At 48.8% G+C, this 72089-nt stretch overlaps 1 protein-coding gene and 1 pseudogene across 1 annotated transcript; both read left to right on the plus strand.

Moving 5' to 3' along the window:
* Positions 1 to 1726: 1726 nt before the first annotated feature.
* LOC124024918 (low-density lipoprotein receptor-related protein 6-like) lies at positions 1727 to 37296 on the plus strand (the record flags this gene model as incomplete). Its single annotated transcript, XM_046338653.1, is given in 18 exon segments — positions 1727 to 1949; positions 1952 to 2022; positions 2273 to 2499; positions 3923 to 3981; positions 3984 to 4106; positions 6240 to 6266; positions 6269 to 6565; positions 11147 to 11349; positions 12128 to 12339; positions 15147 to 15337; positions 15561 to 15770; positions 20932 to 21057; positions 23810 to 24046; positions 24515 to 24625; positions 24871 to 25098; positions 26844 to 26980; positions 33375 to 33472; positions 36712 to 37296. Coding segments are annotated over 18 exon segments (3084 nt in total), but the record flags the coding sequence as incomplete, so codon positions are not given.
* Positions 37297 to 56122: 18826 nt separating this feature from the next.
* The window catches only part of LOC124024919, a 36976-nt pseudogene continuing 21009 nt past the window's right edge, over positions 56123 to 72089 (plus strand).

Consider the following 72089-nt stretch of genomic DNA (forward strand, 5'->3'; position numbering starts at 1 on the left):
CTCTCTCTCCTCCTACTGCCTCCCCCTCTTCTCCCTCTCTCCTCCTCCTACTGCCTCCCCCTCTTCTCCTCTCTCTCCTCCTACTGCCTCCCCTCTTCTCCTCTCTCCTCCTACTGCCTCCCCCCTCTTCTCCTCTCCTCCTACTGCCTCCCCCTCTCCTCCTACTGCCTCCCCCTGTCCTCCTACTGCCCCCTCTTCTCCTACTGCCCCCCTCTTCTCCTACTGCCCCCCTCTTCTCCTACTGCCTCCCCCTCTTCTCCTACTGCCCCTCTTCTCCTACTGCCTCCCCCTCTTCTCCTACTGCCTCCCCCTCTTCTCCTACTGCCCCCCTCTTCTCCTACTGCCCCCCTCTTCTCCTACTGCCCCCCTCTTCTCCTACTGCCCCCCTCTTCTCCTACTGCCTCCCCTCTTCTCCTACTGCCTCCCCCTCTTCTCCTACTGCCTCCCCCTCTTCTCCTACTGCCTCCCCCTCTCCTCCTACTGCCTCCTCCCTCTCCTCCTACTGCCTCCCCCTCTCCTCCTACTGCCTCCCCTCTCCTCCTACTGCCTCCCCTCTCCTCCTACTGCCTCCCCCTCTCCTCCTACTGCCTCCCCTCTCCTCCTACTGCCTCCCTCTCTCCTCCTACTGCCTCCCCTCTCCTCCTACTGCCTCCCCTCTCCTCCTACTGCCTCCCCCTCTCCTCCTACTGCCTCCCCTCTCCTCCTCCTCCCTCCCTTCTCTTCCTCCTACTGCCTCTCCCCCTTCCTTCTCCTCTCCCCCTCCCCCCTCTTCCTTCTCCTCTCTCCCCTCTTCTCCTCTCCTCTCTCCCCTCTTCTCCTCTCCCTCTCCTCCTACTGCCTCCCCCTCTCACTTCTCCTCTGCCTCCCCCTCTCACTTCTCCTCTCTCCTCTCCCCTCTCCTTCTCTCCCTCCCCTCTTCCTTCCCTCCTCTCTCCCCCTCTTCTCCTCTCCTCTCTCCTCCTCTTCTCCTCTGCCTCTCCCTCCTACTGCCTCCCCCTCTCTTCTCCTACTGCCTCCCCCTCTCCTCCTCTCTCCCCCTCCCCCTCTCCTCTCTCTCTCCTACTGCCTCCCCCTCTCCTCTCTCTCCTCCTACTGCCTCCCCCTCTTCTCTCTCTCCTCCTACTGCCTCCCCCCTCTCCTCTCTCTCCTCTACTGCCTCCCCCTCTTCTCTCTCTCCTCCTACTGCCTCCCCCTCTTCTCCTCTCTCTCCTCCTACTGCCTCCCCCTCTTTCTCTTCTCCTCCTACTGCCTCCCCTCTTCTCCTCCTACTGCCTCCCCCTCTTCTCCTCCTACTGCCTCCCCCCTTCTCCTCCTACTCTCCCCCTCTTCTCCTCCTACTGCCTCCCCTCTTCTCCTCCTACTGCCTCCCCCTCTTCTCCTCTACTGCCTACTCTTCTCCTCCTACTGCCTCCCCTCTTCTCCTCCTACTGCCTCCCCTCTTCTCCTCCTACTGCCTCCCCCTCTTCTCCTCCTACTGCCTCCCCCTCTTCTCCTCCTACTGCCTCCCTCTTCTCCTCCTACTGCCTCCCCCTCTTCTCCTCCTACTGCCTCTCTCTTCTCCCTCCTACTGCCTCCCCTCTTCTCCTCCTACTGCCTCCCCCTCTTCTCCTCCTACTGCCTCCCCCTCTTCTCCTCCTACTGCCTCTCCTCCTCCTACTGCCTCCCCCTCTTCTCCTCCTACTGCCTCCCCTCTCCTCCTCCTACTGCCTCCCCCTCCTCTCCTCCTCTCCCAGGTACCAACCTGTGTGCGGAGGCTAATGGTGGGTGTAGCCACCTATGCCTGTATAAGCCGGTGGGCGTCCAGTGTGCCTGTCCCATTGGTCTAGAGCTGATAGCTGACCTGTCCACCTGCATCGTACCAGAAGCCTTCCTCCTCTTCTCCCGACACACAGACATCAGACGCATCTCCTTGGAAACCAACAACAACAACGTGGCCATCCCGCTGACCGGGTTAAAGAGGCGTCTGCACTTGACTTTGACATCACCGACAACCGGATCTACTGGACAGATATCACACTGAAGGTAAGGAGGGAGGTGTCTCTCTCTGGCTCGGAGCCATCAGTTCACGAAGCAGGCTGATAAAGCCCAGATTACCTTCAGTCCAATAGTAACCCCTCTCTCCTCTCTCTCTCCTCCTCCTCTTCTCTCCTCTCTCTCCTCTCTCTCTCCTCTCCTCTCTCTCTCCTCTCCTCTCTCTCTCTCCTCTCTCTCCTCTCCTCCTCTCTCTCCTCTCTCTCCTCTCCTCTCCTCTCCCTCTCCCCTCTCTCTCCAGACAATCAGTCGTGCGTTTATGAATGGCAGCGCTCTGGAACACGTGGTGGAGTTTGGCCTGGACTACCCAGAAGGCATGGCGGTGGACTGGTTGGGGAAGAATCTGTACTGGGCCGACACTGGGACCAATCGTATTGAGGTGGCCAAGCTGGATGGACAGCACAGACAGGTCCTAGTCTGGAAGGATCTGGACAGCCCTCGAGCCCTGGCACTGGACCCTGCTGAGGGGTAGGTACTGACTCACTCTGAGATTCAGTCTAATCTGGGTTTTAGCTCTCTGATTGATAACGATGTTCTGTCTGAGATTCAGTCTAATCTGGGTTTTAGCCCTCTGATTGGATAACGGTGTTCTGTCTAATCTGGGTTTTAGCCCTCTGATTGGATAACGGTGTTCTGTCTGAGATTCAGTCTAATCTGGGTTTTAGCCCTCTGATTGGATAACGGTGTTCTGTCTGAGATTCAGTCTAATCTGGGTTTTAGCTCTCTGACTGGATAACGGTGTTCTGTCTGAGATTCAGTCTAATCTGGGTTTTAGCCTCTGATTGGATAACGGTGTTCTGTCTGAGATTCAGTCTAATCTGGGTTTTAGCCCTCTGATTGGATAACGGTGTTCTGTCTGAGATTCAGTCTAATCTGGGTTTTAGCCCTCTGACTGGATAACGGTGTTCTGTCTAATCTGGGTTTTAGCCCTCTGACTGGATAACGATGTTCTGTCTAATCTGGGTTTTAGCCCTCTGATTGGATAACGATGTTCTGTCTAATCTGGGTTTTAGCTCTCTGATTGGATAACGGTGTTCTGTCTGAGATTCAGTCTAATCTGGGTTTTAGCCCTCTGACTGGATAACGGTGTTCTGTCTGAGATTCAGTCTAATCTGGGTTTTAGCCCTCTGACTGGATAACGATGTTCTGTCTAATCTGGGTTTTAGCTCTCTGATTGGATAACGGTGTTCTGTCTAATCTGGGTTTTAGCTCTCTGACTGGATAACGGTGTTCTGTCTGAGATTCAGTCTAATCTGGGTTTTAGCCCTCTGACTGGATAACGGTGTTCTGTCTGAGATTCAGTCTAATCTGGGTTTTAGCCCTCTGACTGGATAACGGTGTTCTGTCTGAGATTCAGTCTAATCTGGGTTTTAGCCCTCTGACTGATAACGGTGTTCTGTCTAATCTGGGTTTTAGCCCTCTGATTGGATAACGGTGTTCTGTCTGGAGATTCAGTCTAATCTGGGTTTTAGCCCTCTGACTGGATAACGGTGTTCTGTCTAATCTGGGTTTTAGCCCTCTGACTGGATAACGGTGTTCTGTCTAATCTGGGTTTTAGCCCTCTGACTGGATAACGATGTTCTGTCTAATCTGGGTTTTAGCCCTCTGATTGGATAACGATGTTCTGTCTAATCTGGGTTTTAGCTCTCTGATTGGATAACGGTGTTCTGTCTGAGATTCAGTCTAATCTGGGTTTTAGCCCTCTGACTGGATAACGGTGTTCTGTCTGAGATTCAGTCTAATCTGGGTTTTAGCCCTCTGACTGGATAACGATGTTCTGTCTAATCTGGGTTTTAGCTCTCTGATTGGATAACGGTGTTCTGTATGAGATTCAGTCTAATCTGGGTTTTAGCTCTCTGTTCTAATGTATCTGACTAATGTCTTTTTCTAGGTTTATGTACTGGACAGAGTGGGGTGGGAAGCCCAAGATTGACCGCTCAGCGATGGACGGGACGGGCGGATCACTCTGGTGCCCAACGTGGGCCGAGCCAACGGGCTGACCATCGACTATGCCGAGAGGCGACTGTACTGGACTGACCTGGACACGACACTCATAGAGTCCTCCAACATGCTGGGTGAGTTATCACACACACACACACACACACACACACACACACACACACACACACACACACACACACACACACACACACACACACACACACACACACACACACACACACACACACACAGGTCTAACTGTTCCCTCTCTCCTCTCCTCCTCCTCCTGTCTCCTCCAGGTCTAATTGTTCCCCTCTCTCTCCTCTCCTCCTCCTCCTGTCTCCTCCAGGTCTAATTGTTCCCTCTCTCTCCTCTCCTCCTCCTCCTGTCTCCTCCAGGTCTAATTGTTGTTCTCTCCTCTCCTCCTGTCTCCTCCAGGTCTAACTGTTCCCTCTCTCCTCCTCCTGTCTCCTCCAGGTCTAACTGTTCCCCTCTCTCTCCCTCCTCCTCCTCCTGTCTCCTCCAGGTCTAACCTCTCTCTCCTCTCCTCCTCCTCCTGTCTCCTCCAGGTCTAACTGTTCCCTCTCCTCTCCTCTCCTCCTCCTCCTGTCTCCTCCAGGTCTAACTGTTCCCTCTCTGTCCTCTCCTCCCTGTCTCCTCCAGGTCTAACTGTTCCTCTCTCCTCCTCCTGTCTCCTCCAGGTCTAATTGTTCCCTTCCTCTCCTCCTGTCTCCTCCAGGTCTAATTGTTCCCTCTCTCTCCTCTCCTCCTCCTCCTGTCTCCTCCAGGTCTAACTGTTCCCTCTCTCTCCTCTCCTCCTCCTGTTTCCTCCAGGTCTAACTGTTCCCTCTCTCTCCTCTCCTCCTCCTGTCTCCTCCAGGTCTAACTGTTCCCTCTCTCTCCTCTCCTCCTGTCTCCTCCAGGTCTAACTGTTCCCTCTCTCTCCTCTCCTCCTCCTCCTGTCTCCTCCAGGTCTAACTGTTCCCTCTCTCTCCTCTCCTCCTCCTGTTTCCTCCAGGTCTAACTGTTCCCTCTCTCTCCTCTCCTCCTCCTGTCTCCTCCAGGTCTAACTGTTCCCTCTCTCTCCTCTCCTCCTCCTGTTTCCTCCAGGTCTAACTGTTCCCCTCTCTCCTCTCCTCCTCCTGTTTCCTCCAGGTCTAACTGTTCCCTCTCTCTCCTCTCCTCCTCCTGTTTCCTCCAGGTCTAACTGTTCCCTCTCTCTCCTCTCCTCCTCCTGTTTCCTCCAGGTCTAACTGTTCCTCTCTCTCCTCTCCTCCTCCTGTCTCCTCCAGGTCTAACTGTTCCCTCTCTCTCCTCTCCTCCTCCTCCTCCAGGTCTAACTGTTCCCTCTCTCTCCTCTCCTCCTCCTGTTTCCTCCAGGTCTAACTGTTCCCTCTCTCTCCCTCCTCCTCCTGTCTCCTTCAGGTCTAACTGTTCCCTCTCTCTCCTCTCCTCCTCCTGTCTCCTTCAGGTCTAACTGTTCCCTCTCTCTCTCTCCTCCTCCTGTCTCCTTCAGGTCTAACTGTTCCTCTCTCTCCTCTCCTCCTCCTGTCTCCTTCAGGTCTAACTGTTCCCTCTCTCTCCTCTCCTCCTCCTGTTTCCTCCAGGTCTAACTGTTCCCTCTCTCTCCTCCTCCTGTCTCCTCCAGGTCTAACTGTTCCCTCTCTCTCCTCTCCTCCTCCTGTCTCCTCCAGGTCTAACTGTTCCCTCTCTCTCCTCTCCTCCTCCTGTCTCCTCCAGGTCTAACTGTTCCCTCTCTCTCCTCTCCTCCTCCTCCTGTCTCCTCCAGGTCTAACTGTTCCCTCTCTCTCCTCTCCTCCTCCTGTTTCCTCCAGGTCTAACTGTTCCCTCTCTCTCCTCTCCTCCTCCTGTTTCCTCCAGGTCTAACTGTTCCCTCTCTATCCTCTCCTCCTCCTGTCTCCTTCAGGTCTAACTGTTCCCTCTCTCTCCTCTCCTCCTCCTCCTGTCTCCTCCAGGTCTAATTGTTCCCTCTCTCTCCTCTCCTCCTCCTCCTGTCTCCTCCAGGTCTAACTGTTCCCTCTCTATCCTCTCCTCCTCCTGTCTCCTCCAGGTCTAACTGTTCCCTCTCTCTCCTCTCCTCCTCCTGTCTCCTCCAGGTCTAACTGTTCCCTCTCTCTCCTCTCCTCCTCCTCCTGTCTCCTCCAGGTCTAACTCTTCCCTCTCCTCCTCCTGTCTCCCCAGGTCTAACTGTTCCTCCTCCTCCTCCTGTCTCCCCAGGTCTAACTGTTCCTCCTCTGCTCCCCCAGGTCTGGAGCGTGAGGTTATAGCCGGCGACCTCCCCACCCCTTTGGTTTGACCCAGTACCAGGATTACATCTATTGGACGGACTGGTCTCAGCGCAGCATCGAACGGGCCAATAAGACATCGGGCCAGAACCGTACGGTCATCCAGGGTCACCTAGACTACGTGATGGACATCTTGGTCTTCCACTCGTCACGCCAGGGGGGCTGGAACGCCTGCGCCTCCACCAATGGGCAATGCTCACACCTCTGTCTGGCTGTACCAATCAGCAGCTTCGTCTGCGGATGTCCCGCCCACTTCTCCCTCAACAATGACAACAAGACCTGCAGTGGTGAGAGACGCACACACACACACACACACACACACACACGGTACTAGGTCTGTAACTGGGCTGTAGCTCCCACAGCATAGCCAAGAAAAACAGCCACTGGCCATTATTCCTCCTCCACCAAACTTTACAGTTGGCACTATGAATTGGGGCAGGGAGTGTTCCCCTGGCATCCTCCTAACCCAGATGTGTCTGTCAGACTGTCAGATGGTGAAGCGTGATTCATCGCTCCAGACAAAGCGTTTCCACTGCCCGAGAGCTGTACACCACTCCAGCCGACGCTTGGCATTGAGCATGGTAATCTTAGGCTTGTGTGGGGCTGCTCGGCCATGGAAACCCATTTCATGAAGCTCCAGACAAACAGTTTTTGAGGCAGTTTGGAACTCGGTAGTGAGCGCTGCAACAGAGGCAGTTTGGAACTCGGTAGTGAGCGCTGTAACAGAGGCAGTTTGGAACTCGGTAGTGAGCGCTGCAACAGAGGCAGTTTGGAACTCGGTAGTGAGCGCTGCAACAGAGGCAGTTTGGAACTCGGTAGTGAGCGCTGTAACAGAGGCAGTTTGGAACTCGGTAGTGAGCGCTGCAACAGAGGCAGTTTGGAACTCGGTAGTGAGCGCTGCAACAGAGGCAGTTTGGAACTCGGTAGTGAGCGCTGCAACAGAGGCAGTTTGGAACTCGGTAGTGAGTGCTGCAACAGAGGCAGTTTGGAACTCTGTAGTGAGTGATGCAACAGAGGCAGTTTGGAACTCGGTAGTGAGTGCTGCAACAGAGGCAGTTTGGAACTCGGTAGTGAGTGCTGCAACAGAGGCAGTTTGGAACTCGGTAGTGAGTGCTGCAACAGAGGCAGTTTGGAACTCGGTAGTGAGTGCTGCAACAGAGGCAGTTTGGAACTCGGTAGTGAGTGCTGCAACAGAGGCAGTTTGGAACTCGGTAGTGAGTGCTGCAACAGAGGCAGTTTGGAACTCGGTAGTGAGTGCTGCAACAGAGGCAGTTTGGAACTCGGTAGTGAGTGCTGCAACAGAGGCAGTTTGGAACTCGGTAGTGAGTGCTGCAACAGAGGCAGTTTGGAACTCGGTAGTGAGTGCTGCAACAGAGGCAGTTTGGAACTCGGTAGTGAGTGCTGCAACAGAGGCAGTTTGGAACTCGGTAGTGAGTGCTGCAACAGAGGCAGTTTGGAACTCGGTAGTGAGTGCTGCAACAGAGGCAGTTTGGAACTCGGTAGTGAGTGCTGCAACAGAGGCAGTTTGGAACTCGGTAGTGAGTGCTGCAACAGAGGCAGTTTGGAACTCGGTAGTGAGTGCTGCAACAGAGGCAGTTTGGAACTCGGTAGTGAGTGATGCAACAGGCCACTTCACATTAACAGCACTTACAGTTGACCATGGGCAGCTCGAGCAGAGCAGAAATTTGACAAACTGGCTTGTTGAAAGGTGACATCCTATGAGTCACTGAGCTCTGCAGTAGGGGTCATTCTACTGACATTGTTTGTCTATGGAGATTGCATGGCTGTGTGCTCAATTTTATACACCTGTCAGCAAGGCTGTGGCTGAAACAGCCAAATCCACTAATTTGAAGGGGTGTTGACATACTGCTGGTCATATACTGTAGATGCCCCCACAGCTATGCTGACCAGGGGAGAGAGAACCCACTGGGCCACCCACTGTGATCATTATTCAGACATCACAGGCTTGATTCTGTCTCTGTCCCTTTCCCTCTTCATATCTCTCCTCTCTCTTTGTTTTTCTCTCTCTCCATTCATTTCTCATCCAAAGTGATTGTTATAATGGTCTCTTCCTCCTCCTCCTCCTCCTCCTCCTCCTCCTCCTCCTCCTCCTCCTCCTCCTCCTCCTCCTCCTCCAGCCCCTACGTCGTTCCTCTGTCTGTCTCTCTCCATTCATTTCTCATCCAAAGTGATTGTTATAATGGTCTCTTCCTCCTCCTCCTCCTCCTCCTCCCCCTCCTCCTCCTCCTCCTCCTCCTCCAGCCCCTACGTCGTTCCTCTGTCTGTCTCTCTCCATTCATTTCTCATCCAAAGTGATTGTTATAATGGTCTCTTCTCCTCCTCCTCCTCCTCCAGCCCCTACGTCGTTCCTCTGTCTGTCTCTCTCCATTCATTTCTCATCCAAAGTGATTGTTATAATGGTCTCTTCTCCTCCTCCTCCTCCTCCAGCCCCTACGTCGTTCCTCTGTCTCTCTCTCTATTAATTTCTCATCCAAAGTGATTGTTTTAATGGTCTCTTCCCCCTCCTCCTCCTCCTCCAGCCCCTACGTCGTTCCTCTGTCTCTCTCTCCATTCATTTCTCATCCAAAGTGATTGTTTTAATGGTCTCTTCCTCCTCCTCCTCCTCCAGCCCCTACGTCGTTCCTCTGTCTCTCTCTCCATTCATTTCTCATCCAAAGTGATTGTTATAATGGTCTCTTCCTCCTCCTCCTCCTCCAGCCCCTACGTCGTTCCTCTGTCTCTCTCTATTCATTTCTCATCCAAAGTGATTGTTATAATGGTCTCTTCCCCCTCCTCCTCCTCCTCCTCCTCCTCCTCCTCCAGCCCCTACGTCGTTCCTCTGTCTCTCTCATTCATTTCTCATCCAAAGTGATTGTTATAATGGTCTCTTCCCCCTCCTCCTCCTCCAGCCCCTACGTCGTTCCTCTGTCTCTCTCTATTCATTTCTCATCCAAAGTGATTGTTATAATGGTCTCTTCCTCCTCCTCCTCCTCCAGCCCCTACGTCGTTCCTCTGTCTGTCTCTATTCATTTCTCATCCAAAGTGATTGTTGTAATGGTCTCTTCCTCCTCCTCCTCCTCCTCCAGCCCCTACGTCGTTCCTCTGTCTCTCTCTCTATTCATTTCTCATCCAAAGTAATTGTTGTAATGGTCTCTTCCTCCTCCTCCTCCTCCAGCCCCTACGTCGTTCCTCTGTCTCTCTCTCTATTCATTTCTCATCCAAAGTAATTGTTGTAATGGTCTCTTCCTCCTCCTCCTCCTCCAGCCCCTACGTCGTTCCTCTGTCTCTCTCTCTATTCATTTCTCATCCAAAGTAATTGTTGTAATGGTCTCTTCTCCCTCCTCCTCCTCCAGCCCCTACGTCGTTCCTCTGTCTCTCTCATTCATTTCTCATCCAAAGTAATTGTTGTAATGGTCTCTTCTCCCTCCTCCTCCTCCTCCAGCCCCTACGTCGTTCCTCTGTCTCTCTCATTCATTTCTCATCCAAAGTAATTGTTGTAATGGTCTCTTCTCCCTCCTCCTCCTCCTCCAGCCCCTACGTCGTTCCTCTGTCTCTCTCATTCATTTCTCATCCAAAGTAATTGTTGTAATGGTCTCTTCTCCCTCCTCCTCCTCCAGCCCCTACGTCGTTACTCTGTCTCTCTCTATTCATTTCTCATCCAAAGTAATTGTTATAATGGTCTCTTCCCCCTCCTCCTCCTCCTCCTCCTCCTCCTCCAGCCCCTACGTCGTTCCTCTGTCTCTCTCTATTCATTTCTCATCCAAAGTGATTGTTTTAATGGTCTCTTCCCCCTCCTCCTCCTCCTCCTCCTCCCCCTCCAGCCCCTACGTCGTTCCTCTCTCTCTCCATTCATTTCTCATCCAAAGTAATTGTTTTAATGGTCTCTTCCCCTCCTCCTCCTCCAGCCCCTACGTCGTTCCTCTCTCTCTCTATTCATTTCTCATCCAAAGTGATTGTTTTAATGGTCTCTTCCTCCTCTTCCTCCTCCTCCTCCTCCTCTTCCTCTTCCTCCTCCTCCTCCAGCCCCTACGTCGTTCCTCTGTCTCTCTCTATTCATTTCTCATCCAAAGTGATTGTTTTAATGGTCTCTTCCCCCTCCTCCTCCTCCTCCTCCTCCTCCAGCCCCTACGTCGTTCCTCTGTCTCTCTCATTCATTTCTCATCCAAAGTGATTGTTTTAATGGTCTCTTCCTCCTCCTCCTCCTCCTCCTCCTCCTCCTCCAGCCCCTACGTCGTTCCTCTGTCTCTCTCCATTCATTTCTCATCCAAAGTGATTGTTATAATGGTCTCTTCCTCCTCCTCCTCCTCCAGCCCCTACGTCGTTCCTCTGTCTCTCTCATTCATTTCTCATCCAAAGTGATTGTTATAATGGTCTCTTCCCCCTCCTCCTCCTCCAGCCCCTACGTCGTTCCTCTGTCTGTCTCTCTCCATTCATTTCTCATCCAAAGTGATTGTTATAATGGTCTCTTCCTCCTCCTCCTCCTCCTCCTCCTCCTCCAGCCCCTACGTCGTTCCTCTGTCTCTCTCTATTCATTTCTCATCCAAAGTGATTGTTTTAATGGTCTCTTCCCCCTCCTCCTCCTCCTCCTCCTCCTCCTCCAGCCCCTACGTCGTTCCTCTGTCTCTCTCCATTAATTTCTCATCCAAAGTGATTGTTATAATGGTCTCTTCCTCCTCCTCCTCCTCCTCTTCCTCTTCCTCTTCCTCTTCCTCTTCCTCTTCCTCCTCTTCCTCCTCCTCCTCCTCCTCCTCCTCCAGCCCCTACGTCGTTCCTCTGTCTCTCTCTATTCATTTCTCATCCAAAGTGATTGTTTTAATGGTCTCTTCCCCCTCCTCCTCTTCCTCCTCCTCCTCCTCCTCCTCCTCCAGCCCCTACGTCGTTCCTCTTGTTCAGTCAGAAGTCAGCCATTAACCGGATGGTGATGGATGAGCACCAGTCTCCTGACATCATCCTTCCCATCCACAGTCTGAGGAACGTCAGGGCTATAGACTACGACCCCCTGGAAAAACAACTGTACTGGATCGACTCCAAACAGAACGCAATCCGCAGAGCGCAGGAGAACGGGAACATGGTAGGTCCACTGATCCAGACCCTTTGCCTCCATAAACCACATCGGGGCGTAGATCAGTGTGTTACGGGTTTACCAGGTCAACACCATTTGACTGACTGCCTCTTCCTCCTATCAGAGCATGATTTTACTGACTGCCTGTTCCTCCTATCAGAGTATGAGTTGACTGACGGCCTGTTCCTCCTATCAGAGTATGAGTTGACTGACGGCCTGTTCCTCCTATCAGAGTATGAGTTGACTGACGGCCTGTTCCTCCTATCAGAGCATGAGTTGACTGACGGCCTGTTCCTCCTATCAGAGTATGAGTTGACTGACGGCCTGTTCCTCCTATCAGAGTATGAGTTGACTGACGGCCTGTTCCTCCTATCAGAGTATGAATTGACTGACTGCCTGTTCCTCCTATCCTATCAGAGTATGATTTTACTGACGGCCTGTTCCTCCTATCAGAGCATGAGTTGACTGACGGCCTGTTCCTCCTATCAGAGTATGATTTGACTGACTGCCTGTTCCTCCTATCAGAGTATGATTTTACTGACGGCCTGTTCCTCCTATCAGAGTATGAGTTGACTGACGGCCTGTTCCTCCTATCAGAGTATGATTTGACTGACGGCCTGTTCCTCCTATCAGAGTATGAATTGACTGACGGCCTGTTCCTCCTATCCTATCAGAGTATGAGTTGACTGACGGCCTGTTCCTCCTATCAGAGTATGAGTTGACTGACGGCCTGTTCCTCCTATCAGAGTATGAGTTGACTGACGGCCTGTTCCTCCTATCCTATCAGAGTATGACGGTGGTGTGGAGCCAAGTGGGCGGTCCTAACCTGGGCCTCCAGCCGTTTGACCTGAGCATCGACATCTACAGCCGCTTCATCTACTGGACCAGCGAGGTCACTAATGTCATTAACGTGACGAGGACAGACGGCAGCCGGGTGGGAGTGGTGCTGAGAGGAGAACACGACAGACCCAGAGCCATCGTGGTCAACCCAGAGCGAGGGTTAGTAGTTGAAGAAACGCTCTGTGATGTGTCTCTCTTCCTCTGTTTTGCGGGGTCACAGACAGACTCCTGTCCCAGAAAGGGGGACCTTGTTGCCTCGTCGTGTTTTACTTGGCCTGTACGACGGGGCGAAATGATTAATCCAGAAGAAATGTGAAAAGTATAATAACCGTTTGGTAGAAATGAAACGGAACAGTTTGGAGAATATGGCACAAATGATTAGACCAAAGACGAGGACACAACAGTTCACGAGACTGAATCCAAACATCACACTGTTGATTTAATGGCCATTGTTACATTTGCTGTACCCTTCACCTCGTGTTGATAACGACATCCTGGGGAAATGTGGGGTAGGACTGTTCCCTTCACCTCGTGTTGATAACGACATCCTGGGATAATATGGGGTGGGACTGTTCCTGGGATAATGTGGGGTAGGACTGTTCCTGGGATAATGTGGGGTAGGACTGTACCCTTCACCTCGTGTTGATAACGACATCCTGGGAAATGTGGGGTAGGACTGTTCCCTTCACCTCGTGTTGATAACGACATCCTGGGATAATATGGGGTGGGACTGTTCCCTTCACCTCGTGTTGATAACGACATCCTGGGGAAATGTGGGGTAGGACTGTTCCTGGGATAATGTGCGTAGGACTGTTCATGGGATAATGTGGGGTAGGACTGTTCCCTTCACCTCGTGTTGATAACGACATCCTGGGGAAATGTGGGGTAGGACTGTTCCTGGGATAATGTGCGTAGGACTGTCCCTGGGACAATGTGGGGTAGGACTGTTCCTGGGATAATGTGGGGTAGGACCGTTCCCTTCACCTCGTGTTGATAACGACATCCTGGGGAAATGTGGGGTAGGACTGTCCCTGGGACAATGTGGGGTAGGACTGTCCCTGGGACAATGTGGGGTAGGACCGTTCCTGGGGAAATGTGGGGTAGGACTGTTCCTGGGATAATGTGGGGTAGGACTGTTCCCTTCACCTCGTGTTGATAACGACATCCTGGGATAATATGGGGTGGGACTGTTCCCTTCACCTCGTGTTGATAACGACATCCTGGGGAAATGTGGGGTAGGACTGTCCCTGGGACAATGTGGGGTAGGACCGTTCCTGGGGAAATGTGGGGTAGGACTGTTCCCTTCACCTCGTGTTGATAACGACATCCTGGGATAATATGGGGTGGGACTGTTCCCTTCACCTCGTGTTGATAACGACATCCTGGGGAAATGTGGGGTAGGACTGTTCCTGGGATAATGTGCGTAGGACTGTCCCTGGGACAATGTGGGGTAGGACTGTTCCTGGGATAATGTGGGGTAGGACCGTTCCCTTCACCTCGTGTTGATAACGACATCCTGGGGAAATGTGGGGTAGGACTGTCCCTGGGACAATGTGGGGTAGGACTGTCCCTGGGACAATGTGGGGTAGGACCGTTCCTGGGGAAATGTGGGGTAGGACTGTTCCTGGGATAATGTGGGGTAGGACTGTTCCCTTCACCTCGTGTTGATAACGACATCCTGGGATAATATGGGGTGGGACTGTTCCCTTCACCTCGTGTTGATAACGACATCCTGGGGAAATGTGGGGTAGGACTGTTCCTGGGATAATGTGCGTAGGACTGTTCATGGGATAATGTGGGGTAGGACTGTTCCCTTCACCTCGTGTTGATAACGACATCCTGGGATAATATGGGGTGGGACTGTTCCCTTCACCTCGTGTTGATAACGACATCCTGGGGAAATGTGGGGTAGGACTGTTCCTGGGATAATGTGCGTAGGACTGTTCATGGGATAATGTGGGGTAGGACTGTTCCCTTCACCTCGTGTTGATAACGACATCCTGGGATAATATGGGGTGGGACTGTTCCCTTCACCTCGTGTTGATAACGACATCCTGGGGAAATGTGGGGTAGGACTGTTCCTGGGATAATGTGCGTAGGACTGTTCATGGGATAATGTGGGGTAGGACTGTTCCCTTCACCTCGTGTTGATAACGACATCCTGGGGAAATGTGGGGTAGGACTGTTCCTGGGATAATGTGCGTAGGACTGTTCCTGGGGAAATGTGGGGTAGGACTGTTCCTGGGACAGTGTGGGGTAGGACTGTTCCTGGGACAGTGTGGGGTAGGACTGTTCCTGGGACAGTGTGGGGTAGGACTGTTCCTGGGACAGTGTGGGGTAGGACCGTTCCCTTCACCTCGTGTTGATAACGACATCCTGGGGAAATGTGGGGTAGGACTGTCCCTGGGACAATGTGGGGTAGGACTGTCCCTGGGACAATGTGGGGTAGGACCGTTCCTGGGATAATGTGGGGTAGGACTGTTCCTGGGATAATGTGGGGTAGGACTGTTCCTGGGATAATGTGGGGTAGGACTGTTCCTGGGATAATGTGGGGTAGGACTGTTCCTGGGATAATGTGGGGTAGGACTGTTCCTGGGGAAATGTGGGGTAGGACTGTTCCTGGGGAAATGTGGGGTAGGACCGTTCCTGGGATAATGTGGGGTAGGACCGTTCCTGGGATAATGTGGGGTAGGACCGTTCCTGGGGAAATGTGGGGTAGGACCGTTCCTGGGGAAATGTGGGGTAGGACCGTTCCTGGGGAAATGTGGGGTAGGACTGTTCCTGGGGAAATGTGGGGTAGGACTGTTCCTGGGACAGTGTGGGGTAGGACTGTTCCTGGGACAGTGTGGGGTAGGACTGTTCCTGGGACAGTGTGGGGTAGGTGCACCATAAGACAAATACTGTTATGTACCTCTCCAGATGTACACAGCCGTCATGTCTGTTAATATAGTCTCCTCTCTCTCCAGGTACATGTACTTTACCAACCTGCAGGAGCGCAGTCCTAAGATAGAACGAGCAGCGCTCGACGGGACAGAGAGAGAGGTGTTGTTCTTCAGTGGCCTGGGGAAGCCCGTTGCCCTGGCCATAGACAATGAGGTCGGCAAGCTGTTCTGGGTCGACTCAGACCTCCGGCGCATCGAGAGCAGTGACCTATCAGGTGCCTACCAACCTCATGTCAGCCAATCACTGATCTGCCTGGCCGAGGTCATAGCCAATCACTGCTCCGTTCCTTCACTTCCTGACCCTTGTTTTGCCTCTCCCCCCTCCTCCAGGAGCCAAATGTCAGCCAATCACTGATCTGCCTGGCCGAGGTCATAGCCAATCACTGCTCCGTTCCTTCACTTCCTGACCCTTGTTTTGCCTCTCCCCCCCTCCTCCAGGAGCCAATCGGATTGTGATTGAGGACTCCAACATCCTCCAGCCGGTTGGTCTGACGGTGTTTGGTAACCACCTGTACTGGATCGACCGTCAGCAGCAGATGATCGAACGCATCGACAAGACGACCAGGGAGGGAAGGACCAAGATCCAGGCTCGCATTGCCTCTCTCAGCGACATTCACGCTGTCTACGACCTCGACATGAGCGAGTACAGTAAGTATTCTGACCTCTGACCCCTCTACTCAGCAGCTAGACATGAGAGTACAGATAGTATTCTGACCTCTGACCCCTCTACTCAGCAGCTACACATGAGAGTACAGATAGTATTCTGACCTCTGACCCCTCTACTCAGCAGCTAGACATGAGAGTACAGATAGTATTCTGACCTCTGACCCCTCTCCTCAGCAGCTAGACATGAGTACAGATAGTATTCTGACCTCTGACCCCTCTCCTCAGCAGCTAGACATGAGTACAGATAGTATTCTGACCTCTGACCCCTCTACTCAGCAGCTACACATGAGAGTACAGATAGTATTCTGACCTCTGACCCCTCTACTCAGCAGCTAGACATGAGAGTACAGATAGTATTCTGACCTCTGACCCCTCTCCTCAGCAGCTAGACATGAGTACAGATAGTATTCTGACCTCTGACCCCTCTCCTCAGCAGCTAGACATGAGTACAGATAGTATTCTGACCTCTGACCCCTCTCCTCAGCAGCTAGACATGAGAGTACAGATAGTATTCTGACCTCTGACCCCTCTCCTCAGCAGCTAGACATGAGAGTACAGATAAATCAAATCAAAATCAAATCAAATCAAATTTTATTTGTCACATACACATGGTTAGCAGATGTTAATGCGAGTGTAGCGAAATGCTTGTGCTTCTAGTTCCGACAATGCAGTGATAACCAACAAGTAATCTAACTAACAATTCCAAAACTACTGTCTTATACACAGTGTAAGGGGATAAGGAACATGTACATAAGGATATATGAATGAGTGATGGTACAGAGCAGCATACAGTAGATGGTATCGAGTACAGTATATACATATGAGATGAGTATGTAGACAAAGTAAACAAAGTGGCATAGTTAAAGTGGCTAGTGATACATGTGTTACATAAGGATGCAGTCGATGTTGTAGAGTACAGTATATACATATGTATATGAGATGAATAATGTAGGGTAAGTAACATTATATAAGGTAGCATTGTTTAAAGTGGCTAGTGATATATTTACATCATTTCCCATCAATTCCCATTATTAAAATGGCTGGAGTTGGGTCAGTGTCAATGACAGTGTGTTGGCAGCAGCCACTCAATGTTAGTGGTGGCTATTTAACAGTCTGATGGCCTTGAGATAGAAGCTGTTTTTCAGTCTCTCGGTCCCAGCTTTGATGCACCTGTACTGACCTCGCCTTCTGGATGATAGCGGGGTGAACAGGCAGTGGTTCGGGTGGTTGATGTCCTTGATGATCTTTATGGCCTTCCTGTAACAACGGGTGGTGTAGGTGTCCTGGAGGGCAGGTAGTTTGCCCCCGGTGATGCGTTGTGCAGTCCTCACTACCCTCTGGAGAGCCTTACGGTTGAGGGCGGAGCAGTTGCCGTACCAGGCGGTGATACAGCCCGCCAAGATGCTCTCGATTGTGCATCTGTAGAAGTTTGTGAGTGCTTTTGGTGACAAGCCGAATTTCTTCAGCCTCCTGAGGTTGAATAGGCGCTGCTGCGCCTTCTTCACGACGCTGTCAGTGTGAGTGGACCAATTCAGTTTGTCTGTGATGTGTATGCCGAGGAACTTAAAACTAGCTACCCTCTCCACTACTGTTCCATCGATGTGGATAGGGGTGTTCCCTCTGCTGTTTCCTGAAGTCCACAATCATCTGCTTAGTTTTGTTGACGTTGAGTGTGAGGTTATTTTCCTGGCACCACACTCCGAGGGCCCTCACCTCCTCCCTGTAGGCCGTCTCGTCGTTGTTGGTAATCAAGCCTACCACTGTTGTGTCGTCCGCAAACTTGATGATTGAGTTGGAGGCGTGCGTGGCCACGCAGTCGTGGGTGAACAGGGAGTACAGGAGAGGGCTCAGAACGCACCCTTGTGGGGCCCCGTGTTGAGGATCAGCGGGGAGGAGATGTTGTTGCCTACCCTCACCACCTGGGGCGGCCCGTCAGGAAGTCCAGTACCCAGTTGCACAGGGCGGGGTCGAGACCCAGGGTCTCAAGCTTGATGACGAGCTTGGAGGGTACTATGGTGTTGAATGCCGAGCTGTAGTCGATGAACAGCATTCTCACATAGGTATTCCTCTTGTCCAGGTGGGTTAGGGCAGTGTGCAGTGTGGTTGAGATTGCATCGTCTGTGGACCTATTTGGGCGGTAAGCAAATTGGAGTGGGTCTAGGGTGTCAGGTAGGGTGGAGGTGATATGGTCCTTGACTAGTCTCTCAAAGCACTTCATGATGACGGAAGTGAGTGCTACGGGCGGTAGTCGTTTAGCTCAGTTACCTTAGCTTTCTTGGGAACAGGAACAATGGTGGCCCTCTTGAAGCATGTGGGAACAGCAGACTGGTATAGGGATTGATTGAATATGTCCGTAAACACACCGGCCAGCTGGTCTGCGCATGCTCGGAGGGCGCGGCTGGGGATGCCGTCTGGGCCTGCAGCCTTGCGAGGGTTAACACGTTTAAATGTCTTAATCACCTCGGCTGCAGTGAAGGAGAGACTGCATGTTTCCGTTGCAGGCCGTGTCAGTGGCACTGTATTGTCCTCAAAGCGGGCAAAAAGTTATTTAGTCTGCCTGGGAGCAAGACATCCTGGTCCGTGACTGGGCTGGATTTCATCTTGTAGTCCGTGATTGACTGTAGACCCTGCCACATGCCTCTTGTGTCTGAGCCATTGAATTGAGATTCCACTTTGTCTCTGTACTGACGCTTAGCTTGTTTGATAGCCTTACGGAGGGAATAGCTGCACTGTTTGTATTCAGTCATGTTGCCAGACACCTTGCCCTGATTAAAAGCAGTGGTTCGCGCTTTCAGTTTCACGCGAATGCTGCCATCAATCCACGGTTTCTGGTTAGAGAATGTTTTTATCGTTGCTATGGGAACGACATCTTCGACGCACGTTCTAATGAACTCGCACACCGAATCAGCGTATTCGTCAATATTCCCATCTGACGCAATACGAAACATGTCCCAGTCCACGTGATGGAAGCAGTCTTGGAGTGTAGAGTCAGCTTGGTCTGACCAGCGTTGGACAGACCTCAGCGTGGGAGCCTCTTGTTTTAATTTCTGCCTGTAGGCAGGGATCAGCAAAATGGAGTCGTGGTCAGCTTTTCCGAAAGGGGGGCGGGGCAGGGCCTTATATGCGTCACGGAAGTTAGAGTAACAGTGATCCAAGGTTTTACCACCCCTGGTTGCGCAATCGATATGCTGATAAAATTTAGGGAGTCTTGTTTTCAGATTGGCTTTGTTAAAATCCCCAGCTACAATGAATGCAGCCTCCGGATAAATGTTTTCCAGTTTGCAAAGAGTTAAATAAAGTTCGTTCAGAGCCATCGATGTGTCTGCTTGGGGGGGATATATACGGCTGTGATTATAATCGAAGAGAATTCTCTTGGAAGATAATGCGGTCTACATTTGATTGTGAGGAATTCTAAATCAGGTGAACAGAAGGATTTGAGTTCCTGTATGTTTCCTTCATCACACCATGTCCCGTTAGTCATGAGGCATACACCCCCTCCACTCTTCTTACCAGAGAGATGTTTGTTTCTGTCGGCGCGATGCGTGGAGAAACCCGTTGGCTGTACCGCCCTGGATAGCGTTTTCCTAGTAAGCCATGTCTCCGTAAAGCAGAGAACGTTGCAGTATTCTGACCTCTGACCCCTCTACTCAGCAGCTAGACATGAGTACAGATAATATTCTGACCTCTGACCCCTCTCCTCAGCAGCTAGACATGTCTATGTTCAGCAGAGATCTTCTGTGTTTAAAACATGCAGGAGAGGAAAAGCATCTAACAACGCTCTTAGCTCTTCCACGAGTGGTCTGACCGAGGCAGACGACAGACCTGTGAGTGGTCTGACTGAGGCAGGTGTTAGACCTGCGAGTGGTCTGACCGAGGCAGACGACAGACCTGTGAGTGGTCTGACGGAGGCAGACGACAGACCTGTGAGTGGTCTGACGGAGGCAGGCGTTAGACCTGCGAGTGGTCTGACCGAGGCAGGCGTTAGACCTGCGAGTGGTCTGACCGAGGCAGGCGTTAGACCTGCGAGGGGTCTGACCGAGGCAGGCGTTAGACCTGCGAGGGGTCTGACCGAGGCAGGCGTTAGACCTGCGAGGGGTCTGACCGAGGCAGGCGTTAGACCTGCGAGGGGTCTGACCGAGGCAGGCGTTAGACCTGCGAGGGGTCTGACCGAGGCAGGCGTTAGACCTGCGAGGGGTCTGACCGAGGCAGGCGTTAGACCTGCGAGGGGTCTGACCGAGGCAGGCGTTAGACCTGCGAGGGGTCTGACCGAGGTAGGCGTTAGACCTGCGAGGGATCTGACCGAGGTAGGCGTTAGACCTGCGAGGGGTCTGACCGAGGCAGGCGTTAGACCTGCGAGGGGTCTGACCGAGGCAGGCGTTAGACCTGCGAGGGGTCTGACCGAGGCAGACGACAGACCTGCGAGGGGTCTGACCGAGGCAGGCGTTAGACCTGCGAGGGGTCTGACCGAGGCAGGCGTTAGACCTGCGAGGGGTCTGACCGAGGCAGGCGTTAGACCTGCGAGGGGTCTGACCGAGGCAGGCGTTAGACCTGCGAGGGGTCTGACCGAGGCAGGCGTTAGACCTGCGAGGGGTCTGACCGAGGCAGGCGTTAGGCGTGCGAGGGGTCTGACCGAGGCAGGCGTTAGACCTGCGAGGGGTCTGACCGAGGCAGGCGTTAGGCGTGCGAGGGGTCTGACCGAGGCAGGCGTGCGAGGGGTCTGACCGAGGCAGGCGTGCGAGGGGTCTGACCGAGGCAGGCGTGCGAGGGGTCTGACCGAGGCAGGCGTGCGAGGGGTCTGACCGAGGCAGGCGTGCGAGGGGTCTGACCGAGGCAGGCGTGCGAGGGGTCTGACCGAGGCAGGCGTGCGAGGGGTCTGACCGAGGCAGGCGTGCGAGGGGTCTGACCGAGGCAGGCGTGCGAGGGGTCTGACCGAGGCAGGCGTGCGAGGGGTCCGACCGAGGCAGGCGTTAGACCACAAGCGTTGAGATTTAACGGTGATCCTAACGTTCGAACGATGAACTTAGCCTTAAGATGGTTTGTGGAAACGGGCCCAGTACTAGTATAGGACTGTTGACCCCTCTGGTCTCAGAGGTCAACTTTCTCTATGTTGTTCCTGAACTCTGACCTCACTCCTCTCCTTCAGGTAAGCACCCTTGTACCTGGGACAACGGAGGCTGTTCTCACATCTGTATCGTCAAGGGAGACGGAACCACACGCTGCTCCTGTCCTGTTCATCTGGTCCTGCTGCAGAATGAACTCTCCTGTGGAGGTATAACCCCTGACCTCTGACCCTGTGCTGCTGGTCACAGCTTTACACTAAATAGTGAACTATGAAGATGGACTGACGTGAAATGATATCCCTACCCTAACACGTAGAGCATTGTGTGTTAGGTTACAACTGTGTTCACATTAGCTGTCCCTCCCCCAGAACAGTTGTAACCTGCCTCTCCTCCTCCAGAACAGTTGTAACCTGTCTCTCCTCTCCTCCTCCAGAACAGTTATAACCTGTCTCTCCTCCTCCAGAACAGTTGTAACCTGTCTCTCCTCTCCTCCTCCAGAACAGTTATAACCTGTCTCTCCTCCTCCAGAACAGTTGTAACCGGTCTCTCCTCTCCTCCTCCAGAACAGTTGTAACCTGTCTCTCCTCCTCCAGAACAGTTATAACCTGTCTCTCCTCCTCCAGAACAGTTATAACCTGTCTCTCCTCCTCCAGAACAGTTGTAACCTGTCTCTCCTCTCCTCCTCCAGAACAGTTGTAACCTGTCTCTCCTCTCCTCCAGAACAGTTATAACCTGTCTCTCCTCCTCCAGAACAGTTGTAACCTGTCTCTCCTCCTCCAGAACAGTTGTAACCTGTCTCTCCTCTCCTCCTCCAGAACAGTTGTAACCTGTCTCTCCTCTCCTCCAGAACAGTTATAACCTGTCTCTCCTCCTCCAGAACAGTTGTAACCTGTCTCTCCTCTCCTCCTCCAGAACAGTTGTAACCTGTCTCTCCTCCTCCAGAACAGTTATAACCTGTCTCTCCTCCTCCAGAACAGTTGTAACCTGCCTCTCCTCTCCTCCTCCAGAACAGTTGTAACCTGTCTCTCCTCTCCTCCTCCAGAACAGTTGTAACCTGTCTCTCCTCTCCTCCTCCAGAACAGTTATAACCTGTCTCTCCTCTCCTCCCCCAGAACAGTTATAACCTGTCTCTCCTCCTCCAGAACAGTTGTAACCTGTCTCTCCTCCCCCAGAACAGTTGTAACCTGTCTCTCCTCTCCTCCCCCAGAACAGTTGTAACCTGTCTCTCCTCTCCTCCTCCAGAACAGTTGTAACCTGTCTCTCCTCCCCCAGAACAGTTGTAACCTGTCTCTCCTCTCCTCCTCCAGAACAGTTGTAACCTGTCTTTCCTCTCCTCCTCCAGAACAGTTGTAACCTGTCTCTCCTCTCCTCCTCCAGAACAGTTGTAACCGGTCTCTCCTCTCCTCCTCCAGAACAGTTGTAACCTGTCTCTCCTCTCCTCCCCCAGAACAGTTGTAACCTGTCTCTCCTCCTCCAGAACAGTTGTAACCTGTCTCTCCTCCTCCAGAACAGTTGTAACCTGTCTCTCCTCTCCTCCTCCAGAACAGTTGTAACCTGTCTCTCCTCTCCTCCTCCAGAACAGTTGTAACCTGTCTCTCCTCTCCTCCTCCAGAACAGTTGTAACCTGTCTCTCCTCTCCTCCTCCAGAACAGTTGTAACCTGTCTCTCCTCTCCTCCCCCAGAACAGTTGTAACCTGTCTCTCCTCCCCCAGAACAGTTGTAACCTGTCTCTCCTCCCCCAGAACAGTTGTAACCTGTCTCTCCTCCCCCAGAACAGTTGTAACCTGTCTCTCCTCTCCTCCTCCAGAACAGTTGTAACCTGTCTCTCCTCTCCTCCTCCAGAACAGTTGTAACCTGTCTCTCCTCTCCTCCCCCAGAACAGTTGTAACTTGTCTCTCCTCCTCCAGAACAGTTGTAACCTGTCTCTCCTCCTCCAGAACAGTTGTAACCTGTCTCTCCTCCTCCAGAACAGTTATAACCTGTCTCTCCTCCTCCAGAACAGTTATAACCTGTCTCTCCTCTCCTCCCCCAGAACAGTTATAACCTGTCTCTCCTCTCCTCCTGAACAGTTGTAACCTGTCTCTCCTCCTCCAGAACAGTTGTAACCTGTCTCTCCTCTCCTCCTCCAGAACAGTTGTAACCTGTCTCTCCTCTCCTCCTCCAGAACAGTTGTAACCTGTCTCTCCTCTCCTCCTCCAGAACAGTTGTAACCTGTCTCTCCTCTCCTCCCCCAGAACAGTTGTAACCTGTCTCTCCTCCTCCAGAACAGTTGTAACCTGTCTCTCCTCCTCCAGAACAGTTGTAACCTGTCTCTCCTCTCCTCCAGAACAGTTGTAACCTGTCTCTCCTCTCCTCCTCCAGAACAGTTGTAACCTGTCTCTCCTCTCCTCCTCCAGAACAGTTATAACCTGTCTCTCCTCTCCTCCTCCAGAACAGTTATAACCTGTCTCTCCTCTCCTCCTCCAGAACAGTTGTAACCTGTCTCTCCTCTCCTCCTCCAGAACAGTTGTAACCTGTCTCTCCTCTCCTCCTCCAGAACAGTTGTAACCTGTCTCTCCTCTCCTCCTCCAGAACAGTTGTAACCTGTCTCTCCTCTCCTCCTCCAGAACAGTTGTAACCTGTCTCTCCTCTCCTCCTCCAGAACAGTTGTAACCTGTCTCTCCTCCTCCAGAACAGTTGTAACCTGTCTCTCCTCTCCTCCTCCAGAACAGTTGTAACCTGTCTCTCCTCCCCTCCTCCAGAACAGTTGTAACCTGTCTCTCCTCCTCCAGAACAGTTGTAACCTGTCTCTCCTCCCCCAGAACAGTTGTAACCTGTCTCTCCTCTCCTCCTCCAGAACAGTTGTAACCTGTCTCTCCTCTCCTCCTCCAGAACAGTTGTAACCTGTCTCTCCTCCTCCAGAACAGTTGTAACCTGTCTCTCCTCCCCCAGAACAGTTGTAACCTGTCTCTCCTCCCCCAGAACCCCCCACCTGTTCTCCAGAACAGTTCTCCTGTGTATCCGGGGAGGTGGACTGTATTCCCCACGCGTGGCGGTGTGACGGCTACCCAGAGTGTGACGACAGCAGCGACGAGGGAGACTGTCCTGTCTGTTCAGATTCAGAGTTTCAGTGTGACTCCAGACAGTGTGTTGACCTCAGCCTCCGCTGCAACGGAGAGGTCAACTGTCAGGATCGCTCAGACGAGAACAAATGTGAAGGTAAGACAGGAACACACACAGAGAGGCACATCTCTCTCACACACAGAGAGGGAGAGGCACATCTCTCTCACACACAGAGAGGGAGAGGCACATCTCTCTCACACACAGAGAGGGAGAGGCACATCTCTCTCACACACAGAGAGGGAGAGGCACATCTCTCTCTCACACACAGAGAGGGAGAGGCACATCTCTCTCACACACACAGAGAGGGAGAGGCACATCTCTCTCACACACACAGAGAGGGAGAGGCACATCTCTCTCACACACACAGAGAGGGAGAGGCACATCTCTCTCACACACACAGAGAGGGAGAGGCACATCTCTCTCACACACACAGAGAGGGAGAGGCACATCTCTCTCACACACAGAGAGGGAGAGACACATCTCCAGTCTAATGTAGATTACTGCTGAACCTGGTTTAACCTGGTTTAAACCTGGTTTAATTTATCGTGGTTTAACCCTCTCCAGTGCGCTGCTCTCCGGACCACTTCAGCTGTTCCAGCGGTCAGTGTGTGGGGAAACATCAGAAGTGTGACCACTCTACAGACTGCTCTGACAACTCGGACGAGATGGGCTGCTGTAAGTCCAATTATAGATCTGATCCTAGGACAGTTTATCTCATGAGGAAGAGGGAGGTTTTTCTATAGTGTGTCCTCATGACAGATCTGATCCTAGACCAGTTTATCTATAGTGTGTGTCTACATGATGGGGTGAAGAATGTGTTCCAACTACCTGGCTAAAAGGTACTATTTTACCTGCTGGATCTCTCAACTAAACATGGAATAATGTCCTTCTAGTAAGCTCCTCCTCCCCCCCCCCCCCAGACCCGACTGAAGAGCCGTCCTCCCAGCCCACCAACACCATCGGCTCCATTGTGGGGGTTGTCATGGCGCTGTTTGTGGTGGGTGCCATCTACTTGGTGTGCCAGCGCGTGCTCTGTCCCCAGATGAAGGATGACAGGGAGACTGTAACCAATGACTTGGTGGTTCACGGCCCTTCTGTTTCTCTGGGTTATGTACCTCACCCTGCCTCTCTGTCCGGGTCTCTGCCAGGTAAGACCGCTCGCCCACACCACACAGACAGATGGATCAGCTCCTAGAGAGATATCACCATCTATAGCTACAATCTGCATGTGACCGATACAATGTGATGAGACACCCCAGTCCGAACCTCATGACCCCAGTCCGAACCTCATGACCCCAGTCCGAACCTCATGACCCCAGTCCGAACCTCATGACCCCAGTCCGAACCTCATGACCCCAGTCCGAACCTCATGACCCCAGTCCGAACCTCATGACCCCAGTCCGAACCTCATGACCCCAGTCCGAACCTCATGACCCCAGTCCGAACCTCATGACCCCAGTCCGAACCTCATGACCCCAGTCCGAACCTCATGACCCCAGTCCGAACCTCATGACCCCAGTCCGAACCTCATGACCCCAGTCCGAACCTCATGACCCCAGTCCGAACCTCATGACCCCCAGTCCGAACCTCATGACCCCCAGTCCGAACCTCACGACCCCCAGTCCGAACCTCACGACCCCCAGTCCGAACCTCACGACCCCCAGTCCGAACCTCACGACCCCCAGTCCGAACCTCACGACCCCCAGTCCGAACCTCACGACCCCCAGTCCGAACCTCACGACCCCCAGTCCGAACCTCACGACCCCCAGTCCGAACCTCACGACCCCCAGTCCGAACCTCACGACCCCAGTCCGAACCTCACGACCCCCAGTCTGAACCTCACGACCCCCAGTCCGAACCTCACGACCCCAGTCCGAACCTCACGACCCCAGTCCGAACCTCACGACCCCAGTCCGAACCTCATGACCCCAGTCCGAACCTCATGACCCCAGTCCGAACCTCATGACCCCAGTCCGAACCTCATGACCCCCAGTCCGAACCTCATGACCCCAGTCCGAACCTCATGACCCCAGTCCGAACCTCATGACCCCCAGTCCGAACCTCATGACCCCCAGTCCGAACCTCACGACCCCCAGTCCGAACCTCACGACCCCCAGTCCGAACCTCACGACCCCCAGTCCGAACCTCACGACCCCCAGTCCGAACCTCACGACCCCCAGTCCGAACCTCACGACCCCCAGTCCGAACCTCACGACCCCCAGTCCGAACCTCACGACCCCCAGTCCGAACCTCACGACCCCCAGTCCGAACCTCACGACCCCCAGTCCGAACCTCACGACCCCCAGTCCGAACCTCACGACCCCCAGTCCGAACCTCACGACCCCCTCCGAACCTCACGACCCCCCCAGTCCGAACCTCACGACCCCCCAGTCCGAACCTCACGACCCCCCAGTCCGAACCTCACGACCCCCCAGTCCGAACCTCACGACCCCCAGTCCGAACCTCACGACCCCCCAGTCCGAACCTCACGACCCCCCAGTCCGAACCTCACGACCCCCCCCAGTCCGAACCTCACGACCCCCCAGTCCGAACCTCATGACCCCCCCAGTCCGAACCTCATGACCCCCCCAGTCCGAACCTCATGACCCCCCAGTCCGAACCTCATGACCCCCCCAGTCCGAACCTCATGACCCCCCAGTCCGAACCTCATGACCCCCCAGTCCGAACCTCATGACCCCCCAGTCCGAACCTCATGACCCCCCAGTCCGAACCTCATGACCCCCCAGTCCGAACCTCATGACCCCAGTCCGAACCTGTTTACTGTTAGTGTTATATGAGAAATGATTGTCTTTGTTGTTGACTCCTGCTACTTTGTCTTGTTGACTCCTGCTACTTTGTCTTGTTGACTCTTGCTACTTTGTCTTGTCTTCAGGTATGTCCAGGGGGAAGTCTGTGATTGGTTCGTTGAGCATCATGGGCGGGTCCAGTGGCCCCCCTTACGACCGCGCCCACGTAACTGGAGCCTCCTCCTCAAGCTCCTCCTCCACCAAGGGCACTTACTTCCCCCCGGTACGGCACACACACACACCTTACAGCGGTCTAAGTTACTGCATCTCAGTGCTTGAGGCGTCACTACAGACCCTGGTTTGAATCCAACCGGCCGTGATTGGGAGTCCCATAGAGCGGGGCACAATTGGCCGTCTGGGTTTGGCCGTCATTGTAAATAATAATTTGTTCTTAACTGACTTCCCCAGATAAATACAGGTTAAATTAAAAAATACAGACACACACTTTGAACCAGTGTTAATTTCGTCAACAAAAAAATAGTGACTCAAAAGTCCTGTCAAACTTTTTTTCTGTGGCTTTTGACTATAACTGACTGAGTGGACCAGGAAAAGATGGACTGACTAAATGCATATCGCCAGGCGCCTCCCCTGCTTGCTCGTACCGAACCAGTCCCCACCAGTCATCTAGTTAGATTCCTCGTCCCGAACCAGTCCCCACCAGCCATCTAGTTAGCTTCCTCGTCCCGACCGAACCAGTCCCCACCAGTCATCTAGTTAGCTTCCTCGTCCCGACCGAACCAGTCCCCACCAGTCATCTAGTTAGCGTCCTCGTCCCGACCGAACCAGTCCCCACCAGTCATCTAGTTAGCTTCCCCGAACCGAACCAGTCCCCACCAGTCATCTAGTTAGCTTCCCCGAACCGAACCAGTCCCCACCAGCCATCTAGTTAACTTCCTCGTCCCGAACCAGTCCCCACCAGTCATCTAGTTAGCTTCCCCGAACCAGTCCCCACCAGTCATCTAGTTGGCTTCCTCGTCCCGACCGAACCAGTCCCCACCAGTCATCTAGTTAGCTTCCTCGTCCCGACCGAACCAGTCCCCACCAGTCATCTAGTTAGCGTCCTCGTCCCGACCGAACCAGTCCCCACCAGTCATCTAGTTAGCTTCCCCGAACCGAACCAGTCCCCACCAGTCATCTAGTTAGCTTCCCCGAACCGAACCAGTCCCCACCAGTCATCTAGTTAGCTTCCTCGTCCCAAACCAGTCCCCACCAGTCATCTAGTTAGCTTCCTCGTCCCGACCGAACCAGTCCCCACCAGTCATCTAGTTAGCTTCCCCGAACCGAACCAGTCCCCACCAGTCATCTAGTTAGCTTCCCCGAACCGAACCAGTCCCCACCAGTCATCTAGTTAGCGTCCCCGAACCGAACCAGTCCCCACCAGTCATCTAGTTAGCTTCCCCGAACCGAACCAGTCCCCACCAGTCATCTAGTTAGCTTCCCCGAACCGAACCAGTCCCCACCAGTCATCTAGTTAGCTTCCTCGTCCCGAACCAGTCCCCACCAGTCATCTAGTTAGCTTCCCCGAACCGAACCAGTCCCCACCAGTCATCTAGTTAGCTTCCTCGTCCCGAACCAGTCCCCACCAGTCATCTAGTTAGCTTCCCCGAACCAGTCCCCACCAGTCATCTAGTTAGCTTCCCCGAACCAGTCCCCACCAGTCATCTAGTTAGCTTCCCCGAACCGAACCAGTCCCCACCAGTCATCTAGTTAGCTTCGCCGAACCGAACCAGTCCCCACCAGTCATCTAGTTAGCTTCCCCGAACCGAACCAGTCCCCACCAGTCATCTAGTTAGCTTCCCCGAACCGAACCAGTCCCCACCAGTCATCTAGTTAGCTTCCTCGTCCCGAACCAGTCCCCACCAGTCATCTAGTTAGCTTCCCCGAACCGAACCAGTCCCCACCAGTCATCTAGTTAGCTTCCTCGTCCCGAACCAGTCCCCACCAGTCATCTAGTTAGCTTCCCCGAACCAGTCCCCACCAGTCATCTAGTTAGCTTCCTTGTCCCGACCGAACCAGTCCCCACCAGTCATCTAGTTAGCTTCCTTGTCCCGACCGAACCAGTCCCCACCAGTCATCTAGTTAGCTTCCTCGTCCCGACCGAACCAGTCCCCACCAGTCATCTAGTTAGCTTCCTCGTACCGAACCAGTCCCCACCAGTCATCTAGTTAGCTTCCCCGAACCGAACCAGTCCCACCAGTCATCTAGTTAGCTTCCCCGAACCGAACCAGTCCCCACCAGTCATCTAGTTAGCTTCCTCGTCCCGACCGAACCAGTCCCCACCAGTCATCTAGTTAGCTTCCCCGAACCGAACCAGTCCCCACCAGTCATCTAGTTAGCTTCCCCGAACCGAACCAGTCCCCACCAGTCATCTAGTTAGCTTCCTCGTCCCGAACCAGTCCCCACCAGTCATCTAGTTAGCTTCCCCGAACCGAACCAGTCCCCACCAGTCATCTAGTTAGCTTCCTCGTCCCGAACCAGTCCCCACCAGTCATCTAGTTAGCTTCCCCGAACCAGTCCCCACCAGTCATCTAGTTAGCTTCCTTGTCCCGACCGAACCAGTCCCCACCAGTCATCTAGTTAGCTTCCTCGTCCCGACCGAACCAGTCCCCACCAGTCATCTAGTTAGCTTCCTCGTACCGAACCAGTCCCCACCAGTCATCTAGTTAGCTTCCTCGTCCCGAACCAGTCCCCACCAGTCATCTAGTTAGCTTCCTCGTCCCGACCGAACCAGTCCCCACCAGTCATCTAGTTAGCTTCCCCGAACCAGTCCCCACCAGTCATCTAGTTAGCTTCCCCGAACCAGTCCCCACCAGTCATCTAGTTAGCTTCCTCGTCCCGAACCAGTCCCCACTAGTCATCTAGTTAGCTTCCCCGAACCAGTCCCCACCAGTCATCTAGTTAGCTTCCTTGTCCCGACCGAACCAGTCCCCACCAGTCATCTAGTTAGCTTCCTTGTCCCGACCGAACCAGTCCCCACCAGTCATCTAGTTAGCTTCCTCGTCCCGACCGAACCAGTCCCCACCAGTCATCTAGTTAGCTTCCCCGAACCAGTCCCCACCAGTCATCTAGTTAGCTTCCGCGTCCCGACCGAACCAGTCCCCACCAGTCATCTAGTTAGCTTCCGCGTCCCGACCGAACCAGTCCCCACCAGTCATCTAGTTAGCTTCCGCGTCCCGACCGAACCAGTCCCCACCAGTCATCTAGTTAGCTTCCTCGCCCCGACCCAGTCCCCACCAGTCATCTAGTTAGCTTCCCCGAACCGAACCAGTCTCCACCAGTCATCTAGTTAGCTTCCCCGAACCGAACCAGTCCCCACCAGTCATCTAGTTAGCTTCCCCGTCCCGAACCAGTCCCCACCAGTCATCTAGTTAGCTTCCCCGAACCGAACCAGTCCCCACCAGTCATCTAGTTAGCTTCCCCGAACCGAACCAGTCCCCACCAGTCATCTAGTTAGCTTCCCCGAACCGAACCAGTCCCCACCAGTCATCTAGTTAGCTTCCTCAAACCGAACCAGTCCCCACCAGTCATCTAGTTAGCTTCCCCGAACCGAACCAGTCCCCACCAGTCATCTAGTTAGCTTCCTCAAACCGAACCAGTCCCCACCAGTCATCTAGTTAGCTTCCCTTTTCCTGGTTAACCAACACAACCTGCATTACCAAATGAGAAACTATAGCAGCATTGAGTTGAATAACAGGTATGTTTTAATGAGAAACTATAGCAGCATTGAGTTGAATAACAGGTATGTTTTAATGAGAAACTATAGCAGCATTGAGTTGAATAACAGGTGTGTTTTAATGAGAAACTATAGCAGCATTGAGTTGAATAGTTAAACAGTCCAGGTATGTTCTTCTCTCCCTTGAGTCGAGAAACGTAGGCCGTCTTTCAATTTGTAGTCTCACTCAACCCTCTCACTTAGCCTACAGCGTTTCATATCCAGGTCCCCTCAACCCTCCCACCTAGCCTACTGCTTTTCATATCCAGGTCCCCTCAACCCTCCCACCTAGCCTACTGCTTTTCATATCCAGGTCCCCTCAACCCTCCCACCTAGCCTACTGCGTTTCATATCCAGGTCCCCTCAACCCTCCCACCTAGCCTACTGCGTTTCATATCAAGGTCCCCTCAACCCTCCCACTTAGACTACTGCGTTTCATATCCAGGTACCCTCAACCCTCCCACCTAGCCTACTGCGTTTCATATCAAGGTCCCCTCAACCCTCCCACCTAGCCTACTGCGTTTCATATCAAGGTCCCCTCAACCCTCCCACTTAGACTACTGCGTTTCATATCCAGGTCCCCTCAACCCTCCCACCTAGCCTACTGCGTTTCATATCCAGGTACCCTCAACCCTCCCACCTAGCCTACTGCGTTTCATAGCCAGGTCCCCTCAACCCTCCCACCTAGCCTACTGCGTTTCATGGCCAGGTTCTGGCCCGTACCGTTCAGAAGGTATGACTCATAATAAGGGCTGTTCTGAAACTAGACTACTGGGGAACCGGACCGTTAACCATTTGTTAGGCTCAACCTAGTTCAGTTATGTTACCTCATTAGGGGGCGGGTTCAGCACGACTAGTTCAGTTATGTTACCTCATTAGGGGGCGCGTTCAGTTATGTTACCTCATTAGGGGGCGGGTTCAGCACGACTAGTTCAGTTATGTTACCTCATTAGGGGCGGGTTCAGCACGACTAGTTCAGTTATGTTACCTCATTAGGGGCGGGTTCAGTTATGTTACCTCATTAGGGGCGGGTTCAGCACGACTAGTTCAGTTATGTTACCTCATTAGGGGGCGGGTTCAGCTATGTTACCTCATTAGGGGGCGGGTTCAGCTATGTTACCTCATTAGGGGCGCGTTCAGCACGACTAGTTCAGTTATGTTACCTCATTAGGGGCGGGTTCAGCTATGTTACCTCATTAGGGGCGGGTTCAGCACGACTAGTTCAGTTATGTTACCTCATTAGGGGCGGGTTCAGTTATGTTACCTCATTAGGGGGCGGGTTCAGCACGACTAGTTCAGCTATGTTACCTCATTAGGGGGCGGGTTCAGTTATGTTACCTCATTAGGGGCGGGTTCAGCTATGTTACCTCATTAGGGGGCGCGTTCAGTTATGTTACCTCATTAGGGGCGCGTTCAGTTATGTTACCTCATTAGGGGGCGGGTTCAGCTATGTTACCTCATTAGGGGCGGGTTCAGCACGACTAGTTCAATTATGTTACCTCATTAGGGGCGGGTTCAGCACGACTAGTTCAATTATGTTACCTCATTAGGGGGCGGGTTCAGCACGACTAGTTCAGTTATGTTACCTCATTAGGGGCGGGTTCAGCTATGTTACCTCATTAGGGGGCGGGTTCAGCTATGTTACCTCATTAGGGGGCGGGTTCAGCTATGTTACCTCATTAGGGGGCGGGTTCAGCTATGTTACCTCATTAGGGGGCGGGTTCAGCTATGTTACCTCATTAGGGGGCGGGTTCAGTTATGTTACCTCATTAGGGGGCGGGTTCAGTTATGTTACCTCATTAGGGGGCGGGTTCAGCACGACGCACTGCTGTTACTGTTTATTATCTATCCTGATTGTCTAGTCACTTTACCTCTACCTACATGTACATATTACCTCAACTATCTGGTACCCCTGCACGTTGACCCGGTACTGGTAACCATGCGCGTTGACCCGGTACTGGTACCCCTGCACGTTGACCCCGGTACTGGTACCCCTGCACGTTGACCCCGGTACTGGTACCCCTGCTCGTTGACCCGGTACTGGTACCCCTGCTCGTTGACCCGGTACTGGTACCCCTGCACGTTGACCCGGTACTGGTACCCCTGCTCGTTGACCCGGTACTGGTACCCCTGCTCGTTGACCCGGTACTGGTACCCCTGCACGTTGACCCGGTACTGGTACCCCTGCTCGTTGACTCTATTTCCTTTATTTATTTAGTAACATTTTAACTGCATTGTGGGAAATAGTTCATAAGTCAACATCTCACTGTAAATTTTACACCTGTTCTATTTGGCGCATGTGATGAATAACGATTTGATTTTGAACTTCTCCATGTCTCTCTTTCTCCTCCTCTCTCCTCTTTCTCCTCCCTCCATCTCCTCTCTCCTCCATCTCTCTCCTCCCTCTCTCCTCCCTCCATCTCCTCTCTCCTCCCTCTCTCCTCCCTCTCTCCTCCCTCTCTCCTCCCTCTCTCCTCCCTCTCTTCTTTCTCTCCTTTTCTCTCCTCCCTCTCCTTTTCTCTCCTCCCTCTTCTCTCTCCTCCCTCTCTCCTCCCTCTCTCCTCCCTCTCTCCTCCATCTCCTCTTCTTTCTCTCCTCCTCCTCTTCTCTCCTCCTTCCATCTCCTCCCTCCATCTCCTCCCTCCATCTCCTCCCTCCATCTCCTCCCTCCATCTCCTCCCTCCATCTCCTCTCTCCTCCCTCTCTCCTCCCTCTCCTCTTCTTTCTCTCCTCTTCTCCCTCCTCTCCTTTTCTCTCCTCCTTCTCTCTCCTCCCTCTCTCCTCCCTCTCCTCTTCTTTCTCTCCTCTCCTCTCTCTCCTCTTCTTTCTCTCCTCTCCTCTCTCTCCTCTTCTCTCCTCTCTCCTCCATCTCCTCTTCTTTCTCTCCTCTCTGTCTCCTCTCCAGATCCTGAACCCTCCTCCATCTCCTGCGACCGTCAGGTCTCAGTACACCATGGAGTTTGGCTACTCCTCCAACAGCCCGTCAACGCACCGTTCATACAGGTAACCCTCTCTCCTCGCCACGATTGTCTCTCCTCGCCACGGTTGTCTCTCCCCGCCACGGTTGTCTCTCCCCGCCACGGTTGTCTCTCCACGCCACGGTTGTCTCTCCTCGCCACGGTTGTCTCTCCTCGCCACGGTTGTCTCTCCTCGCCACGGTTGTCTCTCCTCGCCACGGTTGTCTCTCCTCGCCACGGTTGTCTCTCCTCGCCACGGTTGTCTCTCCTCGCCACGGTTGTCTCTCCTCGCCACGGTTGTCTCTCCTCGCCACGGTTGTCTCTCCTCGCCACGGTTGTCTCTCATTATAGTAGTAATATAATGTTATATTATAGTAGTAATATAATGTTAATATTATAGTAGTAATATAATGTTAATATTATAGTAGTAATATAATGTTAATATTATAGTAGTAATATAATGTTAATATTATAGTAATAATATAATGTTAATATTATAGTAGTAATATAATGTTAATATTATAGTACTAATATAATGTTAATATTATAGTAGTAATATAATGTTAATATTATAGTAGTAATATAATGTTAATATTATAGTAGTAATATAATGGTAATATAATGTTAATATTATAGTAGTAATATAATGGTAATATTATAGTAGTAATATAATGTTAATATTATAGTAGTAATATAATGTTATATTATAGTAGTAATATAATGTTAATATAATGTTAATATTATAGTAGTAATATAATGTTAATATTATAGTAGTAATATAATGTTAATATAATGTTATATTATAGTAGTAATATAATGTTAATATTATAGTAGTAATGTTAATATTATAGTAGTAATATAATGTTATATTATAGTAGTAATATAATGTTATATTATAGTAATATAATGTTAATATTATAGTAGTAATGTAATGTTAATATTATAGTAGTAATATAATGTTATATTATAGTAGTTATATTATAGTAGTAATATAATGTTATATTATAGTAATATAATGTTAATATTATAGTAATGTAATGTTAATATTATAGTAGTAATGTAATGTTAATATTATAGTAGTAATGTAATGTTAATATTATAGTAGTAATATAATGTTAATATTATAGTAGTAATATAATGTTAATATTATAGTAGTAATATAATGTTAATATTATAGTAGTAATATAATGTTAATATTATAGTAGTAATATAATGTTAATATTATAGTAGTAATATAATGTTATATTATAGTAATAATATAATGTTAATATTATAGTAGTAATATAATGGTAATATTATAGTAGTAATATAATGTTAATATTATAGTAGTAGTATAATGTTAATATTATAGTAGTAATATAATGTTAATATTATAGTAGTAATATAATGTTAATATTATAGTAGTAATATAATGTTAATATTATAGTAATATAATGTTAATATTATAGTAGTAATATAATGTTAATATTATAGTAGTAATATAATGTTAATATTATAGTAGTAATATAATGTTAATATTATAGTAGTAATATAATGTTAATATTATAGTAGTAATGTAATGTTAATATTATAGTAGTAATATAATGTTAATATAATGTTAATATTATAGTAGTAATATAATGTTAATATTATAGTAGTAATATAATGTTAATATAATGTTAATATTCTAGTAGTAATGTAATGTTAATATTATAGTAGTAATGTAATGTTAATATTATAGTAGTAATGTAATGTTAATATAATGTTAATATAATGTTAGTATTATAGTAGTAATATAATGTTAATATTATAGTAGTAATGTAATGTTAATATTATAGTAGTAATGTAATGTTAATATTATAGTAGTAATGTAATGTTAATATTATAGTAATGTAATGTTAATATTATAGTAGTAATATAATGTTAATATTATAGTAATAATATAATGTTAATATTATAGTAATGTTAGTATAATGTTAATATTATAGTAATATAATGTTAATATTATAGTAATATAATGTTAATATTATAGTAGTAATATAATGTTAATATTATAGTAATAATATAATGTTAATATTATAGTAATGTTAATATAATGTTAATATTATAGTAGTAATATAATGTTAATATTATAGTAGTAATATAATGTTACTATTATAGTAGTAATATAATGTTAATATTATAGTAGTAATATAATGTTAATATTATAGTAGTAATATAATGTTAATATTATAGTAGTAATATAATGTTTATATTATGTTAATATTATAGTAGTAATATAATGTTACTATTATAGTAGTAATATAATGTTACTATTATAGTAGTAATATAATGTTAATATTATAGTAGTAATATAATGTTAATATTATAGTAGTAATATAATGTTAATATTATAGTAGTAATATAATGTTAATATTATAGTAGTAATATAATGTTAATATTATAGTAGTAATGTAATGTTAATATTATAGTAGTAATATAATGGTAATATTATAGTAGTAATATAATGTTAATATTATAGTAGTAATATAATGTTAATATTATAGTAGTAATATAATGTTAATATTATAGTAGTAGTATAATGTTAATATTATAGTAGTAATATAATGTTAATATTATAGTAATAATATAATGACATATCCAGGAAGACTAGTCAACATATGAAACTACAGGTCTGATCATTTGCTGTCTGCTTCTGGTTCTGACTGGTTCTGGTTCTGACTGGTTCTGACTGGTTCTGGTTCTGACTGGTTCTGACTAGTTACATTTACATTACATTTAAGTCATTTAGCAGACGCTCTTATCCAGAGCGACTCTGGTTCTGAATGGTTCTGACTAGTTCTGGTTCTGTCTGCTTCTGGTTCTGACTGGTTCTGTCTGCTTCTGGTTCTGACTGCTTCTGGTTCTGACTGGTTCTGTCTGCTTCTGTCTGCTTCTGGTTCTGTCTGGTTCTGACTGGTTCTGACTGGTTCTGGTTCTGACTGGTTCTGGTTCTGACTGGTTCTGTCTGGTTCTGTCTGCTTCTGGTTCTGACTGGTTCTGTCTGCTTCTGGTTCTGACTGGTTCTGTTCTGGTTCTGACTGGTTCTGGTTCTGTTCTGGTTCTGACTGGTTCTGTCTGCTTCTGGTTCTGACTGGTTCTGGTTCTGACCTCCGCTGAGCCCGTCTTCTCATAATGTCTGGATACTGATCTCTTCTTCAAACAGTCAGTCATGTAAATGTACACCAGGTTGGTAACGTGTGTCTGGAGACTGATCTCTTCTTCTGTCGTGCTAATTAATGTATCTGCTCTCCTTCCTGTCCCCAGTTACCGTCCCTACACCTACAGTCACTTCGCCCCTCCCACAACCCCCTGCTCCACGGACGTCTGCGACAGCGACTACACCCCCGGACGCCGCGCCCCGCCCACCTCCAACTCCGGCGTCGCCAAAGGTTACACCAGCGACCTGAACTACGACTCGGAACCCTTTCCCCCACCCCCCACCCCCCGCAGCCAGTACCTGTCAGCGGAGGAGAACTGTGAGAGCTGCCCCCCCTCCCCCTATACGGAGCGCTCCTACTCTCACCACCTCTACCCCCCGCCCCCATCACCCTGCACAGACTCCTCCTGAAACCCCTCGCTGTACATAACAATTGTTGATATTGTGTTTCTGAAAGAGGGAGAGGAGAGGAGGCTGCTGAGGGATGTACAGAACATATGAACAGAGAAACAGGAAGCTCGGGGGGAAGAAAGAGCTCCGGGAACATTTGTACATTTTAAAAATAGAAAAAAGCATATCTATATATTTTCTATACAGCGTTTACTGGATACGCCGTAGAGGGTTTGTATTCAAACATTTGTACATTTTTTATTTTTTAAGAAAACGTTTTATTAAAATCATCACAAACATGATAAGTTGCCTTAAATCCAGAAGATACAAACAGTTGTCTGTTTTCACGAGGCTGGAAGAACATTTAAAAACACGTAGATGGAACTATCTGACGCCAAATCACCGTGACAACGCCCGGAACAAGGAGAGGTGAGGCAGGATGACGCCCCCTGGAGGTGACAGACAGCTACTGCACCACGGCACTCTGCAGCCTGGGCAGCCATTTTGTAGTGGATCAGTGATCCCCATAGTAACCAGTCAGCTGGTTTCCATAGTAACAGAAAATAAGGTGTACTGAGTGATTTTCCAGGACTTCCTGTCTGCCTGTCCGCTTGTATTGCTTCAACTAGGTACTACATATTATACAAGCTCCTTATTCATCTAACGGGGTACATAAAGAACCTCTGACCCGACCCAGGGCCCCTCGTCACTACCACAACACTCCTGACCTGACCCGGGGCCCCTCGTCACTACCACAACACTCCTGACCCGACCCGGGGCCCCTCGTCACTACCACAACACTCCTGACCCGACCCGGGGCCCCTCGTCACTACCACAACACTCCTGACCCGACCCGGGGCCCCTCGTCACTACCACAACACTCCTGACCCGACCCGGGGCCCTCGTCACTACCACAACACTCCTGACCCGACCCGGGGGTCACTACCACAACACTCCTGACCCGACCCGGGGGCCCTCGTCACTAGCACAACACTCCTGACCCGACCCATAGGTCCAGGAAGGGGTGGGGTACAGAGGTCGAGGTCAGGGTTCACAGAAGGTCAGAAAGACAACGTCATCACGCTGTCTGTTGTGTGATGGGGAAACAGATTCTCACATATGATGAGGTTATTACTGCACAATATTCAACCAAAATCTATGTTCTGTCATTTGAGGTTATTTTATATTTTTCTGTTTGTTTTTGTTTTAAATGCCAGACTGCAACTGAAGTTTAACTTTACCCAGAACACATCTGGTACTGAGGGGGGTGTCATGTATCCTGTCAGGATGAGAGACCCAGAACACATCTGGTACTGAGGGGGTGTCATCTATCCTGTCTAAATGAGACAGACCCAGCACACATCTGTTACTGAGGGGGGGCATCTATCCTGTCTGGATAAGACACCCAGAACACATCTGTTACTGAGGGGGGTCATCTATCCTGTTTGGATAAGACAGACCCAGAACACATCTGTTACTGAGGGGGGTCATCTATCCTGTTTGGATAAGACAGACCCAGAACACATCTGTTACTGAGGGGGGTCATCTATCCTGTCTGGATAAGACACCCAGAACACATCTGTTACTGAGGGGGGTCATCTATCCTGTCTGGATAAGACAGACCCAGAACACATCTGTTACTGAGGGGGGGTCATCTATCCTGTCTGGATAAGACAGACCCAGAACACATCTGTTACTGAGGGGGGGTCATCTATCCTGTCTGGATAAGACAGACCCAGAACACATCTGTTACTGAGGGGGGGTCATCTATCTTACCTTCTGAGGTCTACCTCTGTTTCACCTGTATTCTCTCTGCCTCCAAGGGAAACTTCTCCTCCATCTTGCCCCCGAGGGAAACTTCTCCTCCATCTTCCCCCCGAGGGAAACTTCACCTCCATCTTCCCCCGAGGGAAACTTCTCCTCCATCTTCCCCCCGAGGGAAACTTCTCCTCCATCTCCCCCGAGGGAAACTTCACCTCCATCTTCCCCTCGAGGGAAACTTCTCCTCCATCTTCCCCCCGAGGGAAACTTCTCCTCCATCTTCCCCCGAGGGAAACTTCTCCTCCATCTTCCCCCGAGGGAAACTTCTCCTCCATCTTCCCCCGAGGGAAACTTCTCCTCCATCTTCCCCCGAGGGAAACTTCTCCTCCATCTTTCCCCTTGAGGGAAACTTCTCCTCCATCTTCCCCCGAGGGAAACTTCTCCTCCATCTTCCCCCGAGGGAAACTTCTCCTCCATCTTCCCCCCGAGGGAAACTTCTCCTCCATCTTCTCTCCTCCATCTTCCCCCGAGGGAAACTTCTCCTCCATCTTCCCCCGAGGGAAACTTCTCCTCCATCTTCCCCCCGAGGGAAACTTCTCCTCCATCTTCCCCCCGAGGGAAACTTCACCTCCATCTTCCCCCGAGGGAAACTTCTCCATCTTCCATCTTCCCCCGAGGGAAACTTCACCTCCATCTTCCCCCGAGGGAAACTTCACCTCCATCTTCCCCCGAGGGAAACTTCACCTCCATCTCCCGAGGGAAACTTCCCCCCCGAGGGAAACTTCACCTCCATCTTCCCCCCGAGGGAAACTTCACCTCCATCTTCCCCCGAGGGAAACTTTTCCTCCATCTTCCCCCCGAGGGAAACTTTTCCCCCATCTTCCCCCGAGGGAAACTTTTCCCCCATCTTCCCCCGAGGGAAACTTTTCCCCCATCTTCCCCCGAGGGAAACTTTTCCCCATCTTCCCCCCGAGGGAAACCCATCTTCCCCCGAGGGAAACTTTTCCCCCATCTTCCCCCGAGGGAAACTTTTCCCCCATCTTCCCCCAGAGGGAAACTTCTCCTCCATCTTCCCCCAGAAGGAAACTTCTCCACAGAGGACTAGTTATTGTACCTGATCAGTTCTTCGAATCATTTAGTTGTTTTTTTTGCAAAGTGTTTTAATATTTTTGTACCACATAGTGTATATTACTGTATTTATAAGCTATAAAGAATAACATTGTATATCTATTCATTGAATTCTTGCAGTACTTTGTCATTCAATATATGCCTCATTTTATTTTTCTACGATGTGTCGGACAGTCCAAACGCATGGCGACAATCTTAGACAATATCAACAATCCTTTCGTAATGTCCTGTCTGTCTCGTTCTCTGTCCAGTCTCTGTCTCCTCTATCTCTGTCCTGTCTGTCTCTGTCCTGTCTGTCTCTGTCCCGTCTCAAACTGAAAGACTGTCGGGGGGAAAAGGGATCTTTGTTTAAACTGGGTTGGTTTTGTCTCTCCCTGTTTATCCAATCAGGGCTGTGGGACATTTCAGACTGAAACTGAGGATGAGATAAAGCTGTCATCCTCTCAGAACATTCACACATACCTCAAAACGTCCTTCTTTGTCTTTTTGTTGTCCAATGGGCAGGCCAGCTTTTAGTATAGACTGGAAGGACATTACAGGGTCCTGGTTCTCTCCATCTTCTCTGCTACTTCTGTTACAGCTATGTGTCTTGAACAAAATGGCCGTCTTCTATCCGGACCCAGACACACTAAGTCCAATCCTTGCTGAGCCCCTGTTCCTGTCTGTCTCTAGCTGAGGCAGTCTCCTGTCTGTCTCTAGCTGAGACTGTCTTCTTTCTGTCCCCTGCCCCGGTCTGTCTCTAGCTGAGAGTCTCTTGTCTGTCTCCTGTCTGTTTTTAGATTCAACCAGCATTGTTGGAAATGTGGTCATTCTCTAAGTGCACTTTACAGTTCTGATTGTACTTCCTGGTACAGACAACATGATACACACAGCTCAGATGGATAGGAGGAGGAATGTGTTGGTGCTGCAGTTCTGAGAGGTTCCTGATGTACACATGGTGGTTGTAGAGAGGGAGGATATGATGTCAGAGGTTCCTGATGTACACATGGTGGAGAGGGAGGATATGATGTCAGAGGTTCCTGATGTACACATGGTGGTTGTAGAGAGGGAGGATATGATGTCAGAGGCCTGTCCTGGGACTTTACATTGATAACAGAGGTCTTCTGGTCTACCAGCATCGGTCTCTGATGGTAGAGATGTCTGGGTCGGCCTGTCCTGGGACTTTACATTGATAACAGAGATCTTCTGTTCTTCTGGTCTACCAGCATCGGTCTCTGATGGTAGAGATGTCTGGGTCGGCCTGTCCTGGGACTTTACATTGATAACAGAGGTCTTCTGGTCTACCAGCATCGGTCTCTGATGGTAGCTGCTTTTCCAAAATGTCTGTTGAGTGGACGACTGTTGGTGAGAGAAGGGAAGTGGAGGTCTTCATTTAACCAGCATCGTGTTGGTTAGAAGGTTAAAACAAGTTGCTGTTCTGACGTTAAATGCTTGTTGTTATCGATGCCCTCCCAAATGGCACCCTATTCCCCATATAGAGCACGACTGTTGACCAGGGCCCTATAGCACCCTATTCCCTATATAGAGCACGACTGTTGACCAGGACCCTAAAGCACCCTATTCCCCATATAGAGCACGACTGTTGACCAGGACCCTAAAGCACCCTATTCCCCATATAGAGCACGACTGTTGACCAGGGCCCTAAAGCACCCTATTCCCAGGGCCCTATTCCCTATATAGTCCACTACATTTGACCAGGGCTCAATGGGACCCTATTCCCTATATAGTCCACTACTGTTGACCAGGGCCCTATAGCACCCTATTCCCTATATAGTCCACTACTGTTGACCAGGGCCCTATAGCACCCTATTCCCAGGGCCCTATTCCCTATTTTGACCAGGGCCCTAAAGGAGTGCAGGATATAGGGAATAGGGAGCCATTTGGGGCCCTATAACACCCTATTCCCTATATATCCCACTACATTTGACCAGGGCCCTAAAGGAGTGCAGGATATAGGGAATAGGGAGCCATTTGGGGCCCTATAACACCCTATTCCCTATATAGCCCACTACTGTTGACCAGGGCCCTAAAGGAGTGCAGGATATAGGGAATAGGGTGCAATTTGGGGCCCTATAACATGTTTCTGGAGCTCCGACATAAAGATGAGGAACACAGCAGAGGTTTATTGGCAGTTTGAACATGTTATCATTCATCCATGTTGATACCCATGGTGCTTTGCAAGGATGTATACAGCTCAACCAACATTTGGTTAGTCAGAATGATTATTTTAATTTCCACTCAACTCTACTTCTTCTCCGTTGATTTGCTTTCCCATGTACACCAGGGTGTAATGGATGTGTACAGCCCATTCAATACTACAAGAAGCTGTTGGAACTAAATTAAATGTGGATTTTGTTTTGTTTTTTAAATAAAATGAATGAACTTTCAACTTGAACGTTGTCCATTCACATTTTGTTCTGTCCATTATCACTCAACCATTCCCTCTAATCTTTGGCCATTCTCTCTACCTCTCTACCTCCTCTCTCTCTCTACCTCCTCTCTCTACCTCTCTACCTCCTCTCTCTCTCTACCTCTCTACCTCCTCTCTCTCTCTACCTCCTCTCTCTCTCTACCTCTCTACCTCCTCTCTCTCTCTACCTCTCTCTCTCTCTACCTCTCTACCTCCTCTCTCTCTCTACCTCTCTACCTCTCTACCTCTCTCTCTCTACCTCTACCTCCTCTCTCTCTCTCTAACCTCTCTCTCTCTACCTCTCTACCTCTCTTCTCTCTACCAGGAGGACCAGTGTTTCTAACCTACAGCTAACATTCTAGTTAAACTACCAGGAGGACCAGTGTTTCTAACTCTACAGCTAACATTGTAGTTAAACTCCTCCAGGAGGACCAGTGTTTCTAACCTACAGCTCTCTATTGTAGTTAAACTCTCCTACCTCTCTACTCCTCTACCTCTCTCTACCAGGAGGACCTCTCTGAACCTCCAGCTCTCTCTCTAGTTAAACTCCCTCTCTCTCTACCTCTCTACCTCCTCTCTCTCTCTACCTCTCTACCTCCTCTCTCTACCTCTCTCTCTCTACTACCTTCTCTCTCTCTACCTCTCTACCTCCTCTCTTCTAACTCTCTACTCTCTCTCTCTCCTCTCTCTCTCTACCTCTCTACCTCCTCTCTCTCTCTACCTCTCTACCTCCTCTCTCTCTCTACCTCTCTAACATTGTCTCTAAACTACCTCTCTACCAGTGTTCTCTCTCTACTCTCTACATTGTAGGTAAACTACCAGGAGGACCTCTCTCTACCTCTCTACCTCCTCTCTCTCTACTCTCCTCTGTTCTGGACTACAGCTAACATTGTAGTTAAACTACCAGGAGGACCAGTGTTTTAACCTACAGCTAACATTGTAGTTAAACTACCAGGAGGACCAGTGTTTTAACCTACAGCTAACATTGTAGTTAAACTACCAGTGTTCTGGACTACAGCTAACATTGTAGTTAAACTACCAGTGTTCTGGACTACAGCTAACATTGTAGTTAAACTACCAGGAGGACCAGTGTTTTAACCTACAGCTAACATTGTAGTTAAACTACCAGGAGGACCAGTGTTTTAACCTACAGCTAACATTGTAGTTAAACTACCAGGAGGACCAGTGTTCTGGACTACAGCTAACATTGTAGTTAAACTACCAGGAGGACCAGTGTTTTAACCTACAGCTAACATTGTAGTTAAACTACCAGGAGGACCAGTGTTCTGGACTACAGCTAACATTGTAGTTAAACTACCAGAAGGACCAGTGTTTTAACCTACAGCTAACATTGTAGTTAAACTACCAGGAGGACCAGTGTTTTAACCTACAGCTAACATTGTAGTTAAACTACCAGGAGGACCAGTGTTCTGGACTACAGCTAACATTGTAGTTAAACTACCAGGAGGACCAGTGTACTGGCCTACAGCTAACATTGTAGATAAACTACCAGGAGGACCAGTGTTTTAACCTACAGCTAACATTGTAGTTAAACTACCAGGAGGACCAGTGTTTTAACCTACAGCTAACATTGTAGTTAAACTACCAGGAGGACCAGTGTTCTGGACTACAGCTAACATTGTAGTTAAACTACCAGGAGGACCAGTGTTTTAACCTACAGCTAACATTGTAGTTAAACTACCAGGAGGACCAGTGTTCTGGACTACAGCTAACATTGTAGTTAAACTACCAGGAGGACCAGTGTTTTAACCTACAGCTAACATTGTAGTTGATATCCTGCTGATGTTAGAACAGCGGCATCTGGTAAGACGAGGGGGGGTGCGGACTATGCATATATGTAAACAACAGCTGGTGCACGATCTCTCAGGAAGTCTCGAGGTTTTGCTTGCCCGAGGTAGAGTATCTCATGAAAATCTGTAGACCACACTATTTTTAATCTGCATTTTTCATAGCTGTTGACACACCACCACAGACCGATGCTGGCACACTCAATGAGCTGTATTCCACCATGAGAAAACAGGAAGACTCTCATCCAGAGGTGGCACTCCTAGTGGTCGGGGACTTTAATGCAGGGAAACTTAAATCTGTTTTACCAAATTTGTATCAGCATGTAAAATGTGCAACCAGAGGGGAAAAAGTCTAGACCACCTTTACTCTAGACACAGAGACGCGTACAAAGCTCTCCCTCGCCCTCCATTTGATAAATCTGACCATAATTCTATACTCTTGATTCATGCTTACAAGCAAAAACTAAAGCAGGAAGCACCAGTGACTCGGTCAATAAGAAAGTGAAGCAGATGCTAAACTACAGGACTGTTTTGCTAGCACATACTGGAATATGTTCAGGGATTCCTCCAATGGCATTGAGGAGTACATCATTGGCTTCATCAATAAGTGCATCGATTATGTCGTCCCCACAGTGACCATAGGTACATACCCCAACCAGAAGATATTGGTTACAGGCAACATCCGCACTGAGCTAAAGGCTAGAGCTGCCGCTTTCAAGGAGCAGGACTCTCACCCGGAAGCGTATAAGATATCCCGCAATGCCCTCCAACGAACCATCAAACAGGCAAAGTGTCTAGATCAAATCCTACTACACCAGCTCCGATGCAAATCGGATGTGGCAGGGCTTGCAAACCATTATAGACTACAATGGGAAGTACAGCCGAGAGCTGCCCAGTGACACGAGTCTACCAGATGAGCTAAACTACTTCTATGCTCGCTTCGAGGTAAATAACACTGAAACATGCATGAGAGCACCAGCTGTTCCGGACGACTGTGTGATCACGACCTTTAAACAGGTCAACATACACAAGGCTGCTGGGCCAGACGGATTACCAGGACGTGTACTGCGAGCATGCGCTGACCAACTGGCAAGTGTCTTCACTGACATTTTCAACTTCTCCCTGTCCGAGTCTGTAATACCAACATGTGTTAAGCAGACCACCATAGTGCCTGTGCCAAAGACCACCTATGCTATTCATTGACTACAGCTCAGCATTCGACACCATAGTGCCCTCGAAGCTCATCAATAAGCTAAGGTGTATCTCACTGGTCACCCCTAAAGCCAACACCTCATTTGGCCGCCTTTCGTTCCAGTTCTCTGCTGCCTGTGACTGGAACGAATTGCAAAAATCGCTGAAGTTGGAGACTTTTATCAACTTTTACCAACTTCAAACATCAGCTATCTGAGCAGCTAACCGATCGCTGCAGCTGTACATAGTCTATCGGTAAATAGCCCACCCATTTTCACCTACCTCATCCCCATACTGTTTTTATTTATTTACTTTTCTGCTCTTTTGCACACCAATATCTCTACCTGTACATGACCATCTGATAATTTATTACTCCAGTGTTAATCTGCAAAATTGTAATTATTCGCCTACCTCCTCATGCCTTTTGCACACAATGTATATAGACTCCCCTTCTTTCTACTGTGTTATTGACTTGTTAATTGTTTACTCCATGTGTAACTCTGTGTTGTCTGTTCACACTGCTATGCTTTATTTTGGCCAGGTCGCAGTTGTAAATGAGAACTTGTTCTCAACGAGCCTACCTGGTTAAATAAAGGTGAAATAAAAAAATAAAAAAGGACCCTGGGATGAAACACCTCCCTCTGCAACTGGATCCTGGACTTCCTGACGGGCCTCCCCCAGGTGGTGAGGGTTGTTGGAGCGAACCATTAAGGAGAGCTGAGCATTAAAAAGGTCTAGTTGCCAGGCTGAAGTAGCAAGGACATGCACATGAAGAGAAGATGACACCCAGGCCTTTTGACACCCAGGCTATGCTCTATTTTTGAAAGAGTACATTAACCAAGACCATACGTACATCTATGACAGCTGGACGTACTGTGGTCAGCAGGATACAGGAAGAAAGATGGAAGCAAGATGACTAACACGTGAAACATAAGCATGCAATGCATACCATTATTTATGCAATTATGTTTAGGACGTGAAAAGGGTTCTACCATCGTTATAACCAAAAGCAGATATGAGCGTTAGTGGGCGTGAACAAGCTCTGAGATGAGAAGAAAATAACAGAAGGTTAAGGGAAGCTGTTTTCATATAGAGGGAGGGGACTCTATACGTTATGCAAAGACAGAATCCTAGAAAGGCAGGACTCTGTAATATGAGAGGGTGGTCTGTTTCCATGGTGGGGCTCGGCCCTGTTATGTTAGTGATAAGGTCCTTCCATGGAGGGGCTCGGCCCTGTTATGTTAGTGATAAGGTCCTTCCATGGAGGGGCTCAGCCCTGTTATGTTTGTGATAAGGTCCTTCCGTGGAGGGGCTCAGCCCTGTTATGTTAGTGATAAGGTCCTTCCATGGAGGGGCTCGGCCCTGTTATGTTAGTGATAAGGTCCTTCCATGGAGGGGCTCAGCCCTGTTATGTTTGTGATAAGGTCCTTCCGTGGAGGGGCTCAGCCCTGTTATGTTAGTGATAAGGTCCTTCCCTGGAGGGGCTCAGCCCTGTTATGTTTGTGATAGGGTCCTTCCATGGAGGGGCTCAGCCCTGTTATGTTAGTGATAAGGTCCTTCCATGGAGGGGCTCAGCCCTGTTATGTTAGTGATAAGGTCCTTCCATGGAGGGGCTCAGCCCTGTTATGTTTGTGATAAGGTCCTTCCGTGGAGGGGCTCAGCCCTGTTATGTTAGTGATAAGGTCCTTCCCTGGAGGGGCTCAGCCCTGTTATGTTTGTGATAGGGTCCTTCCATGGAGGGGCTCAGCCCTGTTATGTTTGTGATAAGGTCCTTCCATGGAGGGGCTCAGCCCTGTTATGTTAGTGATAAGGTCCTTCCATGGAGGGGCTCAGCCCTGTTATGTTAGTGATAAGGTCCTTCCATGGAGGGGCTCAGCCCTGTTATGTTTGTGATAAGGTCCTTCCGTGGAGGGGCTCAGCCCTGTTATGTTAGTGATAAGGTCCTTCCCTGGAGGGGCTCAGCCCTGTTATGTTTGTGATAAGGTCCTTCCCTGGAGGGGCTCAGCCCTGTTATGTTAGTGATAAGGTCCTTCCATGGAGGGGCTCAGCCCTGTTATGTTTGTGATAAGGTCCTTCCATGGAGGGGCTCAGCCCTGTTATGTTAGTGATAAGGTCCTTCCGTGGAGGGGCTCAGCCCTGTTATGTTTGTGATAAGGTCCTTCCATGGAGGGGCTCAGCCCTGTTATGTTTGTGATAAGGTCCTTCCATGGAGGGGCTCAGCCCTGTTATGTTAGTGATAAGGTCCTTCCATGGAGGGGCTCAGCCCTGTTATGTTAGTGATAAGGTCCTTCCCTGGAGGGGCTCAGCCCTGTTATGTTAGTGATAAGGTCCTTCCATGGAGGGGCTCAGCCCTGTTATGTTAGTGATAAGGTCCTTCCATGGAGGGGCTCAGCCCTGTTATGTTAGTGATAGGGTCCTTCCATGGAGGGGCTCAGCCCTGTTATGTTAGTGATAATGTCCTTCCATGGAGGGGCTCAGCCCTGTTATGTTAGTGATAAGGTCCTTCCCTGGAGGGGCTCAGCCCTGTTATGTTAGTGATAAGGTCCTTCCGTGGAGGGGCTCAGCCCTGTTATGTTAGTGATAAGGTCCTTCCGTGGAGGGGCTCGGCCCTGTTATGTTAGTGATAAGGTCCTTCCATGGAGGGGCTCAGCCCTGTTATGTTAGTGATAAGGTCCTTCCCTGGAGGGGCTCAGCCCTGTTATGTTAGTGATAAGGTCCTTCCCTGGAGGGGCTCAGCCCTGTTATGTTAGTGATAAGGTCCTTCCCTGGAGGGGCTCAGCCCTGTTATGTTAGTGATAAGGTCCTTCCCTGGAGGGGCTCAGCCCTGTTATGTTAGTGATAAGGTCCTTCCATGGAGGGGCTCAGCCCTGTTATGTTAGTGATAAGGTCCTTCCCTGGAGGGGCTCAGCCCTGTTATGTTAGTGATAAGGTCCTTCCATGGAGGGGCTCAGCCCTGTTATGTTAGTGATAAGGTCCTTCCATGGAGGGGCTCAGCCCTGTTATGTTAGTGATAAGGTCCTTCCCTGGAGGGGCTCAGCCCTGTTATGTTAGTGATAAGGTCCTTCCATGGAGGGGCTCAGCCCTGTTATGTTAGTGATAAGGTCCTTCCATGGAGGGGCTCAGCCCTGTTATGTTAGTGATAGGGTCCTTCCATGGAGGGGCTCAGCCCTGTTATGTTAGTGATAATGTCCTTCCATGGAGGGGCTCAGCCCTGTTATGTTAGTGATAAGGTCCTTCCCTGGAGGGGCTCAGCCCTGTTATGTTAGTGATAAGGTCCTTTGGAGGGGCTCAGCCCTGTTATGTTAGTGATAAGGTCCTTCCGTGGAGGGGCTCGGCCCTGTTATGTTAGTGATAAGGTCCTTCCATGGAGGGGCTCAGCCCTGTTATGTTAGTGATAATGTCCTTCCCTGGAGGGGCTCAGCCCTGTTATGTTAGTGATAAGGTCCTTCCCTGGAGGGGCTCAGCCCTGTTATGTTAGTGATAAGGTCCTTCCCTGGAGGGGCTCAGCCCTGTTATGTTAGTGATAAGGTCCTTCCCTGGAGGGGCTCAGCCCTGTTATGTTAGTGATAAGGTCCTTCCATGGAGGGGCTCAGCCCTGTTATGTTAGTGATAAGGTCCTTCCCTGGAGGGGCTCAGCCCTGTTATGTTAGTGATAAGGTCCTTCCATGGAGGGGCTCAGCCCTGTTATGTTAGTGATAAGGTCCTTCCATGGAGGGGCTCAGCCCTGTTATGTTAGTGATAAGGTCCTTCCCTGGAGGGGCTCAGCCCTGTTATGTTAGTGATAAGGTCCTTCCATGGAGGGGCTCAGCCCTGTTATGTTAGTGATAAGGTCCTTCCATGGAGGGGCTCAGCCCTGTTATGTTAGTGATAGGTCCTTCCATGGAGGGGCTCAGCCCTGTTATGTTAGTGATAAGGTCCTTCCATGGAGGGGCTTAGCCCTGTTATGTTAGTGATAAGGTCCTTCCCTGGAGGGGCTCAGCCCTGTTATGTTAGTGATAAGGTCCTTCCGTGGAGGGGCTCAGCCCTGTTATGTTAGTGATAAGGTCCTTCCATGGAGGGGCTCAGCCCTGTTATGTTAGTGATAAGGTCCTTCCATGGAGGGGCTCAGCCCTGTTATGTTAGTGATAAGGTCCTTCCATGGAGGGGCTCAGCCCTGTTATGTTAGTGATAAGGTCCTTCCCTGGAGGGGCTCAGCCCTGTTATGTTAGTGATAAGGTCCTTCCCTGGAGGGGCTCAGCCCTGTTATGTTAGTGATAAGGTCCTTCCCTGGAGGGGCTCAGCCCTGTTATGTTAGTGATAAGGTCCTTCCATGGAGGGGCTCGGCCCTGTTATGTTAGTGATAAGGTCCTTCCCTGGAGGGGCTCAGCCCTGTTATGTTAGTGATAAGGTCCTTCCATGGAGGGGCTCAGCCCTGTTATGTTAGTGATAAGGTCCTTCCATGGAGGGGCTCAGCCCTGTTATGTTAGTGATAAGGTCCTTCCGTGGAGGGGCTCAGCCCTGTTATGTTAGTGATAAGGTCCTTCCGTGGAGGGGCTCAGCCCTGTTATGTTAGTGATAAGGTCCTTCCATGGAGGGGCTCAGCCCTGTTATGTTAGTGATAAGGTCCTTCCCTGGAGGGGCTCAGCCCTGTTATGTTAGTGATAAGGTCCTTCCCTGGAGGGGCTCAGCCCTGTTATGTTAGTGATAAGGTCCTTCCCTGGAGGGGCTCAGCCCTGTTATGTTAGTGATAAGGTCCTTCCCTGGAGGGGCTCAGCCCTGTTATGTTAGTGATAAGGTCCTTCCATGGAGGGGCTCAGCCCTGTTATGTTAGTGATAAGGTCCTTCCCTGGAGGGGCTCGGCCCTGTTATGTTAGTGATAAGGTCCTTCCCTGGAGGGGCTCGGCCCTGTTATGTTAGTGATAAGGTCCTTCCATGGAGGGGCTCGGCCCTGTTATGTTAGTGATAAGGTCCTTCCATGGAGGGGCTCAGCCCTGTTATGTTAGTGATAAGGTCCTTCCATGGAGGGGCTCAGCCCTGTTATGTTAGTGATAAGGTCCTTCCATGGAGGGGCTCAGCCCTGTTATGTTAGTGATAAGGTCCTTCCATGGAGGGGCTCGGCCCTGTTATGTTAGTGATAAGGTCCTTCCCTGGAGGGGCTCGGCCCTGTTATGTTAGTGATAAGGTCCTTCCATGGAGGGGCTCGGCCCTGTTATGTTAGTGATAAGGTCCTTCCATGGAGGGGCTCAGCCCTGTTATGTTAGTGATAAGGTCCTTCCATGGAGGGGCTCAGCCCTGTTATGTTAGTGATAAGGTCCTTCCCTGGAGGGGCTCAGCCCTGTTATGTTAGTGATAAGGTCCTTCCCTGGAGGGGCTCAGCCCTGTTATGTTAGTGATAAGGTCCTTCCTGGAGGGGCTCAGCCCTGTTATGTTAGTGATAAGGTCCTTCCATGGAGGGGCTCAGCCCTGTTATGTTAGTGATAAGGTCCTTCCCTGGAGGGGCTCAGCCCTGTTATGTTAGTGATAAGGTCCTTCCCTGGAGGGGCTCAGCCCTGTTATGTTAGTGATAAGGTCCTTCCCTGGAGGGGCTCAGCCCTGTTATGTTAGTGATAAGGTCCTTCCCTGGAGGGGCTCAGCCCTGTTATGTTAGTGATAAGGTCCTTCCCTGGAGGGGCTCAGCCCTGTTATGTTAGTGATAAGGTCCTTCCATGGTGGGGCTCGGCCCTGTTATGTTAGTGATAAGGTCCTTCCCTGGAGGGGCTCAGCCCTGTTATGTTAGTGATAGGGTCCTTCCATGGAGGGGCTCAGCCCTGTTATGTTAGTGATAATGTCCTTCCATGGAGGGGCTCAGCCCTGTTATGTTAGTGATAAGGTCCTTCCCTGGAGGGGCTCAGCCCTGTTATGTTAGTGATAAGGTCCTTCCGTGGAGGGGCTCAGCCCTGTTATGTTAGTGATAAGGTCCTTCCGTGGAGGGGCTCGGCCCTGTTATGTTAGTGATAAGGTCCTTCCATGGAGGGGCTCAGCCCTGTTATGTTAGTGATAATGTCCTTCCCTGGAGGGGCTCAGCCCTGTTATGTTAGTGATAAGGTCCTTCCCTGGAGGGGCTCAGCCCTGTTATGTTAGTGATAAGGTCCTTCCCTGGAGGGGCTCAGCCCTGTTATGTTAGTGATAAGGTCCTTCCCTGGAGGGGCTCAGCCCTGTTATGTTAGTGATAAGGTCCTTCCATGGAGGGGCTCGGCCCTGTTATGTTAGTGATAAGGTCCTTCCCTGGAGGGGCTCAGCCCTGTTATGTTAGTGATAAGGTCCTTCCATGGAGGGGCTCAGCCCTGTTATGTTAGTGATAAGGTCCTTCCATGGAGGGGCTCAGCCCTGTTATGTTAGTGATAAGGTCCTTCCGTGGAGGGGCTCAGCCCTGTTATGTTAGTGATAAGGTCCTTCCGTGGAGGGGCTCGGCCCTGTTATGTTAGTGATAAGGTCCTTCCATGGAGGGGCTCAGCCCTGTTATGTTAGTGATAATGTCCTTCCCTGGAGGGGCTCAGCCCTGTTATGTTAGTGATAAGGTCCTTCCCTGGAGGGGCTCAGCCCTGTTATGTTAGTGATAAGGTCCTTCCCTGGAGGGGCTCAGCCCTGTTATGTTAGTGATAAGGTCCTTCCCTGGAGGGGCTCAGCCCTGTTATGTTAGTGATAAGGTCCTTCCATGGAGGGGCTCGGCCCTGTTATGTTAGTGATAAGGTCCTTCCCTGGAGGGGCTCGGCCCTGTTATGTTAGTGATAAGGTCCTTCCCTGGAGGGGCTCGGCCCTGTTATGTTAGTGATAAGGTCCTTCCATGGAGGGGCTCAGCCCTGTTATGTTAGTGATAAGGTCCTTCCATGGAGGGGCTCGGCCCTGTTATGTTAGTGATAAGGTCCTTCCATGGAGGGGCTCAGCCCTGTTATGTTAGTGATAAGGTCCTTCCATGGAGGGGCTCAGCCCTGTTATGTTAGTGATAAGGTCCTTCCATGGAGGGGCTCAGCCCTGTTATGTTAGTGATAAGGTCCTTCCCTGGAGGGGCTCGGCCCTGTTATGTTAGTGATAAGGTCCTTCCATGGAGGGGCTCAGCCCTGTTATGTTAGTGATAAGGTCCTTCCATGGAGGGGCTCAGCCCTGTTATGTTAGTGATAAGGTCCTTCCATGGAGGGGCTCAGCCCTGTTATGTTAGTGATAAGGTCCTTCCCTGGAGGGGCTCAGCCCTGTTATGTTAGTGATAAGGTCCTTCCCTGGAGGGGCTCAGCCCTGTTATGTTAGTGATAAGGTCCTTCCCTGGAGGGGCTTAGCCCTGTTATGTTAGTGATAAGGTCCTTCCATGGAGGGGCTCAGCCCTGTTATGTTAGTGATAAGGTCCTTCCCTGGAGGGGCTCAGCCCTGTTATGTTAGTGATAAGGTCCTTCCCTGGAGGGGCTCAGCCCTGTTATGTTAGTGATAAGGTCCTTCCCTGGAGGGGCTCAGCCCTGTTATGTTAGTGATAAGGTCCTTCCCTGGAGGGGCTCAGCCCTGTTATGTTAGTGATAAGGTCCTTCCCTGGAGGGGCTCAGCCCTGTTATGTTAGTGATAAGGTCCTTCCATGGTGGGGCTCGGCCCTGTTATGTTAGTGATAAGGTCCTTCCCTGGAGGGGCTCAGCCCTGTTATGTTAGTGATAAGGTCCTTCCGTGGAGGGGCTCAGCCCTGTTATGTTAGTGATAAGGTCCTTCCCTGGAGGGGCTCAGCCCTGTTATGTTTGTGATAGGGTCCTTCCATGGAGGGGCTCAGCCCTGTTATGTTAGTGATAAGGTCCTTCCCTGGAGGGGCTCAGCCCTGTTATGTTTGTGATAGGGTCCTTCCATGGAGGGGCTCAGCCCTGTTATGTTAGTGATAAGGTCCTTCCCTGGAGGGGCTCAGCCCTGTTATGTTAGTGATAAGGTCCTTCCATGGAGGGGCTCGGCCCTGTTATGTTTGTGATAAGGTCCTTCCCTGGAGGGGCTCAGCCCTGTTATGTTAGTGATAAGGTCCTTCCATGGAGGGGCTCGGCCCTGTTATGTTTGTGATAAGGTCCTTCCCTGGAGGGGCTCAGCCCTGTTATGTTAGTGATAAGGTCCTTCCCTGGAGGGGCTCAGCCCTGTTATGTTAGTGATAAGGTCCTTCCATGGAGGGGCTCAGCCCTGTTATGTTAGTGATAAGGTCCTTCCATGGAGGGGCTCAGCCCTGTTATGTTAGTGATAAGGTCCTTCCATGGAGGGGCTCAGCCCTGTTATGTTAGTGATAAGGTCCTTCCATGGAGGGGCTCAGCCCTGTTATGTTAGTGATAAGGTCCTTCCATGGAGGGGCTCAGCCCTGTTATGTTAGTGATAAGGTCCTTCCATGGAGGGGCTCGGCCCTGTTATGTTAGTGATAAGGTCCTTCCATGGAGGGGCTCAGCCCTGTTATGTTAGTGATAAGGTCCTTCCATGGAGGGGCTCAGCCCTGTTATATTAGTGATAAGAGTGTTATATTTCTCCACGACACATTCGCCACACTGATCCTCAACACGGGCCTCGGGTGCTTGCTCTGTTCACTCATGACTGCACGGCTAGGCACGACTCCAACATGATCGTTAAGTTTGTCGATGACACAACACTGACAACGTGCACTGCGCCCGGCCCGACACAGGAGTCGCTAGTGCGCGATGAGACAAGGATATCCCTGCCGGCCAAACCCTCCCTAACCCGGACGACGCTGGGCCAATTGTGCGTTGCCCCATGGGCCTCCCAGTCACGGCCGGCTGCGACAGAGCCTGGACTCGAACCCAGAATCCTTAGACCACTGCGACAGAGCCTGGACTCGAACCCAGAATCCTTAGACCACTGAGACAGAGCCTGGATGAACCCAGAATCCTTAGACCACTGAGACAGAGCCTGGACTCGAACCCAGAATCTCTGGTGGCAGAACCTTAGACCACTGAGACAGAGCCTGGACTCGAACCCAGAATCCTTAGACCACTGCGACAGAGCCTGGACTCGAACCCAGAATCCTTAGACCACTGAGACAGAGCCTGGACTCGAACCCAGAATCCTTAGACCACTGAGACAGAGCCTGGACTCGAACCCAGAATCTCTGGTGGCAGAACCTTAGACCACTGAGACAGAGCCTGGACTCGAACCCAGAATCCTTAGACCACTGCGACAGAGCCTGGACTCGAACCCAGAATCCTTAAGACCACTGAGACAGAGCCTGGACTCGAACCCAGAATCCTTAGACCACTGAGACAGAGCCTGGACTCGAACCCAGAATCCTTAGACCACTGAGACAGAGCCTGGACTCGAACCCAGAATCTCTGGTGGCAGAACCTTAGACCACTGAGACAGAACCTGGACTCGAACCCAGAATCCTTAGACCACTGAGACAGAGCCTGGACTCGAACCCAGAATCCTTAGACCACTGAGACAGAGCCTGGACTCGAACCCAGAATCCTTAGACCACTGAGACAGAGCCTGGACTCGAACCCAGAATCTCTGGTGGCAGAACCTTAGACCACTGAGACAGAACCTGGACTCGAACCCAGAATCCTTAGACCACTGAGACAGAGCCTGGACTCGAACCCAGAATCCTTAGACCACTGAGACAGAGCCTGGACTCGAACCCAGAATCCTTAGACCACTGAGACAGAGCCTGGACTCGAACCCAGAATCTCTGGTGGCAGAGCACTGAGACAGAACCTGGAGACCCACTGACCACTGAGACAGAGCCAGAACCCAGAATCCTTAGACCACTGAGACAGAGCCTGGACTCGAACCCAGAATCCTTAGACCACTGAGACAGAGCCTGGACTCGAACCCAGAATCTCTGGTGGCAGAACCTTAGACCACTGAGACAGAACCTGGACTCGAACCCAGAATCCTTAGACCACTGAGACAGAGCCTGGACTCGAACCCAGAATCCTTAGACCACTGCGCCCTTCGCTATTGATATTTTACTGCTGCTCTTTAACTACTTGTTACTTTTATTTCTTATTTCATATTTTTTTAACTGCATTGTAAAGTAAGCATTTCACTGTAAGGTTACCTGTTGTATTTGGCACATGTGACTATTAGTATTTTATGTGCAGATGAATCATTGAATGCTCATGAATTGCACTTTTCTACTGTATTGTCTGTATATGTCCTTTTGTCTATCTTCCAGTGTGTTATGTATGCAGAGCAGCAACCAACATTTCCCCGGGGGGGTTATCTTTAACAGGTACCGTGCTGTCCCGCTCGAATTCACCACAACCTTGAACTAATATAGGATAAATCCATGATTATTGAGCGTGACTGTTGCCAAAGACAGTACAGTATGAAGATAGAAATCCCAGCTCACGCTTGTCGGATAGCTAAACTCATGCGCATTAACTCAACTCGCGCCGAACTGCGCATGTGCCAACCGTCATCTCTAATAAGGCGCTCCTTCGATATAAAGTTGTTTTTGACGATCATTTTAAAAAAGGTATCCGTTTATTTTCACGAGGTTGGAGTAGTAAAAATGTTCAACTACTAAAGACATTGGCTGGTTGTGCCTTTTAGATTTCGAGAAAACGTACATCTGAAGAATAATTGCTCACTTCTCTAATTTACTTCTCAAACTCCGTTCTGATCTGCTTCGAAAGCGTTCCCGGAAGTCTTAAGATGTTGCACCTCTGTGTTTTTATAAACTCGGTTGTCGGTGCTTTCGTTTTCCCCATCCAGGCTCTATGAAAAAACAACTGGTCCGATGCACCTGAAATTAAAACGACACTCGGTCGCTTTCTTATGACTCTCTTCTTTACCCGGAAGTACGGTAAAAGAGGAACCACACCCCCTTTTCCATACTGCTTTCTGATTGGGTTATTCCCATCACGTGATCCAGAAGTGAAAGGATTCTGGTTTTTCCCGGAGGTAAGGAAATAAACACAACCTGATTATACTTTGTGATTTTTACCTGACAAAATGTACAAAATATAAAGTTATATTGTATGACTACAAGGTGTTTTAACTGCACACGGTGTCGTCCTTCCCAGTTGTACTTGTGTAATATCGGTGTATATCCTTTTGTGGAGGTGGGATCTGTCATCTTTGTTGTTGTTTTTCACTGTGAATCAGACCGACTGACGAGACACGAATAAAACGTTGATCTAAATACATTTTCCTCCTCCTTCGGCGTTATTTGGTTGAGAAGACATTATTAAAAGATAACATAAACCATTGCTTGATGCGTAGTTAGGGCACACAACTTTAGCTACCCAGATATACGTTACTACAGCATTTTGTCATAGTCAAATGACGTTTCTGACCATTACTATAACGTCAGACTTTGACATGTAGCTCGGACATTGTCATGGATAGAGAGCCGGAGGGGGGTTTCCCATGGCGTCACGGTGTAATAAAAGTTATCGTCAGTTTCACACTGCTTGAGATCCAGCTAATACAGTATTATCCCTCTAGTCTAGATTTAATGCGGTGGGTTTGATGTTTCCTCTAACTGCTCAGTGGATCAGCGAGGCCTCCTATTGGCTGTGACACTGATGAGTCAGGAAGTGGATTTTACTAAACGCATCGACAGTTTTTATGTAAAAGTCTTATTTTTAGCACGACAGCTGTGTTGGAAACAGGAAGTTTTCGTACAATTTTATAAATGCCCTTAGATAATAGTTCATCATGGTGGAATACTTTTATGTAGGTAAATGTAATTATGTGCGAAATGGCGGTTTGAGACCTCCTTTATTCGCAAATATTTATAACCGAGTTATAACCCATTTGGAGTCATGGGATGATATGGTGTCTCCCACTACGATTCAGGAAGCGGTGCAGTTTATCAGGCTGCAGGTGAAATACATTATATGATGAACTTCACAGTGAAAGTCATGGTGATGCTCTTGATGCCGTTTGACAAATCCAGATATTCTCACTTTTATCCATAATAATCTCATCATGTAGACAGTGTACCCGCACTGCTGGCTAGAACACACCTTCCAAAACCAGACTAGGCACATTTACCCCCCCCCCCCCAGCAACAAGTCAGTTTGGTGTAAGAACACACCATTTGGATTGGCAACCTAGCTAGTGAAATATCTATTCAATATTTACCAGAAATGATTGATATTTGAAGTACACAGAATGCATGTTATTATGACCATAGCTACAACAGTCATGATACTAATTGACAGTTACTGTTTCAGGGGTTGCTATAACCTAATGTTGCTCTCTTTATCTACTGTATGAGTGACCCAGGACCACTGTTAGCTCTGGTCCTTGGCGTTAGTGCAGCTTGCTAACGTTGAGCCTCACTAACACCCTGGACCAGAGCTAGTTGTTCAATATGTCATTCCCCTTAGTGTGCTGTCTGAATGTGCTGCTTTGTTCTCCACTACAGGTGAACCTGAAGCCATCATCATGCAGAGCACAGCCAACTACCTGTGGCTCATCTCAGACCTGCTGGGCCAGGGAGCTACAGCTAACGTCTACCGTGGCAGACACAAGGTACAGGTCTAACACTAACATCTACCGTGGCAGACACAAGGTACAGGTCTAACACTAACATCTACCGTGGCAGACACAAGGTACAGGGCTAACACTAACATCTACCGTGGCAGACACAAGGTACAGGTCTAACACTAACATCTACCGTGGCAGACACAAGGTACAGGGCTAACACTAACATCTACCGTGGCAGACACAAGGTACAGGGCTAACATCTACCGTGGCAGACACAAGGTACAGGGCTAACACTAACATCTACCGTGGCAGACACAAGGTACAGGGCTAACACGCTAACATCTACCGTGGCAGACACAAGGTACAGGGCTAACACTAACATCTACCGTGGCAGACACAAGGTACAGGGCTAACATCTACCGTGGCAGACACAAGGTACAGGGCTAACATCTACCGTGGCAGACACAAGGTACAGGGCTAACATCTACCGTGGCAGACACAAGGTACAGGGCTAACACAAACATCTACCGTGGCAGACACAAGGTACAGGGCTAACACAAACATCTACCGTGACAGACACAAGGTACAGGGCTAACACTAACATCTACCGTGGCAGACACAAGGTACAGGGCTAACACGCTAACATCTACCGTGGCAGACACAAGGTACAGGGCTAACACCTACCGTGGCAGACACAAGGTACAGGGCTAACACGCTAACATCTACCGTGGCAGACACAAGGTACAGGGCTAACATCTACCGTGGCAGACACAAGGTACAGGGCTAACATCTACCGTGGCAGACACAAGGTACAGGGCTAACATCTACCGTGGCAGACACAGGGTACAGGACTGGTAATATAATTTTCCAATCTGTTTAAAGGCACAGTCAACTTAGTGAATGTAAACTTCTGACCCACTAGAATTGTGATATAGTGAATTATAAGTGAAATAATCTGTCTGTAAACAATTGTTGGAAAAATTACTTGTGTCATGCACAAAGTAGATGTCCTAACCGACTTGCCAAAACTATAGTTTGTTAACAAGCAGACAATATGTGGAGTGGTTGAAAAACGAGTTTTAATGACTCCAACCTAAGTGTATGTAAACTTCTGACTTCAACTGTATCTATGGGCAACACTGTGGGGGGGCTGGACTGTAACTGAGGGGGACATCTTGGCAGTCTCTCCACCAAGCATCTTGGCAGTCTCTCCACCAAACATCTTGGCAGTCTCTCCACCAAGCATCTTGGCAGTCTCTCCACCAAGCATCTTGGCAGTCTCTCCACCAAGCATCTTGGCAGTCTCTCCACCAAGCATCTTGGCAGTCTCTCCACCAAGCATCTTGGCAGTCTCTCCACCAAGCATCTTGGCAGTCTCTCACCTGCGTGGATGCAAGAGCAGAAGTGTAGTGTTGTTTTAGTTGTTGGCATGTAGACCGAACAGGAAGTCTAATATAGTACTGTTGTTCACTGTCTGTTGTCTCACTAACTCGCCATTTTGAGACGTTTCACCAACTGTTCATGTCTCAGAGGGTTACGGTTGTCTGCTCAGCCATATCAGTCTAAGCTAGCGTGCTAACCCTTCTCTCTCCACAGGGGCTTTCCCTTCTGTCTCCACAGGGGCTTTCCCAGGTCTCTCTCGACTAGAGGGAGGATGCCAACACATTTTAGGACGGGTCTGGACATGTCTTTGTGTTTGGTTCTGTCTGTTTGATTCTGACAGAATGAACATCTATGGCACTTAATGAACTGTCTCACTAGGGCTGTGTCCCTGAAGGACTGTCTCACTAGGGCTGTGTCCCTGAAGGACTGTCTCACTAGGGCTGTGTCCCTGAAGGACTGTCTCACTAGGTCTGTGTCCCTGAAGGACTGTCTCACTAGGGTTGTGTCCCTGAAGGACTGTCTCACTAGGGCTGTGTCCCTGATGGACTGTCTCACTAGGGCTGTGTCCCTGAAGGACTGTCTCACTAGGTCTGTGTCCCTGAAGGACTGTCTCACTAGGGTTGTGTCCCTGAAGGACTGTCTCACTAGGTCTGTGTCCCTGAAGGACTGTCTCACTAGGGTTGTGTCCCTGAAGGACTGTCTCACTAGGGTTGTGTCCCTGAAGGACTGTCTCACTAGGGCTGTGTCCCTGAAGGACTGTCTCACTAGGGCTGTGTCCTTGAAGGACTGTCTCACTAGGGCTGTGTCCCTGAAGGACTGTCTCACTAGGGCTGTGTCCCTGATGGACTGTCTCACTAGGGCTGTGTCCCTGAAGGACTGTCTCACTAGGGCTGTGTCCCTGAAGGACTGTCTCACTAGGGCTGTGTCCCTGATGGGACCTGATGGACTGTCTCACTAGGGCTGTGTCCCTGAAGGACTGTCTCACTAGGGCTGTGTCCCTGAAGGACTGTCTCACTAGGGCTGTGTCCCTGAAGGACTGTCTCACTAGGGCTGTGTCCCTGAAGGACTGTCTCACTAGGGCTGTGTCCCTGATGGACTGTCTCACTAGGGCTGTGTCCCTGAAGGACTGTCTCACTAGGGCTGTGTCCCTGAAGGACTGTCTCACTAGGGCTGTGTCCCTGATGGGACCTGATGGACTGTCTCACTAGGGCTGTGTCCCTGAAGGACTGTCTCACTAGGGCTGTGTCCCTGAAGGACTGTCTCACTAGGGCTGTGTCCCTGATGGACTGTCTCACTAGGGCTGTGTCCCTGATGGACTGTCTCACTAGGGCTGTGTCCCTGATGGACTGTCTCACTAGGGCTGTGTCCCTGAAGGACTGTCACTAGGGCTGTGTCCCTGAAGGACTGTCTCACTAGGGCTGTGTCCCTGAAGGACTGTCTCACTAGGGCTGTGTCCCTGAAGGACTGTCTCACTAGGGCTGTGTCCCTGATGGGACCTGATGGACTGTCTCACTAGGGCTGTGTCCCTGATGGACTGTCTCACTAGGGCTGTGTCCCTGAAGGACTGTCTCACTAGGGCTGTGTCCCTGAAGGACTGTCTCACTAGGGCTGTGTCCCTGAAGGACTGTCTCACTAGGGCTGTGTCCCTGATGGGACCTGAAGGACTGTCTCACTAGGGCTGTGTCCCTGATGGACTGTCTCACTAGGGCTGTGTCCCTGAAGGACTGTCTCACTAGGGCTGTGTCCCTGAAGGACTGTCTCACTAGGGCTGTGTCCCTGAAGGACTGTCTCACTAGGGCTGTGTCCCTGAAGGACTGTCTCACTAGGGCTGTGTCCCTGAAGGACTGTCTCACTAGGGCTGTGTCCCTGATGGACTGTCTCACTAGGGCTGTGTCCCTGATGGACTGTCTCACTAGGGCTGTGTCCCTGAAGGACTGTCTCACTAGGGCTGTGTCCCTGATGGGACCTGATGGACTGTCTCACTAGGGCTGTGTCCCTGAAGGGACTGTCTCACTAGGGCTGTGTCCCTGAAGGACTGTCTCACTAGGGCTGTGTCCCTGAAGGACTGTCTCACTAGGGCTGTGTCCCTGAAGGACTGTCTCACTAGGGCTGTGTCCCTGAAGGACTGTCTCACTAGGGCTGTGTCCCTGATGGGACCTGATGGACTGTCTCACTAGGGCTGTGTCCCTGAAGGACTGTCTCACTAGGGCTGTGTCCCTGATGGGACCTGATGGACTGTCTCACTAGGGCTGTGTCCCTGAAGGACTGTCTCACTAGGGCTGTGTCCCTGAAGGACTGTCTCACTAGGGCTGTGTCCCTGAAGGACTGTCTCACTAGGGCTGTGTCCCTGAAGGACTGTCTCACTAGGGCTGTGTCCCTGAAGGACTGTCTCACTAGGGCTGTGTCCCTGATGGACTGTCTCACTAGGGCTGTGTCCCTGAAGGTCTGTCTCACTAGGGCTGTGTCCCTGAAGGACTGTCTCACTAGGGCTGTGTCCCTGAAGGACTGTCTCACTAGGGCTGTGTCCCTGAAGGACTGTCTCACTAGGGCTGTGTCCCTGAAGGACTGTCTCACTAGGGCTGTGTCCCTGAAGGACTGTCTCACTAGGGCTGTGTCCCTGAAGGACTGTCTCACTAGGGCTGTGTCCCTGAAGGACTGTCTCACTAGGGCTGTGTCCCTGAAGGACTGTCTCACTAGGGCTGTGTCCCTGAAGGACTGTCTCACTAGGTCTGTGTCCCTGATGGGACCTGAAGGACTGTCTCACTAGGGCTGTGTCCCTGATGGACTGTCTCACTAGGGCTGTGTCCCTGAAGGACTGTCTCACTAGGGCTGTGTCTCTGAAGGACTGTCTCACTAGGGCTGTGTCCCTGAAGGACTGTCTCACTAGGGCTGTGTCCCTGATGGGACCTGATGGACTGTCTCTCTAGGGCTGTGTCCCTGAAGGTCTGTCTCACTAGGGCTGTGTCCCTGAAGGACTGTCTCACTAGGGCTGTGTCCCTGAAGGACTGTCTCACTAGGGCTGTGTCCCTGAAGGACTGTCTCACTAGGGCTGTGTCCCTGAAGGACTGTCTCACTAGGGCTGTGTCCCTGATGGACTGTCTCACTAGGGCTGTGTCCCTGAAGGACTGTCTCACTAGGGCTGTGTCCCTGAAGGACTGTCTCACTAGGGCTGTGTCCCTGATGGACTGTCTCACTAGGGCTGTGTCCCTGAAGGACTGTCTCACTAGGGCTGTGTCCCTGAAGGACTGTCTCACTAGGGCTGTGTCCCTGAAGGACTGTCTCACTAGGGCTGTGTCCCTGAAGGACTGTCTCACTAGGGCTGTGTCCCTGATGGACTGTCTCACTAGGGCTGTGTCCCTGATGGCAACCTATTCCCTAGATACGGGACGGCAGGGTAGCCTAGTGGTTATAACATTGGGTCAGTAACCTCAAAGGTTGCTAGATTGAATCCCCAAATTGACAAGGTATAAATCTGTCATTCTGCCCCTGAACAAGGCAGTTAACCCACTGTTCCTAGACCAGTTAACCCACTGTTCCTAAACCAGTTAACCCACCGTTCCTAGACCAGTTAACCCACCATTCCTAGACCAGTTAACCCACTGTTCCTAAACCAGTTAACCCACTGTTCCTAGACCAGTTAACCCACTGTTCCTAAACCAGTTAACCCTCTGTTCCTAGACCAGTTAACCCCTGTTCCTAGACCAGTTAACCCTCTGTTCCTAGACCAGTTAACCCACTGTTCCTAGACCAGTTAACCCACCGTTCCTAGACCAGTTAACCCACTGTTCCTAGACCAGTTAACCCTCTGTTCCTAGACCAGTTAACCCTCTGTTCCTAGACCAGTTAACCCTCTGTTCCTAGACCAGTTAACCCTCTGTTCCTAGACCAGTTAACCCACTGTTCCTAGACCAGTTAACCCACCGTTCCTAGACCAGTTAACCCACTGTTCCTAGACCAGTTAACCCTCTGTTCCTAGACCAGTTAACCCTCTGTTCCTAGACCAGTTAACCCTCTGTTCCTAGACCAGTTAACCCACTGTTCCTAGACCAGTTAACCCACCGTTCCTAGACCAGTTAACCCACTGTTCCTAGACCAGTTAACCCACCGTTCCTAGACCAGTTAACCCACTGTTCCTAGACCAGTTAACCCACCATTCCCCGGGAGGCCGTCATTGTAAATAAGAATTTGTTCTTAATTAACTGCCTTGTTAAATTAAGGTCAAATAAAAAATCCACTATATATACAGCAGTATGTGGACACCCCTTCAAATGAGTGGATTCTACTATTTCAACCCGTCCTTCTGCGGACAACACTTCCTGCCAGAATGCATAGTGCCAGCTGTAACGTTTGGTGGAGGAGGAATAATGGTCTGGGGCTGTTTTTCATGGTTCAGACTAGGCCCCTTAGTTCCAGTGAAGGGAAATCTTAACGCTACAGAATACAAGGACATTCCAGAAGATTCTGTGCTTCCAACTTTGTGGCAACAGTTTGGGGAAGTCCCCTTCCTTGCTTTGTGGGGGGCACAAAGGTCCCTACAGAAATGGTTTTTTGACATCGGTGTGGAAGAACTTGACTGGCATGCACAGAGCCCTGACCTCAACCTCATCGGACACCTTCGGGATGAATTGGAACTCTGACTGCGAGCTTAGTGAGGTCGGGCAAGGCCTGGCTCGCAGCCTAATCACCCCCCACCTCACTAATGCTCTTGTGGCTGAAAACACACCTGTATATAACACTGTGTTCTGTAACACCTGAAAACACACCTGTATATAACACTGTGTTCTGTAACACCTGAAAACACACCTGTATATAACACTGTGTGTTCTGTAACACCTGAAAACACACCTGTATATAACACTGTGTTCTCTAACACCAGAAAACACACCTGTATATAACACTGTGTTCTGTAACACCTGAAAACACACCTGTATATAACACTGTGTTCTGTAACACCTGAAAACACACCTGTATATAACACTGTGTTCTGTAACACCTGAAAACACACCTGTATATAACACTGTGTTCTGTAACACCTGAAAACACACCTGTATATAACACTGTGTTCTGTAACACCTGAAAACACACCTGTATATAACACTGTGTTCTGTAACACCTGAAAACACACCTGTATATAACACTGTGTTCTGTAACACCTGAAAACACACCTGTATATAACACTGTGTTCTGTAACACCTGTATATAACACTGTGTTCTAACACCTGAAAACACACCTGTATATAACACTGTGTTCTCTAACACCTGAAAACACACCTGTATATAACACTGTGTTCTAACACCTGAAAACACACCTGTATATAACACTGTGTTCTAACACCTGAAAACACACCTGTATATAACACTGTGTTCTGTAACACCAGAAAACGGGGGACCTATATGCGGTGAAGGTGTTCAACAACCTCAGTTTCCTGCGACCACTCGACGTCCAAATGAGAGAGTTTGAGGTCCTGAAGAAACTCAACCATAAGAACATCGTCAAGCTGTTCGCTGTGGAGGAGGAGGTCAGTTAAATACCCTGTCATTTATAGAATAACACTACCTAGTGGAGGTATCTCTATCAGTATATACTATCTGTAGAATAACACTACCCAGTGGAGGTATCTCTGTCAGTAGAATAACACTACCTAGTGGAGGTATCTCTATCAGTATATACTATCTGTAGAATAACACTACCTAGTGGAGGTATCTCTGTCAGTATATACTATCTGTAGAATAACACTACCTAGTGGAGGTATCTCTATCAGTAGAATAACACTACCTAGAGGAGGTATCTCTATCTGTAGAATAACACTACCTAGTGGAGGTATCTCTGTCAGTATATACTATCTGTAGAATAACACTACCTAGTGGAGGTATCTCTATCAGTAGAATAACACTACCTAGTGGAGGTATCTCTATCAGTAGAATAACACTACCTAGTGGAGGTATCTCTATCTGTAGAATAACACTACCTAGTGGAGGTATCTCTATCTGTAGAATAACACTACCTAGTGGAGGTATCTCTGTCAGTATATACTATCTGTAGAATAACACTACCTAGTGGAGGTATCTCTATCAGTAGAATAACACTACCTAGTGGAGGTATCTCTATCTGTAGAATAACACTACCTAGTGGAGGTATCTCTATCTGTAGAATAACACTACCTAGTGGAGGTATCTCTATCTGTAGAATAACACTACCTAGTGGAGGTATCTCTATCAGTAGAATAACACTACCTAGTGGAGGTATCTCTATCAGTAGAATAACACTACCTAGTGGAGGTATCTCTATCAGTATATACTATCTGTAGAATAACACTACCTAGTGGAGGTATCTCTATCAGTATATACTATCTGTAGAATAACACTACCTAGTGGAGGTATCTCTATCAGTATATACTATCTGTAGAATAACACTACCTAGTGGAGGTATCTCTATCAGTATATACTATCTGTAGAATAACACTACCTAGTGGAGGTATCTCTATCAGTAGAATAACACTACCTAGTGGAGGTATCTCTATCAGTATATACTATCTATAGAATAACACTACCTAGTGGAGGTATCTCTATCTGTAGAATAACACTACCTAGTGGAGGTATCTCTATCAGTAGAATAACACTACCTAGTGGAGGTATCTCTATCAGTAGAATAACACTACCTAGTGGAGGTATCTCTATCTGTAGAATAACACTACCTAGTGGAGGTATCTCTATCAGTATATACTATCAGTAGAATAACACTACCTAGTGGAGGTATCTCTATCTGTAGAATAACACTACCTAGTGGAGGTATCTCTATCAGTATATACTATCTGTAGAATAACACTACCTAGTGGAGGTATCTCTATCAGTAGAATAACACTACCTAGTGGAGGTATCTCTATCAGTATATACTATCTGTAGAATAACACTACCTAGTGGAGGTATCTCTATCAGTATATACTATCTGTAGAATAACACTACCTAGTGGAGGTATCTCTATCAGTATATACTATCTGTAGAATAACACTACCTAGTGGAGGTATCTCTATATGTAGAATAACACTACCTAGTGGAGGTATCTCTATCAGTAGAATAACACTACCTAGTGGAGGTATCTCTATCAGTAGAATAACACTACCTAGTGGAGGTATCTCTATCAGTAGAATAACACTACCTAGTGCAGGTATCTCTATCTGTAGAATAACACTACCTAGTGGAGGTATCTCTATCTGTAGAATAACACTACCTAGTGGAGGTATCTATCAGTAGAATAACACTACCTAGTGGAGGTATCTCTATCTGTAGAATAACACTACCTAGTGGATGTATCTCTATCAGTAGAATAACACTACCTAGTGGAGGTATCTCTATCTGTAGAATAACACTACCTAGTGGAGGTATCTCTATCAGCAGAATAACACTACCTAGTGGAGGTATCTCTATCAGTAGAATAACACTACCTAGTGGAGGTATCTCTATCAGTAGAATAACACTACCTAGAGGAGGTATCTCCATCAGTATATACTATCTGTAGAATAACACTACCTAGTGGAGGTATCTCTGTCAGTATATACTATCTGTAGAATAACACTACCTAGTGGAGGTATCTCTATCTGTAGAATAACACTACCTAGTGGAGGTATCTCTATCAGTATATAATATCTGTAGAATAACACTACCTAGTGGAGGTATCTCTATCTGTAGAATAACACTACCTAGTGGAGGTATCTCTATCAGTAGAATAACACTACCTAGTGGAGGTATCTCTATCAGTAGAATAACACTACCTAGTGGAGGTATCTCTATCAGTAGAATAACACTACCTAGTGGAGGTATCTCTATCAGTAGAATAACACTACCTAGTGGAGGTATCTCTATCAGTAGAATAACACTACCTAGTGGAGGTATCTCTATCAGTAGAATAACACTACCTAGTGGAGGTATCTCTATCTGTAGAATAACACTACCTAGTGGAGGTATCTCTATCAGTAGAATAACACTACCTAGTGGAGGTATCTCTGTCAGTATATACTATCTGTAGAATAACACTACCTAGTGGAGGTATCTCTATCAGTAGAATAACACTACCTAGTGGAGGTATCTCTATCAGTAGAATAACACTACCTACTGGAGGTATCTCTATCTGTAGAATAACACTACCTAGTGGAGGTATCTCTATCAGTAGAATAACACTACCTAGTGGAGGTATCTCTATCTGTAGAATAACACTACCTAGTGGAGGTATCTCTATCTGTAGAATAACACTACCTAGTGGAGGTATCTCTATCAGTAGAATAACACTACCTAGTGGAGGTATCTCTAACAGTAGAATAACACTACCTAGTGGAGGTATCTCTATCAGTAGAATAACACTACCTAGTGGAGGTATCTCTATCAGTAGAATAACACTACCTAGTGGAGGTATCTCTATCAGTATATAATATCTGTAGAATAACACTACCTAGTGGAGGTATCTCTATCAGTATATACTATCTGTAGAATAACACTACCTAGAGGAGGTATCTCTATCAGTAGAATAACACTACCTAGTGGAGGTATCTCTATCAGTAGAATAACACTACCTAGTGGAGGTATCTCTATCAGTAGAATAACACTACCTAGTGCAGGTATCTCTATCAGTAGAATAACACTACCTAGTGGATGTATCTCTATCAGTAGAATAACACTACCTAGTGGAGGTATCTCTATCAGTATATACTATCTGTAGAATAACACTACCTAGTGGAGGTATCTCTATCAGTATATACTATCTGTAGAATAACACTACCTAGTGGAGGTATCTCTATCAGTATATACTATCTGTAGAATAACACTACCTAGTGGAGGTATCTCTATATGTAGAATAACACTACCTAGTGGAGGTATCTCTATCAGTAGAATAACACTACCTAGTGGAGGTATCTCTATCAGTAGAATAACACTACCTAGTGGAGGTATCTCTATCAGTAGAATAACACTACCTAGTGGAGGTATCTCTAACAGTAGAATAACACTACCTAGTGGAGGTATCTCTATCTGTATATACTATCTGTAGAATAACACTACCTAGTGGAGGTATCTCTATCAGCAGAATAACACTACCTAGTGGAGGTATCTCTATCAGTAGAATAACACTACCTAGTGGAGGTATCTCTATCTGTAGAATAACACTACCTAGTGGAGGTATCTCTATCAGTAGAATAACACTACCTAGTGGAGGTATCTCTATCAGTAGAATAACACTACCTAGAGGAGGTATCTCCATCAGTATATACTATCTGTAGAATAACACTACCTAGTGGAGGTATCTCTGTCAGTATATACTATCTGTAGAATAACACTACCTAGTGGAGGTATCTCTATCTGTAGAATAACACTACCTAGTGGAGGTATCTCTATCTGTAGAATAACACTACCTAGTGGAGGTATCTCTATCAGTAGAATAACACTACCTAGTGGATGTATCTCTATCAGTAGAATAACACTACCTAGTGGAGGTATCTCTATCAGTAGAATAACACTACCTAGTGGAGGTATCTCTGTCAGTATATACTATCTGTAGAATAACACTACCTAGTGGAGGTATCTCTATCTGTAGAATAACACTACCTAGTGGAGGTATCTCTATCTGTAGAATAACACTACCTAGTGGAGGTATCTCTATCAGTAGAATAACACTACCTAGTGGATGTATCTCTATCAGTAGAATAACACTACCTAGTGGAGGTATCTCTATCAGTAGAATAACACTACCTAGTGGAGGTATCTCTATCAGTAGAATAACACCACCTAGTGGAGGTATCTCTATCAGTATATAATATCTGTAGAATAACACTACCTAGTGGAGGTATCTCTATCTGTAGAATAACACTACCTAGTGGAGGTATCTCTATCAGTAGAATAACACTACCTAGTGGAGGTATCTCTGTCAGTATATACTATCTGTAGAATAACACTACCTAGTGGAGGTATCTCTATCAGTAGAATAACACTACCTAGTGGAGGTATCTCTATCTGTAGAATAACACTACCTAGAGGAGGGATCTCTATCAGTAGAATAACACTACCTAGAGGAGGTATCTCTATCTGTAGAATAACACTACCTAGTGGAGGTATCTCTATCAGTATATACTATCTGTAGAATAACACTACCTAGTGGAGGTATCTCTATCTGTAGAATAACACTACCTAGTGGAGGTATCTCTATCTGTAGAATAACACTACCTAGTGGAGGTATCTCTATCTGTAGAATAACACTACCTAGTGGAGGTATCTCTATCTGTAGAATAACACTACCTAGTGGAGGTATCTCTATCAGTAGAATAACACTACCTAGAGGAGGTATCTCTATCTGTAGAATAACACTACCTAGTGGAGGTATCTCTATCAGTATATACTATCTGTAGAATAACACTACCTAGTGGAGGTATCTCTATCTGTAGAATAACACTACCTAGTGGAGGTATCTCTATCTGTAGAATAACACTACCTAGTGGAGGTATCTCTATCAGTAGAATAACACTACCTAGTGGAGGTATCTCTATCCGTAGAATAACACTACCTAGTGGAGGTATCTCTATCAGTAGAATAACACTACCTAGTGGAGGTATCTCTATCCGTAGAATAACACTACCTAGTGGAGGTATCTCTATCAGTAGAATAACACTACCTAGTGGAGGTATCTCTATCTGTAGAATAACACTACCTAGTGGAGGTATCTCTATCAGTAGAATAACACTACCTAGAGGAGGTATCTCTATCTGTAGAATAACACTACCTAGTGGAGGTATCTCTATCAGTATATACTATCTGTAGAATAACACTACCTAGTGGAGGTATCTCTATCTGTAGAATAACACTACCTAGTGGAGGTATCTCTATCTGTAGAATAACACTACCTAGTGGAGGTATCTCTATCAGTAGAATAACACTACCTAGTGGAGGTATCTCTATCCGTAGAATAACACTACCTAGTGGAGGTATCTCTATCAGTAGAATAACACTACCTAGTGGAGGTATCTCTGTCAGTATATACTATCTGTAGAATAACACTACCTAGTGGAGGTATCTCTATCTGTAGAATAACACTACCTAGTGGAGGTATCTCTATCAGTAGAATAACACTACCTAGAGGAGGTATCTCTATCAGTAGAATAACACTACCTAGTGGAGGTATCTCTATCAGTAGAATAACACTACCTAGTGGAGGTATCTCTATCTGTAGAATAACACTACCTAGTGGAGGTATCTCTATCAGTAGAATAACACTACCTAGTGGAGGTATCTCTATCAGTAGAATAACACTACCTAGTGGAGGTATCTCTATCAGTATATACTATCTGTAGAATAACACTACCTAGTGGAGGTATCTCTATCAGTAGAATAACACTACCTAGTGGAGGTATCTCTATCAGTAGAATAACACTACCTAGTGGAGGTATCTCTGTCAGTATATACTATCTGTAGAATAACACTACCTAGTGGAGGTATCTCTATCAGTAGAATAACACTACCTAGTGGAGGTATCTCTATCAGTAGAATAACACTACCTAGTGGAGGTATCTCTATCTGTAGAATAACACTACGTAGTGGAGGTATCTCTATCAGTAGAATAACACTACCTAGTGGAGGTATCTCTATCAGTAGCATAACACTACCTAGTGGAGGTATCTCTATCAGTAGAATAACACTACCTAGTGGAGGTATCTCTATCAGTATATACTATCTGTAGAATAACACTACCTAGTGGAGGTATCTCTATCAGTATATACTATCTGTAGAATAACACTACCTAGTGGAGGTATCTCTGTCAGTATATACTATCTGTAGAATAACACTACCTAGTGGAGGTATCTCTATCAGTATATACTATCTGTAGAATAACACTACCTAGTGGAGGTATCTCTATCAGTATATACTATCTGTAGAATAACACTACCTAGTGGAGGTATCTCTATCTGTAGAATAACACTACCTAGTGGAGGTATCTCTATCAGTAGAATAACACTACCTAGTGGAGGTATCTCTATCAGTAGAATAACACTACCTAGTGGAGGTATCTCTATCAGTAGAATAACACTACCTAGTGGAGGTATCTCTATCAGTAGAATAACACTACCTAGTGGAGGTATCTCTATCTGTAGAATAACACTACCTAGTGGAGGTATCTCTATCAGTAGAATAACACTACCTAGTGGAGGTATCTCTATCAGTAGAATAACACTACCTAGTGGAGGTATCTCTATCTGTAGAATAACACTACCTAGTGGAGGTATCTCTATCAGTAGAATAACACTACCTAGTGGAGGTATCTCTATCAGTAGAATAACACTACCTAGTGGAGGTTTCTCTATCAGTAGAATAACACTACCTAGAGGAGGTATCTCTATCTGTAGAATAACACTACCTAGTGGAGGTATCTCTATCAGTATATACTATCAGTAGAATAACACTACCTAGTGGAGGTATCTCTATCAGTAGAATAACACTACCTAGTGGAGGTATCTCTATCAGTAGAATAACACTACCTAGAGGAGGTATCTCTATCAGTATATACTATCTGTAGAATAACACTACCTAGTGGAGGTATCTCTATCAGTATATACTATCAGTAGAATAACACTACCTAGTGGAGGTATCTCTATCAGTAGAATAACACTACCTAGTGGAGGGATCTCTATCAGTAGAATAACACTACCTAGTGGAGGTATATCTCTGTCAGTATATACTATCTGTAGAATAACACTACCTAGAGGAGGTATCTCTGTCAGTATATACTATCTGTAGAATAACACTACCTAGTGGAGGGATCTCTATCTGTAGAATAACACTACCTAGTGGAGGTATCTCTATCTGTAGAATAACACTACCTAGTGGAGGTATCTCTATCTGTAGAATAACACTACCTAGTGGAGGTATCTCTATCAGTATATACTATCTGTAGAATAACACTACCTAGTGGAGGTATCTCTATCAGTAGAATAACACTACCTAGTGGAGGTATCTCTATCTGTAGAAT

Source organism: Oncorhynchus gorbuscha, unplaced genomic scaffold, assembly GCF_021184085.1.
Source record: "Oncorhynchus gorbuscha isolate QuinsamMale2020 ecotype Even-year unplaced genomic scaffold, OgorEven_v1.0 Un_scaffold_2075, whole genome shotgun sequence".
Taxonomy (NCBI): domain Eukaryota; kingdom Metazoa; phylum Chordata; class Actinopteri; order Salmoniformes; family Salmonidae; genus Oncorhynchus; species Oncorhynchus gorbuscha.